This window comes from Elephas maximus, chromosome 1 (genome assembly GCF_024166365.1).
Source record: "Elephas maximus indicus isolate mEleMax1 chromosome 1, mEleMax1 primary haplotype, whole genome shotgun sequence".
NCBI classification, from domain to species: Eukaryota; Metazoa; Chordata; class Mammalia; order Proboscidea; family Elephantidae; genus Elephas; species Elephas maximus.
Window position 1 is genome coordinate 114957593 of NC_064819.1, and position 70552 is coordinate 115028144.

At 37.2% G+C, this 70552-nt stretch overlaps 3 protein-coding genes across 3 annotated transcripts; all 3 read right to left on the minus strand.

Annotated features, from left to right (window-relative positions):
- Positions 1 to 798: 798 nt before the first annotated feature.
- On the minus strand, positions 799 to 21204 carry DEFB114 (defensin beta 114). The gene is made up of 2 exons (XM_049873595.1): positions 21150 to 21204; positions 799 to 956 (listed from the first exon to the last, which is right to left on the minus strand). Exons 1-2 carry the CDS (start codon positions 21202 to 21204, stop codon positions 799 to 801), a joined length of 213 nt encoding a protein of 70 aa, XP_049729552.1.
- Positions 21205 to 27509: 6305 nt separating this feature from the next.
- Positions 27510 to 28719, minus strand: DEFB113 (defensin beta 113). Its single transcript, XM_049873609.1, has 2 exons — positions 28662 to 28719; positions 27510 to 27739 (listed from the first exon to the last, which is right to left on the minus strand). Exons 1-2 carry the CDS (start codon positions 28717 to 28719, stop codon positions 27510 to 27512), a joined length of 288 nt encoding a protein of 95 aa, XP_049729566.1.
- A 25011-nt stretch (positions 28720 to 53730) lies between these two features.
- Positions 53731 to 54283, minus strand: LOC126069942 (beta-defensin 110-like). The gene is made up of 2 exons (XM_049873623.1): positions 54242 to 54283; positions 53731 to 53886 (listed from the first exon to the last, which is right to left on the minus strand). Exons 1-2 carry the CDS (start codon positions 54281 to 54283, stop codon positions 53731 to 53733), a joined length of 198 nt encoding a protein of 65 aa, XP_049729580.1.
- Positions 54284 to 70552: the final 16269 nt, after the last annotated feature.

Consider the following 70552-nt stretch of genomic DNA (forward strand, 5'->3'; position numbering starts at 1 on the left):
TCTCTTTTTCCTTTTTTGCCGAAAAACAGAGTCTAGTCTCCGTATTTCTTCCTCACATTTTAATATAGCAGAGGCAACTTATGCTGTCTAGTATTTATATTGAGATTAAGAGAAATAGCAGAACTTTGTGGATTTTCCCATGCCAAATGTTGAAAGAAAATATTAATGAATCGTAAGTAAATATTAATGAATAAGTCAGCTGATATTTTATGAGTCTAGACTGTTTAGCCAATGTTTAGATTGTATTTAAATGGAGTTGCTAATGGAGCAAATAATATTGGATATATATCCCTTTTTGAACGAGCAGAACCTTGTGATAACAGAGAGGAAGGGCCATTGAGCATCTCTGTGCTCTTCTGTAGCTTATGTATTCATAGGCTTCATTGTCTCTTGGTTCAGAAAACCTGGTGATGATATTTAGATCATTGATAAGCCCATGAATATTGATTTTCCTAAAACAAATTTCTAATGAGTTCTAATGAGTTCAAGTTTATATTGGAAAGTGTTCAATTGAGTAAGTTTAGGTGACCCCCAAACAGACTAAAATTGGATCTAGATTGAAGCAAACAAGGGACCCCTGGGAAAAGAAATCAGCATCAGATATGCCTGTAGTTTAGAGAAAATAAGAGGGCTCCTACCTTATAAAACCAGTGTATATATAATTAATACCTACCAAGGAAGATAGCAATACTGGCTTATGTCTTTAATTCTTTATTACGGAGGTGCTCTAATTATATTTATATACTTCCCTGTGCTGGTGGACACAAAACTTCTTTGTTCAGAGGTCTATCTTCCTTTTCAAAATAGACCATCTTCTTCATAAAGCCTTTCAGTGCAGCAGATCTTACTTGGCGAGAAACATACATCGACTTGCTTTTCATCTGTAGCACAGTTTCTCTTACAGCGGCCATTATATTTTATGCAACGATCAGGATCCACAAAGGAACATGTGGCTACTGTGAAAGCAGAGTGACTAAAATTACTTATCACTTATTTAAGCACATATCGTTTTCTGATTACATTGTAGAAAATTTGGAAAATTCCAAAAAAAAAAAAATGAAGACAATTAAAGTATCTCCTAACCTGCTATGCAAGTGCTCTTGGTACATGCATGTTGGAAACATGTTTTTTAAATTAATATATGAGGAGAATTTTATCCTCCATATAGCATCCTCCGGAAACCCTGCTGGAGCAGTAGTTAAGAGCTATGGCTGCTAACCAAAAGGTCGGCAGTTCGAATCCACCAGGCGCTCCTTGGAAACCATATGGGGCAGTTCTACTCTGTCCCATAGGGTCGCTATGAATGGGAATCAACTCATGGTAATGGGTTTGGTTTTTTGGTTTTATATCATCTTCCATGTAGCCTCCTAAATAAGATTCATTTTTTTTTTTTTTTAGAGTTTCATGATATTCCCTTGAAATTGTATGCCACAACTTATTCTATCTTTTAGCTATTTTTGGACAAACAGGTAATATTCAAATTTCCTATATTTTAGGATTATGATAAAAATTGTATTAGAAATTTTAATATTTATATGACATATTCTTAGGATAGTTGTAAAAGAGTTATATTCAAGAGCTCATAACTTACATGTTGCCACCAATAGTGTATGTGATTTGTGCCCCAAAATAAAATGGCATCTAATGCAATTTAAAATTTTATGTCTTTGATTATTTGTATTGACCAGTTTTTTGTTTTTGTGTTTTGACCAGTATAATTGACCAGGATAATAACTTTTATCTGTCATATTTACTATGAATTGTTTTTCTCCAGTTGTTTTTCAATTTGTTATTCATGGTTTTTAGATAGTAATAATTTTATTATGTGATAATAAATATTGATTTTCACAAATGTAGAATATAATTTTGACATGCAGAAATGTATAAAAATGTTATCCATTTCCAATGTATTAGCTCACTTTTATAGTAAGATAGTCTTGTTTAAAAGAATTTGATTTAAATACTTTCTTATTCTCTTTTTAAATCTGTTGTAATTGTCAGATATGCAGCTAACTTCATTGCTGCTAAAACTTTAAATAATTGCCCCATGCTATTTATTGAAAAAAGAATCCCTGGTGATGCAATGGTTAAGCTCTGTGCTCCTAGGTAGGCGGTCTGAAACCACTCAATGGTTATGCAGGAGAAAGACCTGGCAACCTGCTTCTGTAAAGATTATAGCCCAGAAAACTCTATGGGGGCAGTTCTCCTCTATCATATGGGGTCACTATGAGTCAAAAATGACTTGAAGGGATACAGCAACGATTTATTGAAAAACCCTACCCATGCCTTGAAATTATTTTCATTATATTCTTAGTGAATATTACATTCTAAATTCTCAAACTCTGTATCTATTTCTGAGCTATCTAGTCTATTTTATGAATATATCCATGGATTTTTGAAACAGAAACAAAAAGCGTAGATTAACAAAATGTGTATAGAAAAACTGTGTTATTTGTTATTATTTTCTTTGTATATAAACCTTAAAAATAAAGTATAAAAAACTTGCAGAAGAATGCCGAAACATAAGTGCACAGCTAAGAGTGTTCTTACAAATTAAGCACTTCTGTGACCAGTAGAACTTTGCTGGTGTTGCATTAGTGCCCCCTCACAGTCACTATTGGCTCCCACTCTTTCATTTCCAAAATAAAGCATTACCTTGAGATCATATTTTGGTTAGGTTTACTCATTTTAAAGCTTTATATGAATGTAGTTGTACAGTGTGTGTGTGTGTGTATATATATATATATTTGTGCCTGCCTTCATTCACTCAAAATTTTGTTTTTTGAGGTTCATCCTTGTTTTTGGTAACTATATTTTTATTAATGGGAATTCTAGAACACTTATTGTGCTCATGTGGAACCTCTACCAAGAGGCAGTTGTTGGAACAGAGCAAGAGGATAATGCATGGTTTAAAATCAGGAAAGGTACACATCAGGATTGTTTCTTTTCACCATATTGATGAAACCTGTATGCTGAGCAAATAGTATGTGAAGGTGGGGTATATGAATAAAAATGGGGCATCAAGATTAGAAGAAAACTCATTAACAACTCTCAATATACAGATGACACAACCTTGCTTGCTGAAAGTGAGGAGGACTTGAAGCCTTACTGATGAAGATCAGACTACAGTCTTCAATATGGATTATACCTTAAAATAAAGAAAACAAAAATCCTCACAACTGTACCAATAAGCAACATCGTGATAAACAGAGAAATGATTGGAGTTGTCAAGGATTTCATTTTACTTGTAATCTACAATCAGAGCCCATGGAAGCAGCAGTCAAGAAATCTAATGGCGTATTGCATTGGGCAAATCCACTGCAAAAGACCTCTTTAAAGTGTTAAAAAGCAAAGATGTCACTGAGAACTAAGGTGGGCCATTCTCAAGCCATGTATCATGGACTGAGTTTTGTCCCCCCAAAATACCTGCCACCTTAAGTGGGCCATGATTCTTAGTAGTGATTGTCCACCACTTTATGTGATTTTCCTCTATGTTGTAAATGCTATCACTATGATGTAATAAAATGGATTAGCAGCAATTACACTGATGAGGTCTACAAGATTAGGTAGTGCCTTAAGCCAATCTCTTTAGAGATATAAAAGAGAGAAGCGAGCAGAGAGACATGGGAACCTCATACCACCAAGAAAGCAGCACCAGGAGTAGAGCCCATCCCTTGGACCTGAGGTTCCTGTGTTGAGATGCTCCCAGACCAAGGGAAGGCTGATGACAAGGACCTTTCTCCAGAGCCAGCAGAGAAACTCTTCCCCTGGAGCTGACACCCTGAATTTGGATTTGTAGCCTACTAGATACTGAGAGAATAAATTTCTCTTTGTTAAAGTCTTCCATTTGTGGTATTTCCATTATAGCAGCTCTAGTAATTAAGACTCCATGATATTTTCAATCTCTTCATATGTGTGTGAAAGCTGCACAATGAATAAGGAAAACCAAAGAAGAATTGATGTCTTTGAATTATGGTGTTGGTGAAGAATATTGGATATAACATGGACTGCCAGAAGACAAACAAATCTGTCTTGGAAGAGGTATAGCCAGAATGCTCATTAGAAACAAGAATGGCAAGACTTTGTCTCATGTACTTTGGACATGTTATCAGGAGGGACTAGTCTCTGGAGAAGGACATCATGCTTGGTAAAGTAGAGGGTCAGTGAAAAAGACCCTTAATGAGATGAACTGGCCCAGTGGCTGCAAGGATGGGCTCAAATATAGCAATGATTGTGGGGATGACACATGACTGGGCAGTGTTTCATTCTGTTGTATGTAGGGTCACTATGAGTTGAAACTCACTTGATGGCACGTACCAATAACATTTTTTAATTAGTCTATAATATTCTGTTGTATACATATATTACATACTATCACTATACTACTGATGAATATTTAGATTGTTTCTAGTTTTGGGATACTCCTGTATTTGACTCAGGGCACATGTTCATGCATTTCTGTTGGGTGTATCACTAAGGGTGGAATGTCAGTATAACGTGTCTGCACAGCTTAAACTTTAGTAGATAATGTCAAACGTGTTTCCAAATAATTTGCACTAATTTAAACTCCTAGCAGCATTATATAATAGTTGCATATATTCCACAACCTAACCAATGTTTGATCTATTTTCGGTTTGTTTGTTTTTTAGTAATTCTGATGGGGATATAATGATATCTCATTCTTGGCTTAAATTTTTAGTTTTCTGATTACTAAGGAAGTATAACATCTTTTTATATATTCACAGACCTTATAGATCTTCTTTTTTTAAAGGTGACCTATCTTCACCCATTTTTCCATTGAATGATCTTTTTTTATGTTGAGTTGTGAGCTCTTATGTTTTGATTATATGCCTTTCATATGTTAAATATATTACAAATATTTTTCCCAATATAGAGCTTGCCTTTTTACTCACTGAAGTTTTGATGAAACAAAAACTCTTGATTTCAATACAATGCTATTGTTTTTTACTGCTAAAGAAATATTCCACATATGCATAGATTATTAATATAATCCCCTATATTAATTTTTATGATTTATTGTTTTTCCTTTCCTGCTTACATCTACACTGTGCCTGGAATTGAGTTTTGGCTATGATAGGAGATAGAGATCAAATTTCACTTTTTTTCCCATATGTATATACAATTGAACCAGCTGTATTTATTGAAAAATTTATTGGTATCCATTGTTCTTCATTCCATCTTTATCATTGAGTGTTTTATACATATATGAGGGTCTGTTTCTGGCCACTCTCTTCTGGTCCACTGATATATTTTTTCTGTACTCTGTATTAAGCAACATTATCATAATAGCTTTGTAGTTAAGTATTTTTGGTATGCGGTAGAGCAAGTCCAAGGACCCCTGGTGGCACTATGATTAATCACTTGGCTGCTAACCAAAAGGTTGGTGATTCAAACCCACCCAGAGGCTCCGTGGGAGAAAGACTTGGTGACCTACTCCTGTAAAGATAACAGCCTAGAAAGCCCTATGAAGAAGCTCTACTCTGTCACATGGGGTCGCTATGAGTTGCAATAGACTCAAAGAGAGGAAGGTCTCTCACCTTAGTCTTCTTTTCACAAGAATATTTTGACACTTCATGTTTCCATACAAATTTCAGAATCACTATATGAGGTTTCATAAAACTAAACAAAGCACAGCTTTTGGGATGTTATTAGGATTACATTATGTAACTCTATGGATCAATTTGGGAACTAGTTTCAGCTTTAAAATAATAAATCTTTTAAGTCATTAATATGGCATGTTCTTCCTTGAATTTAGCTCTTCTTTAATTTACCTCCAACTGAATGGTGATTGGTTGATGATCCAACCAAATGCGGAAATTATTGAACAATATCATTAATATCACACACAGGGAAAATTTTGGTGAAGATCATTCAAATGTGGTTGCAGCAGTACATCGATAGGGAACTACCAGAAATTCAAGCCAGATTCAGAAGAGGACATGGAATGAGGGATGTCATTGCTGATGTCAGATGGATGCTGGCTGAAAGCAGAGAATACCAGAAAGATGTTTTCCTGTGTTTCATTGACTGTGCAGAGGCATTTGACGTGTGGATCATAACAAGATAACACATTATGGATAACATTGCAAAGAATGGAAATTCCAGAACACTTGTGTTCATGAGGAACCTGTACGTAGACCAAGAGGTGGTCATTCAAATAGAATAAGGGGATATTATGTAGTTTAAAGTCAGGAAAGATGTGCATCAAGGTTGTATCCTTCCACCATATTTATTCAATCTGTATGTTGAGCAAATAATCCGAGAAGCTGGCCTATATAAATAAGAACAAGGCATCAGGATTGGAGGAAGACTTATTAACAACCTACGTTATGCAGATGACACAACCTTGCTTGCTGAAAATGAAGAGGACTTGAAGCAGTGATGAAGAGAAGATCAAAGACTGCAGCCTTCAGTATGGCTTACACCTCAACGTAAAGAAAACAAAAACCCTCACAACTGAACTGATAAGCAACATTATGATAAAAAGAGAAAAGATTGAAGTTGTTAAGGATTTCATTTTGCTTGGATTTACAATCAATATCCCTGGAAGCAGCAGTCAAGAAATCAAAAGACATTACATTGGGCAAAACTGCTGCAAAAGACCTGTTTATAGTGTTAAAAAATGTTAAAAAGTCACTTTGAGGACTAAGGTGCACCTGACCCAAGCCATGATGTTTTAAATCACCTCATATTTATGCAAAAACTGGACAATGAATGAGGAAGACCAAAGAGGAATTGACACCTTTGAGTTGTATTGACAAAGAATATTGAATATACCATGGTCTGCCAAAAGAACAAACAAATCTGTCTTGGAAGATGTACAACCAGAATGCTCCTTAGAAGCCAGGATAACGAGGTTTTGTCTCACATACTTTGGACATGTTATCAGGAGGGACCAGTCCCTGGAGAAGGAAATCATCCTTAGTAAAGTCAAGGGTCAGCCAACAGGAGAAAGATCCTCAATGAGATGGATTGACACAGTGGCTGTAACAATAGGCTGAAGCATAGCAATGATCATGGGGATGGCACAAGACTGGGCAGTGTTTCATTCTGTTGTACATAGGGTCACCATGAGTCCGAACTAACTCAAAGGCACCTAACAACAACTATTTACCTCGATTATATGTATATATACAGAGAGAGCATTGCTGTGACTGCTAACCAAAAAGGTCAGCAGTTTGAATCCACCAACCACTCCTTGAAAACCCTAATGGGACAGTTCTACTCTGCCTTCTAGAGTGGCTATGAGCTGGATTGACTTGATGGCAATGAGGTTAAAGGGTATATATATGTGTATATATATATGTGTGTGTGTACATATATATATACACACTCACATACATATATATTTTTAGATTTCTGTGTAGAGGGCTTACAAATCTTTCTTTAGAGTTATCATTTGAGGGTGATATTTCTAATGCTATTATAAATGGTATTGCATTTATAATATCATTTTCTTCTAGTTACTAATATATAAAATCTAATTGATTTTTAAATTGATTTTGTATTAATTCTTTTAATTTATCTGAAGATCTCTTTACTTATTCTACATACACCATCACGAATACTAGGAATAATGACAATCTTTTTCTTCCATCCAACTCCATAAAATTTACAACTTATTCTTGTTGTAGTGCACTGGCTAACACTCTATTGCAATGTCAACTGAAATTAGTGAGACAAGGCACTCTTACTTTATTCCAGATCTCAAAGGAAAATTTGTAATCATTTGCTATCTAGTATGATGTTTACTGTAGAGTTTTTTTTCTTTCTTTTTTAACAAGTTTTGTTAGATGCAGCAACTTAATCCTATTGTTTATTGCTGAGACATTTGAAAAAATGATGAATGGATGTTAAATTTTACCAAATATTGTTTTCTCTAATGACTTGACAGCATAAATGTTTCCCTCTGATCTGTTAGTTGGTGACACTGAATGATGTATGTATTTAAAAATAAAAATAAAAAACACCATTGCCATTGAGTCTATTCCGACTCAGAGCAACTCTCTAAGACAGAGTAGAACTGCTCCACAGAGTTTCCAGGGAGCAGCTGGTGGATTCTTCCTGCTGAACTTTTGGTTAGCAGTTGTATGTAGCTCTTAACCACCACACCACCATGGCCCCTAGAATGCTATAAAAAAATACTTACCTTGAAATCTGGGAATTCAGGCAAACTTTTCTGATATAACTGGGTTTTGATTTCTAGGGTGGTTTTTTTTGTTGTTGTTTTGGAGTCTATATTCATCAGTGAGTTTGGCCTTTAGTTTTCTTACTTGTAGTGTCCTTATAAGGCTTTAATACCAGGGTTCCTATGAGTCAGAATCAACTTGACAGCACAGGTTTTGGTTTTGGTTTTGGCTTAATGTTGATCTCACAAAATGAGTGAGAAGCATCTCTTCATTTTCTATTCTCTAGAAGGGTTTATATATAATTCATTTATTTCTTAAATGTTTGGTAGAATTCAACAGTGAAAATATCTGGGCCTGACATATTCTTTATGGGAAACTTAATTATTATCAATGGTCCTTAATGGATTTAGAAGCATTTTTTATTTTGTATTTCTTTATGTGTGGTCAGATTTAGAATGTTGCATTTTTTCAGGAATTATCCATTACATGTACATTTTTAACTATATTGCCGTGAAGTTGTTCAAAACACCCTTAAATGACCTTTTTGATATCTGTAGCATATGTGCTACTATTCCTGATTAATATTACCTTGCCTCCTCTGTTTTGTTTTGCTTTCCCAGTTTTTAGAGCTTTATTAATCCCGTTAGTCTTTTCAAAAGACAAAAGTCTGCCTTTTTGTTTTTTTTCTAATATATTAATATCTGATGATATTTTTATTATATACTTGTTACTTTGAGTTTAATCTGATGTTTTTTCTAATTTCTTGAGTTAAATTTTTGGCTAAATATTTATCTGTCTCTACATACTTAAGTTTTCTTTGTAAACACTATTATATCCCATGAACTTTGCTTTACTAATTTTCTTTCCAGTTACATGATATTGCAAGTAAGAAAACTAAAGGCCAAATTCACTCATCACTGATGAGTATAGATGAATCCCTCGTTAATCTGTTCTCTTGTCTGTTGATTTCTGATTCTTGATCAGGTAGTCATTTCCTTTTGTCCTTGATTATTTTTGATACATATGTTGTTAATGAAAAATTGAGGAAATAATTTGAGGCATTGCATGATATCATCTTCCTCCAGAAATTATTTATTATATTGTCTGGTTGGTGGTTAGAACGACCAACAGTCCTGGATTGACTTAAACCGTTTTTAGAAATTGAAACAATTTCAACCTGGGCTTTACTGCCTGGAGGAATTGACTACTTTCATTTCATCTTAGACCTAATATGCAGTCCTTTTGGATAATCATCCAATTTTTTTTTTTTTTCGTAGTTCTATCCTTTCTCACGAAGATGGTATAGGACCCGGAAATATTTCATTCTGTTATACATAAGGTTACCATAAGTCAGAGCTGATGGGACAGCAACTAATAACAACGATAACAACAACAATCCCTTTTTTAGGATCTTGATTACAATTTTGTCTCTCTAATCCCATGTTGGAATCCCAGGGTGGTGCTAATGGTAACATGCTCTTCTGCTAATGAAAAGGCTGGAGGTTCAAGTCTACCCAGAGGTGCCTCGGCAAAAATGCCTGGCAATCTACTTCTGAAAAATCAGGCATTGAAACCCCACGGAGCAGACCTGGGGTTGCCATGACTTAGAATCCACTTGAAGGCAACTAGTAAAAAAAAATCCCATGTTGTTGATAGCTGCTGTGGAGATGCCCCAATTCAAGGTGACTCCATGTACGACGAAATGAAATGCTGCCGGGCCATGTGTGCCATCACCATGATGGGCTGCAAGTCAGACCATTGTGAGCCAGGGGGTTTTCATTGGCTGCTTTTCAGAAGTAAATCACCAGGCCTTCCTTCCTAATCCCATGTAGTCTAGAAGCTCTGCAGCATCGTAACAGCATCACTGCAACATGCAAGCCTCCCCTGACTGGTGGTAGGTACACATGACGTGCATTGGTCGGAAATCATATCCGGGCCCACCATAGGGATGGTGAGAGTTCTACCGCTGAACCACCCGTGCCCCCCACCGTAATCACATAAGGCTATCCAAATTCTTTTCAGCTTCTCTCCTGCCTGTTTAAGAATGTGCAGGTGCTTCTAGGGAGAAGAGTGCCTCAAAGAGGATCTCATGCAGGCGTTTCCTTTGTAATTTTTAATTGCCCTGATAGCTCTTCAATGACTGTGAGCATTTTTTTTTTTTCTTTTCGTCCATCAATCCCATTGTTGTCAGTGGGGGTTTTGTGAAACAAACTGTTGTCATCTTATAGTAAGGTTTAATTTAAGGCTGTTATGTGAAACAGGCTAGTACCATTTTATAGTGTTTTAACATGTGGTAGAGCAAAGGAATCACTATTCTTATTTTTCAAAATTTTTCATATGGTATACACTGATAGGTCTTTATAACTTTGCAGAGGGCAGATGGGTTTATAGCCAAAGACTCGAACTTGAATTTCAATTCTTCCAGTTGCTAGGTATGTAACTTTGAGCAAGTTAACGTAAGTTCTGTGAGCCATAGAGTTGCCTCATTTGTGAAATGGTGAAAGTACCTAGTTCTCTGTGAGACACACTGAGTTAACACGTGAAAATGTTCATGATAGTAGCTGGAATATAGTAATTTAGTACAGGTTACGAACCATGATTAATTAATGGCTAAGGAAAGACTGCAGTTGAAATTAAATCATTATCAAATACAACTGTTAGGTCAAGCAATAAGCTTTATTGTAGAAATAAGACAAAATAAATATTGAGCACAGAAATAAATACACATGTAAGGAAGAAAAAAGTAGAGTAAGTATTGTGACAGAGAAAAACATAGGGTCCAATTTGTTAACAGATGAGTGCTACCTTATATACCTGAGTACTTGTTTTCATCGAGTCCATTCTGACTCATAGAGACCCCATAGAACAGAACAGAACCACCCCAGAGGGTTTTCACGGAGTGGCTGTTGGATTCCATCTTTTGGTTAGCAGCCAAGCTCTTAACCACTGTGCCACCAGAGCTCTGCTACCTTATAGTCCTGGTATAGTATCGTGAAAGAGTGATATAAATCTTAAAAAATGACTAAGAGCTATCCAAATGAGAAGAAGGAATATAAAGTAAACATGATCCAGGAAAAGGATATACTTCTAATCTTAGAGTTGAAAGATAATATATTTAGGTCCAAAAACTAATGATAATAAAAATAGTTCTTATTCATTGAAGGAAACCCTGGCAGTTAAGAGCTATGGCTGCTAACCAAAGGTTGGCAGTTCAAATCCACCATGTGCTCCTTGGAAACTCTGTGGGGCAGTTCTACTCTGTCCTATAGGGTTGCTATGAGTTGGAATGGACTCGATGGCAATGGGATGGGTATTCATTGAAAATGTACTATGCGCCAACTGTTGTTTTAAATAATATCTTATGGCATCTCGTTTAATGCTTCTGAAACTTTGAGATTGGTGATGTTCACGTGAGAAAATAGAGGTTTCTGTGATCAAATAATTTTGCCAAGAATGCACAACTAGTACGTGCTTAACGCACAATTCAATCTTACGTCGTTCCAAAGCAGAATCTTCAGCTTAAATATTCACTCCACAGTTTCTACATTGAACGAGTTGGAAACTGACACTTGGAAAACACCCAGCAGATGTCTTGGTGTTGCCTCAACTTAGATGCAGTCTATGGTAGGTCAGCATTGTCTTTAGGGATTTTTTTTTTTTTTCTCTTATGACTACAGAGGAACATGAAGACGTGAAAGTTGGAAGCAAGTACTTGGTGAATAAGAAAGAACATGGGATTCTATTAAAATGACTATGTTTGTATATGTAAATAATCATTATTAATAAATACATGATGATGTGCTATATATATGCCTAATAAATGTTTTTTTGGCTGCACCCTGAATGCAGGAAGAAATTTTACCCTACCAGTTACCATTGAGTTGATTTTGACTCATGGTGACCCCATGCGTATCAGAGTATAACTGTGCTCCATAGGGTTTTCAATAACTAATTTTTCAGAAGTAGATCTCCAGGCCTTTCTTCCTAGGTACTTCTGGGTAGACTTGAATCTTCAACTTTTAGTTTCGCATTCAGCAGTGTTAACCATTTGCACCATCCAGGGACTCCTATTTTACACAAAGTAAATATACGTTGAAGAATTCTAACTCCTCTACTTGGAATTCTTTTGCCCATTCCTTTGATTTTGACTTTTTTTAACACAGAATTGCTTGATATCTGCACATTCAATGTCACTTTCTGTTCCCCAGCTCTTCTTCACCTGTTATTCAGATCTTGGAGCCAATTCCTTGTTTTCTTTTCTATTCCTGAGACATTGTTAGTTTGTCAGACACTTAAAGATCTTATGGCAGGCTCTCTGATCTCTGCTATCAAATTTTCTTCATACACATTGAACAGAATGTTGTTGAGTCATATTTATTTGTTCCTCCTCTTGTTCAAGAATGTTTAAGGGGTTTACAAATAAAGGAAGATAAAAGTCCAGAAGGGAAGATAAGATCAATTTTTAAGCTACCTTACCCAAGATAAATGTAATCATTGCCACAAAAGAAGTACCAACAGGGTATTTATTTGTCATAGAATATCTTTCTGGACTGGTTGGGAATTTGTTTAGCTAATTAATAAAATTCTGGCCAATTTAAAAAAGCTTTTTTTTTTTTTTTCTGTAGCCCTGGCATTACAGTGGTTAAGAGTTTGGCTGCTCTCCAAAAGGTCAGCAGTTTGAATCCAGCAGCTGCTCCTTGGAAACTCTATGAGGGCAGTTCTACTCTGTCCTATAGGGTCATTATGAGCCAGAATGGACTCGCGGCAATGGTTTTTTTAAATGGGTTAATTTATTTTTCTGGGTTCTACTTCTATCCTAACATTTTCTCATATTTCTCATTCAACCAAATTGCCTTGGCTACTGATTCACCTTGACTTTTTAAACATAATTAAACCTAGAGCAGCAGGCCAGATACAGTATCCTTACAAACATTCCCTCTTTCTTCATTCTAGATTCAGCCTACCATTCACCATGTAGTATCATGCCATAAAGCTGCCAAAGCCACTATTCTTTCATGTTTTAACCATCATCAGTATTGACCTCTATCCGATTTCTACAATTTATCTTCTCTAGCATGATATCTTCCTGTTGGACATGTTCACAAAATATCCTCTTCTACTGAACCCTTCCCCTTGCTTCTCAGGTTACTTTTAGGATTTACCAATAGACCAGTCACATCATTATGCAACTCATATCTGCTACTCTATGGACACTTTTAAACCTACCCACTCTGACATATTAATTACCCTTGCTGTTTACTTGGTCTATCAAAGACCAAATAGAGGGCACTTTGTCCATTCCAGTACGCACTGTAAGTTAATGCCTATTGGGTGATCAAAGGCTAAAGGGAAGCCTGTGGTCACTGTTCCTGGATGAAGTGTTTTCAAAGTCTTATCCAAAGTTTTCTGCAGTCTCCACAAATGTAGAGTTTGATGGTGTACAGACCCTTTACATCTGAAGCCCAGCTTTGTTCCCATGTGACCTCACAGCTTTTGACCACAGTATCTAATGTGCCTTCTATTTAACCTCAATGCCTGCTATAGGAAGTAGTATGATGAAGCAGAAAAAAGAAAAAGTGCTGGAATCTGAAAAGTCTGGATTTGCTTTCCAATTATGGTACATATTAGTATAGATGTGACCTTGAAAAATTGCTTCATTTGATATTGGTTTCCTCTTCTATAACTAGAGACAATGAGAGCCTCTATTTATATGGAAGGTCAGATTAGTTGTCTATGCGAAAAGTCATGGTGCTGCGCTTGGCACAAAGTAGACACTAACATTTACTTCATCTACTCCCTTTTCCTTTCAACTTCTGAGTCCAAACATAAGCGTTTTACCCCAATTTTGAAACTCTTCATTAGAGAATTTAGGACAATTCCTCAAACCTTCATCATCCGTTTTCCTAGTTCTATCATTCTTACTATTTAAAGTATACTTACATAAACCTAAATCAGATTAGTTCTTTGATTTATCTAAGTTTGATTAACTAATGTATAAACCTGCTAGAGAATTACTAAATCTTTTATTTCTGTTTCTTCAGTGTCTAGCATTACATCACTGTTGTTGTTGTGTGACTTCAGGTCAGTTCCAACTCATAGCAACCCTACAGGACAGAGTATAACTGCCCCATAGGGTTTCCTAGGCTGTAATCTTTATAAGAGCAAATTGCCAGATCTTTTCTACTGAGGAGTAGTAGCTGGAGTGTTTGGTTAGCAGGCAAGCACTTAACCATTGTGCCGTCAGGGCTCCTTTGTACACTAGGCATTCATTATTAGATGGTCATTGATTGATACTCCAGCACCATGTACCTGGACACCGTCCCTAATCCTATTTGAGGTCTTCATTTCCTCGGGCTCCCTTCATTATTAATAACAACTATAACAATAGCAAAAAATGTAATAATAATGATACCTAAATTGGTATATAATTTTCAGTTTGTAAAGCTACTTTCCAATACCTTATCTTGTTACATCTTAACTGTATTCTTCTAATACCTAACAGGCACAGTTCTATATCAGAATTTTTATCTTTTTAAAATTATGCTTATTATTGATTATGGTTATAGTATTTTCTTTGTTTTATGTTAAGGACTTTGACAAATCACTTAAATTCTTTGAGTGACAAGGTTCACAGAACTATTAAGTAATGGATCTAGGAACAAAATTTAGAATTTGTGAGTCTGAATACTGTTTTGTTTCTGATACATGATTCACCTACTGAACTTACAACTTTCTAGTGTGAAGTTAGAACAATTGTGGGTGTATATTTATGTCTTCTTTGTTAGGTGCCCAGATTATTTCAGCAGCTATTATCTCTTGAGAATATAATGACCAACAAGGACTTCACTGCTGTACATATTTTGGTTATTTCTTTTTAACTGATTCGTAAGCGCATTGCTTTATTACATTGCTAGTACATTGGTTAATTTTACAAGGATTTTTGAGATACCACTTCTTAACCTGACCACTTTATTTCTACTGTACCTCACTGCCCAGGATATTCTAAGGCTAAATATTAGGTCGCCTTATAAAGCTTGTTATCAATAACCTTTTTTTTTAGTCCATCTATCTTCCCTAGGGCCCAATTTACTATTAAGCCTTCACATTGTAACCTTATATTTACATTTGATTAAGTAAGTCTTCTTAATCATTTAAATATAAAAAAAGAACATCAAAGTCTACAAAGTACAGAGAAGCTCACCTTCATCATTGCATTTTATCAGCATATTAATTTCATGAGGTAGGTAAAGAACATTACTGGTATAACAATATATTCAATGAGGAAATTAAGATTCAATATAATTGGGAGACTTCTTTAATTGAAAAGATTGTGTTAAGAACCCACATTTTCTAATTCATGATCTAGTATCTATACTTTGAGTTAGAGGGATATCCTATGTTACAAATATCCCAGAAATATTTATTTTACCTGGTAGAATGAGACTTGCACAGCATAGAAAATGGAAGAGATGGTAAAAGATCTTCATTCTGTAGAAAGAAGCTTCTAAAAGATTTGGTAGCACTACTTTGGAGACTAGAGTGCTCTCAAAAAAGCCACGAGACATTTCCTATTTATAGTTTTCTAATGGAAGAGAAATGGTCTTTATCCGGAAATTGTTCTAATTTTGTGTGCGAGTCTCTGCTCCATTGACTAGGGCTGTGTCTGTGGGCTGAGTTGCAATTAACTGATGTTTAGAATAGAATCTCTCTGTAGATGAGAGCTGTAAACATGCATCCTCATCTTAATGATGAGCAAGAAGACCAACACAAAAGGGCATACACAGAGTGGGTTTAAGGGAATATTAACTTACCATTTCAGATGTAAAACAACTGAACAGTACCATATGTTTAAATTCCTGGTTACTTCTTCAAATACATTCTCATCACTAATTTGGTGTGTAAATTACACAATATGTCCATATGTCCAAAATCCTTAGTTTTATTCAGTGATCCCATTAATTTTCCCTAGATCGTTTATTGATCAAGAGCTAAATACTAAGCTCCGTTTTTGTCATTATTATTATTGCTATTTTTTTTTTTAACTTTGTTATTTTCAGATCCAACATGAATAGTCATGGAGCTCTCCGTTTTCCTAGGAAAGCCCCCAAAATTTCCATTTACTTTTTAAAGTTGTTATCACAGTAATACATGCACAAAATAATGACAGGAGACCTTGAATAGCAATAATTCCCACTTCAATTTCCCTAATCTCTTATTTTCAACCCTTTGATGATCACTAACATAAGAATTACCATTTAGTTTATGCCTTGTCTTGGCTTAGTAATTATAGAGTACATCTTCTGATTTCCATTAAAAAAAAAAAAGGTACATTTAGATCACTTACATTCTCTTGTGCTGCACTCCTCCTTAGATATGTGAAAGCTATATTAATTTTTGAAAATTTCAGTAGGTTGTCTTAATACCTGTATTTATTGTTCTACCAACTTTAGTCACTGTATTAACTCTTCTCCATTTTAAGTGCAGATATTCTATTAGTCCATTAGCCATTCCCTCTAACATTCCTCCCCACCTTCCACATCTTATTTGCATATTGCTACGTTTCCTTTTATCTTGTCCAAGGTAATATTTAAGAGCCGTAGTGGCACAGTGGTTAAAGTGCTTGGCTGCTAACTAAAAGGTCAACTGTTAGAACCCACCAGCCGCTCAGAGGGAGAAAGACTTGGCAGTCTGCTTCCACAAAGATTACAGCCTTGGAAACCCTGTGGGGCAGTTCTACTCTGTCCTGTAGGGTTGCTAGGAGTCAGAACTGACCCAAATTGATGGCAATGAGTTTGTTTTGGTTTTTCAATGACCAATGATGTTGACATCTTTTCATGTACTTATTTCCTATTTATATACCTTTCTTGGCAAAGTTTCTGTTCAAAGATTTTTGTTTTGAATATTTGATTGTGTTTTAGGTGAAAGTTTACACAGCAAATTAGTTTCCCATTCAACTACTTATACACAAATTGTTCGTGACATTGATTGTTGCTCCTCAATGTGTCAGCACTGTCCCCATTTCCACCCTGCCTTCCCTATTTCCATCTCTCCAGTTTCCCTTCCCCTCCTTGTTCTCTCATCTTTGATTTTGTGCAAATATTGCCTGTTTGGTCTCGTATAGTTGCTTGTTCTAAGGAGAACATTCCTCATGGGTGTTAATTGTTTATTTTATAGGCCAATCTATTATTTTGGAAACTCTGGTGGCATAGTGGTTAAGTGCTATGGCTGCTAACCAAAAGGACACTAGTTTGAATCCACTACAGGAGCTCCTTGGAAACTCTATGGGGCGGTTCTGCCCTGTGCTCTAGGGCTGCTGAGTCAGAATCGACTCGATGGCAAGGGGTTTTTTGGTTTTATCTATTATTTGGTTGAAAGATGACCTCCAGGAGTGGCTTCAGTTCCAAGTTAAAAGGGTGTCTTAGGGCAATAGTCTCAGGGGTTCCTCCAGTCTCTATCATTCCAGTAAGTCTGGTCTTTTTTTGTGATTTTGAGTTTTGTTCTACATTTTTCACACATTCTAACTGGGACCTTCTGTTGTGTCCCTGATCTTTAATTTTCTTTTCTTTTTTTTTTTTTTTGTGGTATCTTTGCCTGGCTTTGGTTTCAGGATTATGCTGGCTTCATAGAATGAATTAGGCAGTATTCCTTCCTCTTTTACGTTCTGGAATAGTTTGAGTAGGAATTGGTGTTAATTCTCCTCTGAATGTTTGTTAGAACTCTACAGCGAAAAGCCATCTGGGCCAGAGCTGTTTTGGGCTGGGAGTTTTTCTTTTTCTTTTTTTTATGATATCTGCAATTTCTTCTCTTGTTATGGGTCTATTTGTATTTTTTTTTTTTTACCACTGTTTGTATTAGTTTAGGTAGTGTGTTTCTAGAAATTTGCCCATTTCTTCCAGGTTTTCAAATTTGTTAAAGTACAATTTTTCATAATATTCTGTAATAGTCCTCTTTATCTTAGATTGTTCTGTTATAATGTGGCCCGTTTCATGTCTTGTTCCAGTTATTTGCACCTTCCCATTTTTTTTGCTTTGTCAATTTGTCCAGTGGTTTGTCAGTTTTATTGATCCTTTCAAAGAATCAACTTCTAGTTTTGTTGATTCTTTCTACTGTTTTTACATTCTCTATTTTGTTTATTTCTGCTCTGATCTTTATTATTTCCTTTCTTCTGGGAACTGTGGACTTATTTTGCTCTTCCTTTTTTATTCGTTCAAGTTGTCAGGTTAAGTTATTGCTTTTGGATCTTTCTTCTTCTTGGATGTGTCCATTTATGGCAGCAAGTTTTCCTCTTAGTACTGCTTTTCTTATGTTCCAGAGATTTTGGCATGTTGTGTCTTTAGTCTCACTTTGTTTCAAGGATTTTTTTAAGTTCATTTTTAATTTCTTCTATGACCCAGAAGTTTTTTTTTTTTTTTTTGACCCAGAAGTTTTTAAGTAAGGTATTATTCAGTTTCCATGTTTTTAATTTTTTTTTTCCTTGTTCTTTCTGTTATTGATCTCTAGTTTTATAGTTATGGTCAGAGAAGATGCTTTGCATTATGTCGATGGTTTTTGATTTATTGAGGCTTGCTTCATGGCCTTGAATATGATCTATTCTGGAGAATGATCCATGTGTGTTGGAGAAGAACGTGCACTGTGCTGCTGTTGGGTGTTGTGTTCTGTATATGTCTATGAGGTCAATTTGGTCAATTATGTTATTTAGATTGTCCGTATCGTTACTGAGGTTCTTTCTAGTTTTTCTACCCATTATTGAAAGTTGTGTGTTAAAGTCTCCTCTTTTATCCAAAATTATTATTCCTGCTCCTGCTCTGCTTGATATATTTTTTCCATCCTTTGATTTTTAACTTGTTTATGTCTTTGTGCCTAAGGTGTGTCTCTTATAGGCGACATATTAATGCGACATGGTTTTTTATCCATTTTACCACTCTCTGTCTCTTGACTGGTACCTTTAATCTATTTACATCCAGTAGGCTTAACAATAGGCATGGATTCATTGCTGTCATTTTGGGTTTTTTTGTGTGTGTGTGATGTTAACATTTTCTTTGTTCCTTTTAATTTTCTGTGCTGAGTTCTTCTTGTATATGGATTTTCTTTTCCTATTAATAACTGTTGTTTTTATGTTTACTAAGTCTTTTTATTTTTCTTCTTTTTTATTTTGGTGAGTAGGTTTATTATTTTTCTTTGTGGTTACCCTGAAGTTTACCATAATCCTCTTAAAACAGTCTGTTATATCTTGAAATCTCCTTGACTTCCTCCTCATATGGAATTTCTGTATCTACATCTTTTATTCCCCCCTTTTGTTTTGAAGTTGTCATCACTTACAGCTAAACTCTTCTAATTCCCTGTAGTCAGTTTTTTTAGCTTTATTTTGTTTTTATGAAATCTTTATCTGAGTTGGTATCTGGATGATGTCATATATTTTTATTTTAGGTTGCTGTCTGATATCATTGGTTCTCTATCCAAAGGACTTCCTCTAATATTTCCCGTAAGGCTGGTCTGGTTTTTAGGCATTGCCTTAGTTTCTGCTTATCTAGAATGTCTGGGTTTTGCTATCATTTTTGAAAGACATTTTTTCTGGGTATATGATTCTTGATTGGCAATTATTTTACTTCAGGATTTTATGTATGTCATCCCATTGCCTTCTTGCCTGCATGGCTTCTGACGAGAAATCAGCACTTAGTGTTATTGGTACTGCTTTGTAAGTGATATTTCATTTTTTCTTGAACTGCTTTCAGAATTCTTTGTCTTTGGCTTGGGAAGTTTGATTATGATATGTCTTGGTGATTTTTTGGGGGGTGGGTTTTGTTCTATATGGGGCTTGTTAGCTTCTTGGATGGTATCCTTCTCATCTTGTGTGATATTTGAGAAGTTTTCAGCCAATATATCTTCAAAAATTCTTTCTGTATTTTTATTTTTTTCCTCTTCTGGAATCCCTATTACATGTAAATTGTTATTCTTGGTGGTATCCCAAATAACCTTTATGCTTTCTTCATTTTTCTTCATTCTTTTTTTCTGATTGTTTCTCAAACAATTTAGTATCAAGGGATTTGTCCTCTACTTCGCTGATTCTTTCTTCTATTGACTCAATTCTACTTTCGTATCTTTCCATTGAGTTATCTATTTCTGATATTTTGTTGTTAATCTTCTGAATTTCTAGTTGCTTTTGTATGGTTCCTAATTGGCTATTAAGTCTGTCATTTTGTTCTTGTATTGTTTTCCTGAATTCTTCTAGGTTTTTTTCTGAGTTTTCCTTGATCTCTTTGAAGAGCCAAACATAGTCTTTTGAATTCTTTCTCAGGTAATTTGGTTGTTGTTTCTTCCTCAGGAAGGTTTTCTTTCCCTTTATTTTGCTCACTTGTTTGAGTCATCATATCCTGTTTTTTTCATTTGATCTATTATTGTCTAAGAAGCCCTGGTAGTGTAGTGGTTAAGCCCTTGGTTGCTAACTGACAGGTCAGTGGTTTGAACACACCAACAGCTTCATGGGAGAAAGATGTGCAGTCTGTTTCCCTAAAGATTTACTGCTTTGGAAAGCCTAAGGAGCAGCTCTACTCTGTCCTGTAGGGTCACTATGAGTCAGAATTTACTTGATGGCAATGGTTTGGTTTCTGGGTTTGATTATTGTCTGCTGTCTCTGAGGCATTAAGGTGTTATTTTATTTATTTATGTATTTATTGGTTGATTGTTTTGTCCTGATTTCTTGTTTTGATTTGATATATCAGGGTGGGCGGGGTGAGTGTGCCCCACTGATTGCTCATCAGTGGCATAGGTGCACTCACCACCTATCTCTGGGTGGGTGGGGAAGTGGTGTGTAGGGCGACTGCACGTCAACATTCACTGAACATGTGGGGTGACTGGTGGCAGGCTGAGTGGACATAGTCTACCATTTGTTGTCAGTCCAGGGACATGGGAGTGTGCTATGGCACCCACCAGGTCATGGGGCAGTGGGAAGGGTAGGTGTGGCTAACAGGTAGTGGCATGGGCACTCTTACTGCCACTCACCTGGTAGGTGGGTTGGTGGATGGGGGATGTGGTAGACAACCAGAAGGGTGAGCATGCTCACTGTTGCTTACCAGATGGGTGGGGTGACAGGAAAGGATGTGTAATGGGCAACTGGTGATGTGTATGTGCTTTCTGCTACTCCCCAGGGGCAGAACAGGGAGCACATGGGTGTGGCAGGGTGGGAGATTAGGGGTGTGGGAGCACTCACTGTCACTCACTGGGTGGACAGGGTGGCAGGAAGGGGTGTGTGGTGGGTGGTCAGGGACACAGAAGTGCATCCTGCCTCTTGCTGCGTAGACAGGCCATGGGCATGGGTGTGTGGCTGGCAACTGGGGGCATGGGAGAGCTCACTGCCACTCACCAAGTGGGAAGTGTGGCAGGTAACCGGCAGAAGGGGAGTGCTGTCTTCCACTTGCTGGTAGGTGGTGTGGCAGGCAGTGGGTATGGCAGATGACTGGGAGTGTTGGACACTCACTGCCAGTCATTGGGTGGGTAGGGTGATAGGCGGAGGCATGTGATGGATGACTGGAGGTACAGGAGGGATTACTGCTGCTTGCTGGATGAGCAGGGTGGTGGAGTGTTGCAGAGAATGGGGTTGAGGGGAGGGAGGACTCATACCATGGTCCATGGATGGGCAGGGAAGCAGAGGTGGAGGAGAGTCATACTGCTAATCATCAGGAAGACAGAGGGAGGAAGAGCATGCTCCTCTGGTCACCAAGTATAGGTGCCTGGTCCTGATCAAATGTGAGGAGCAGTGGAGGGCTGCCCAGAGTCCCGTCACGTGGTAGACTTCCTGCTGACACTCTATGAATCTGTCACTCAGTGTGTACCACCCACACTAATGGTCAGGGACAACTGCTGGTAAGCAAGCCTGTCTTTGAATTCTGGCTCCCTCCCTGCTCTGTGGACACCTCAGGCTCTGTGGATGTCTTAGGCTGAGTTCTTTAGAGAAGCAAAACCAGTGCTTCTCTAGAGTGAAGTGTATATATATATGGATGCTAATTGAAAGGTAAGCAGTTCGAATCCACCAAGTGCTCTTTGGAAACCCTATGGGCAGTTCTACTCTGCCCTATGGGGTCAATATGAGTCCGAATCGACTCAATGGCAACAGATTTTATTTGTATATATAGAGAGAGAGAAAGAGAGAGAGAGAGAGATTTATATCAAGGAAATGACTCACACAGCTGTAGAAGTTGGAAAGTCCCAAGTCTGTGGGTCAGGCGTCAGGCTGGAGGCTTCTCCTGATTCACGTAGCTGCAGGGACTGAGGAACCCAAGATCAGCAGGTCAGATAGCAGGCTGCTGGTTCAAGTTTCAGAAACCGGAGGCAAGATGATAAGTCAAATGCAGGATCTAGAGCAGAACAAAAGTTAGTGAGCTTTGCCACAAAGTCCACATGTATTGGAGGCAGGCCACACCTCCAAGGAAACTCTCTTTCAACTGATTGGCCACTCATAGCAGATCTGATTATGGAGGTGATTACATTATATCAGATCTCATCATGGAGGTGACTGCATCATTACATAACTGCCAAACTACATCATAACTTCCAAACCACTGAGAATCACGTCCCAGCCAAGTTGACACACAACCTTAACCATCACACCCTCCTTCCTTCTTTTCCGTGCATAGATCTGGCTCAGATTCTGCTCACCTTGCCTCACTCTGGGTATGTCTACATGGTTTCTCACTCTGAATCCCTGCTGGCTTTGCTTCAGATGGTCACGGCATGCTGAAGAAGCTGGCAGGGCATCTCAGCTCCACATCGCTATGATTCTCTGTTTTCATTCAGTTTCCAGTCACTGTTCAATCTAATTCTTTATCCTTCCATTTGATGCTCAGGATTCCAGGACTGTCATCTGTATCTGTTTCATTTGGTTTCTCAAGTCTTTGTTGCAATGGGGTGGCATGATGTGTCTGATTAAGCCACCATCTTGGGCCATCTCCTGTGAAAGATTTTTAATTTATTTGTTATATTATTTAGTTTTTAAAATTCTTCATATATTCTGGATAGCATATGTACACTTACGAATATTTTCTTTTGTTCTGTGGGCTGCCTTTATATTTTTCTTAACAGTATTTTTCAAGAGTATTTCTTTTCTAAATTTAGAGTTTAGGATATGTGTTTTTGTGACCTATCACTGGTTTTTTTGGGGGGGGGAGGGGTTATCATGGGAGTAGGAGCTGAACAGATGAGGGAAGTGCCCAACCTCTCATCTACATTCATTCAGAATTTAGCCTCTGCCAACAGGTAGCTAGAGGCAGTGTAAAAAATGTGAACATCCTGCCCATCTCAGGAAGCTACTGCCATAGCCTCAAACTGGAGGATGGGGTGAGAGGGAGCTCTGTGTTCTTGACTGCAACCACCTGGAGTGGAGTTTCCATCATGCAGAGCTGGGAGAAGGGAGGGTGAGAGCTGGTCTGATTCAAATGCAACAGAGTTTTATGTGTCTTTCCTGGTTTTAGTAGATTTTCTTGAATGTCTCTTCATTTGCTACACACTCTTAGGATCATTTCCAGAGGCTTTAAATAGTTGTAGTTTTGTTTTTAATTTTCCCTAGTTTCACTAGGGAGCAGGTCTGCAGAGCTCCTCACATTACCATTCCAGAAATGGACCTCCCTAATATCATTCTTAATTTTCTTTTGCTGAATGTAATATGTTGTTTTATTTTTCTGTTTGCTTTTAAGATTTTCTGTGTATCACAGATTTTCAACAATTTGATTATTACATGCCTTTATATGTGTTCTTCTCGATGCTTATTTTTTCTTCTACTTTTGTATTATAGTTTGATCAAATTTGAAAAATTATTTGCCATTATGTGTTCAAATATGTTTTTCTGGCATCCTCCCTCTTTCCTTTCTTTTTGAGGCTCCAATTGTGCATATGTTAGGCAGCTGATTTTGCACCACAGGTTATTGAGGCTCTTTTTTTTTTTTATCTTTTCCAGTCTCTTTTCTCTCTGTGCTTCATCTTGGATTTCTATTTTTTAATTCAGTTTCTCTGATCTTTTCTTCTCAAGGTCTTACTTGCTATTAATTCCATCTGTATCTTTCATCTCTAGTCCATTTGATTCTTTCTGTGCCCTTAATTTCTTTCCTCAACATGTTCATGTTTTCATTTACATCCTTGAGCATATACAGCATATTTTATAACAGCTGTTTTAATGTCATTTGCTACTAATTCTGTCACTGTTGTTTTCTGACCATTACTCTGTCATGGCCAGAAATGGAAGTTTCCAAATATGAAGTAAAAAAAAAAAAAAAAAAATTGATACAAAGATTTGGGTACTAACAGTTCTTATTGCTATTGGGTGTTATTGCTCCTAGAGTCTCTTAGTGGAGCACTGAGCATGAGAATACACACACACACGCACAACCACACAATTGTATCTCCACCTCTCTATACTGAAAACCATGAGCTCTACTAATACCTCCAATTCTAGATCAACTGCGCAGAGTTCAATTTTCTCTCTTTCCATATTTGAAAGTCCCCTTTGCGACAGTGAAAAATTTGGCTCCCACTATCTTTAAAATCTTATTTGATCAATTCCCTTGTAGGTAATCAATCTTTCGTTGCTGCCACTACTCCCTCCTACACATGGGTGTTCTCCTCTCCCCACTTGGGCTACAGGACTCTATCCCAGACCATTCCCCCATATACAAGACTTCTGCACTCTGGTTAGGCTCTAACACCTTCTATCAGGCTGTGCCCTTGTCCCACTTTCCCACAAACAAGTTCTTCCTCCTCTCCCTGTTCTGGCTCCCCACCCACTGTGTAAATATTTTTCCCATTCCATTTGGACTCCAAAACCTATGTCAACCCTCGTTGTGGGTGTACATTTTCCATTCACACTGTAATACCAAATGCTGGCATGCCTCCATCCATTTTCCTTACACCACTTGGGCTTAATCCCTTCTCACCAGGCTGCCATCATATGTAGATGCCTTCCTAACCCTGCTCAGGTTTTGACTCCCCATTTCAGCCAAGGTTCTGCCTCATATTAATGTCATTATTACCCTACTTAAGCTCTGTCACTCTTTGCCAGGCCACTTCTTTGTGTGGGCCACCTCCTCACCTTGTACTAATTCTGATATCTCACTCTGTGTTAAACTTCTACATGGATGTCCTTCTCACCTTACTGTAGTTCTAACATCTTATATCTCCACTCTTGGATTTCACTTCACGCTGGGCTCTGATTGACCTTGCTGGGTAAATCTCCATTCCTTCCATCTTGTGGATGCCCTTCTTACCTTGTGTTATGGCCTAAATTGTGTCTCCCCAAAAATGTGTGTCAACTTGGTTAGTCCATGATTCCCACTATTGTGTGATTGTCCATCATTTTGTCATCTGATGTGATTTCCCTGTGTTGTAAACCCTACCTCTGTGATGTTAATGAGGTGGGATTAACGGCAGCTGTTTTAATGAGGCAGGACTCAATCTACAAGATTAAGTTGTGTCTTAAGTCAATCTCTTGTGAGATATAAAAAAGAGAAGTGAGCAGAGAGACGTGGAGACCTCGCACCACCATGAAACAAGAGCCAGGAGAAAAGTGCATTCTTTGGACCCAGGGTCCCTACTCTGAGAAATTCTTTGACTGGGGAAGATTGATATCAAGGACCTTCCCCCAGAGGAAACAGGGACAGAAAGCTTTCCCCTGGAGCTAGCATCCTGAATTTAGACTTCTAGCCTCCTAGAATGTGAGATTATAAATTTCTCTTTGTTAAAGACATCTGCTTGTGGTATTTCTGTTATAGCAGCACTAGATAACTAAGACACTTTGCTTGGCCTCCAGTAACTGTCTCTGGGTCACTGGGACTACATCCCTTCCCCACTGCATATGGATTTAGGAATACATTTTCAGGAACTGAAACGAAAGACAGGGAAGAAGAAAAAGAGGAAGAAGAAGAAAGAAGAAATGGAGGAATAAAAGAGAGAATAAGAACAAAAAGAAAAAGAAGAGGTTTTGAAGATTTTTGAGAACTGATTTATGGTGCAATTTATGGTCAAATTAAAAGAAATGTTCCATGAGAGCTTGAAAAGTATGTCCAATCTGTAGCTGTTAACTAAAAAGTTCTACATATTTTTATTGTTTCAGATTTCAACATTATGTTGTTCAAATATTTGCAATTTTTGCTTATTTTATGTATATCTGATTAATCATTTACTAAGAAATGTCTTTATCTGTAACTATGATGATAGATTTGAGTTTCCTCTTTTGTGGTGGTTTTGCATTGTGACAGCTTGGCTAGGCTGAACTATATTTTTTCAGAATTTCCTTCCCTGTAGACTTCCAGTTAGAGTAGACCAAGAGACACTGATACATGAGATTTAGAGAGTTGAAATGAAACAACAGCCACAATATTTTCTATACTAGGTAGGTTAGGAAAGTCACTTTCGTAGCTCTTGCCCATTGTCGTTTGCTGCTCTTTTTATGGCTGATTGATATTACATTGTATAAATATACCCCATTTTATCAATTTTAATGGCCAAATAAGATACCACTGTTTCGCTGTATATGCCTTTGTATTTTTAACTGAAAAATGGATTGTAAGTTTAGATTCTTTTTTTTAAGTGTTTGTTTTCTTTAAGGTTAGAATTAGTCAAGAATAACTCAGAATTTATGAATCATTTTATGATTCCCTGAATGAAGCCTATGTTCAAGATTGATTATTGATAATTAGCCAGCTTTGAATGGGAAGATAAGAGGATACTTTTCTTATTTTCTTTTGATATTTATACATTCTTCTGAATTTTCTGATTAGTTTATAATCAGAAAAAAAAATAGACTTTCATAACACTTTAAGAGCTGGCTTTTATCCTGTTCATAAAATTATATATGCATGCCATTGTAAACAAAACAAATCACGTGTTATAAAGAAGAAAATAAATCAACCATGAACACTTCTCCCTATTATTTTAATGTATTTTTACATAGAAAAGATCTTAATATATTATATTTTACTCCATTTCAGTTTGTTTGTACTCTCTTAAAATTATACTTTCCTATTATGCAATTAAGTTGTTTATAACTTTATGTCCAAGAACCAAGCACATTCATACTGAAACTATGAAAAAGTAGTATAACAATAATTGATGGATCATGATAAAATGAGTAGGTTACAGTACTGGGCCCAATATATACACTAGGGGTAAAGGGAAGCATTGAAAACGGAAGTTTTTCATATGAGTGGAGAAAAACCTGCCAATTTATTGAAAAGGATACCACTCTTTTCTTTATTTCCCTTATCCTAATCCAACATTTAGAACTCATTAGCCATGGCATAGTTGTGTAATATAGAAGGCAAGAGGTCACTCCTTTGAAAACAGATTGATAGAAAGAAAATAAAAAGTTTATTTTTATTAGGAATATTTCATGGATGTAGTGTTATGTGGTAAATCAGCCAAGTTTTTATCTGCATAAGCTGCTGTAGTCATGACTGGCTTTTGATATTCTCGTATCACACAGCAGGGTTCAACATTGCAGTAATTATATACATATTCCCAGGTGTTGCACTCAGTCTTACAAACACCATTAACAAGGTAACATTCTCTTTTTCTCTCTTCAATTTCTCTTCTTTTTTTTTCTGAAACTAGGAAAAAGTAGCTGTGATGAGGGATCCAGGCTTAATCCAGATAGATAGATTAGATAGATAGGTAGATAGATAGACAGACAGACAGATGATAGGTAGATAGATAGATAGATGATAGATAGATAGATGATGATGATAGACGATAGGTAGATAGATGATAGATAGATGATGATGATAGATAGATAGATGATAGAAAAATAGATAGATAGATAGATAGATAGATAGATAGATAGATAGATAGATAGATAGATAGATAGATAGATAGATAGATGATAGATAGATAGATAGATAGATAGATAGATAGATAGATAGATAGATAGATAGATAGATAGATTGATAGATATAGACGGATAGACAGACAGACAGATAGATAGACAGATAGATAAACAGGAAGGAAAGAAAGAAGGAAGGAAGGTAAAAAGATGCTTAAAATACAGTTAAATCATTTTGTTTTTGAAATCATTACCAGCCATCTGTATTGAGAAGTTTGGATTTTTTCACCTCTAATTTGGTATAATACAAATATTTATTTGTCCATTTTCCACTCCATCCCCACCAATTATTGGACCAGTTATAGAAAGCTAAATTTTGAAACAGTTACAATATCAGTGCATCAAATGGCATTTAAAAAAGAAGACAGTAGGAAACAGCTAAGGGGTCATTTTGTCATCAACAAACAAAATGAATGGCCTTAATTCTACATCTGAGGTAAATGTTTCCCCCATTATCTTCTCAACTATCCCCCATTTCTTCTTTCGTGAAAAAATATTAAGAGTGAATTGTCTTATAACAAGTTCCTGTGGAATCTCCAGTTGTTATTAGGTTCTGTGGAGTCTCCTAACATTAATTAATCTTTCCTCATTGTAAAATGTTTATAAAAACATTTTACCTTTCCCATCTTTCCCAGATTAACAAATATTACCTGATGGACCACAAGACACAGTAATGAGAAATGTCAGGAAAATATAAATTATCTTCATTGCTGATGTAATTCCTTGAGTCAACTCTGAACAAAACTCAAAAAGTCTGAGAGTTGTGTTATTCTTTGGCAAAAGAAAGATGAACTCTTATTTTTATAGCCTTCTTTGGGTGATTATTTTGATTAATGCCACCTGTCAAGGTTGAGCACATATTTAATTAAGTATTGTGAAACATTAGCAAGTATAATAGAGGACTTAGCTCTGTTATGACTTTAATGAGTTGAACACGAACTCAGTTTCAATTGTGCAAGCAAACAATAGGCTAAAGACTTCTTGGTTCTACTTATTAAAAACATATAATCAGCATCATCCAACATTATCGGTCACGTACCTTTGTTTTTTTTCAAGTCTTAAAATATACCATTTTATTGCTTAGATGGTTTGATTCAGAACACCTTTTCTTTTCATACTGAATTTGGAAGTACAATTGAACACAAAGAACAAAAGTACCAAAACCAAACTTGTGATTCTCTGTTTATGTGGCACGTATCTTTGTTTTTAATATTTCTTAAGCTGTGTTCTAAACACATTATTATTAAGTTGTTTAATCCTCATAATAATGTCCAGTGTTAAAGTCTAAAAAGATGTGTTTTTACAACTTCTTAGTGATTCATGTTTTTTCTCCCTCTGTTATTGAGTAAAATCAAATTATAAGGGTACTCTACAACCTGAGCAAGTTTTAAAAGGAGTAATCTAGTGCTCTTGTTACATCTGTGCTTAATTCCTCACCCACCAGGTGCCTATATATTTATAGCCAAACCATGGAAAAACAATTTTTCAATATCCAGTCTATATAAAACCAAAGCTAAACCCCTTGCTGTTGAGTTGATTTCGACTCATAGTGACCCTATAGAACAGAGTAGACTTGCCCTTTGTTTATAAGGCTTAAATTTTTAAGGAAGCAGACTGCCACATCTTTCTCCTGCAGGGCTGCTGGTGGGTTCAAACAGCCGACCTTTCAGTTTGCAGCCCAGAACTTAACCACTGCATCACCAGGGCTCCTTTCACTCTGTATAAAATACTAAAAAGGACCCTTCAACTGCAAAGTCTTTGAGATGTAACTTCTTACAGAAGAGGGGCTGATTAGGCTGTAGGGATGTTAGGATAAGATGTGCCTACCAAAGGGAGCTTTTCTGGGCCAGGGTCCTGTGTTCTAAATTACAGCACTACATGAATGTTAAGAATGGCAGTAAAGGACATGATGCTGAGAAAAGAGGTGATCAAAAGAATATATCAAATGCAATACTATTTTCTTACATAAGTTGCCATTCAAAAACTTAACACTTCCTATCCTTGCTCTGAATAAAACTCTGGTTAATTAGTCTAGCACTGGGCCTTGGCTCTCAGATCCCAGAATTACAGATTAAAACACTATGATTACTTTGCATTGCAAAACCATGATGCCAGTTCCTTTTTTTGGTCTGCCTTGCCAGTCCCCATGAATCATTTATACCCACGAAACATTAAATATTGCAATTTACTGATGACCACAAAAATTTAAGATTGAGGAATAAGAATCCATTATGGGACTTATTCTGTATAACAGTGTCAGATTGATTGACATTTCAAAAAATTTTCATACTGTAAATAATTATAGAACATTTCTCTTACGAATGAGGACAATGAAGGCTAAAATACTAAGAAAAAAAAAAGACTGCATACATGTCAATGGCTGAATCTGGACTGGAATTCAGATCATCTGCCACAGTTTCTACTCCGTTCCACTCTAAAAAAAATTTTATGTAAGATCCAAAAATTATTGAGGGCGCATATATTTACAGGCCGTAAATCCAAATGGCTCAGCCTCGCAGTCATGTCTGATTTTGTCACATCTTGAAAATGCCTAATACATGCTTAATATATGTAAGACAATATTCTTGCACTTTTCGTATAGGAGTAGATTTAAACCTCATGAAAGTGCTGATATACATCAGTTGCCATCAAGTCGACTCCAACTCATGGTGACCCAGTGTGTGTCAGATTAGAACTGTGTCAACATATGGTTTCCAATAGCTGATTTTTCAGAACTAGATCACCAGGCCTTTCTTTTGAGGTTCCTCTGGGTGGACTCAAATCTCCAACCTTTTGGTTTACAGCCAAGTGTGTTAACTGTTTAAGCCACCCAGGGATTCCCATGAAAGTCTTGTTGTTGTTAGGTGCCAGTGAGTCGGGCCTGACTCATAATGAGCCTATGTACAACAGAACGAAACACTACCCAGTCCTGTGCCATCCTCACAATTGTTATGCTTAAACCCACTGTTGCAGCCACTGTGTCAATCCATCTCATTGAGGGTCTTCATTTTTTTCACTGACCCTCTGTGTTACCAAGCATGATGTCCTTCTCCAGGGACTGATCTCTCCTGACAAGATGTCCAAAGTATGTGAGACGTAGTCTCATCATCCTTGCTTCTAAGGGCATTCTGGTTGTACTTCTTCCAGGACAGATTTGTTCATTCTTTTCTCACTCCATGGTATATTCAATATTCTTCTCCAGCATCACAATTTAAAGGTGTCGATTCTTTTTCGGTTTCCTTATTCATCGTCCAGCTTCTACATGCGTGGGAGGCGATTGAAAACACCATGGCTTGGGTCAGGCGCACCTTAGTCTTCAATGTGACATCTTGGCTTTTCAACACTTTAAAGAGGTCTTTTGCAGCAGATTTGTCCAATGCAATGAGTCTTTTGATTTCTTCACTGCTTCTTCCATGGGTGTTGATTGTGGATCCAAGTAAAATGAAATCCTTGACAAGCCCTAGGAGGTAAGTATAATGTTTAGCCCCATTTTACATACGAAGAAATTGAAAAATATTGAATTAAGTGACTTGCCCAAGGAAAAATAGCCTGGTGGTAAGTGGTGAAACCAAATTAAACAGTCTATTTTCAGAGCCCCAGGCTCTTAATCATGATTATTACTACACACCCAAATGACCTGAAATGATTGTCCTAGACTAGGGTTGCAAGGGAATTTACAAGGTAAAGTGAACATGTGGTGTTCAAGGTAAAAGGAACATTACAACTTTTTTGCTCCTACCCTTTGTTTTTATAGCTGAAAAACACTTCTGAAAGCAGAAACCATGAAGAGAAACCACTCCTGGGAGGTTGTTTTCGGGAGAATTTACAGAATCTTGGAAAGTACTGATCCCTGACCTTTTCTTTCATCTCAACAAGCATCTCTTCTAATTCAGCTTGAGTCAACTCTGATACCCCAAGGAATGAAGAAGTCTTTTGTGTACTATGTATTTTCACTGAGGATGAGAGAAAAACAATTTCTCATCTGAAACACTGGTGTGATTGTTTGCTCTTGCTCTGTAGTAAGCCGTGAATGAGTGTTAAAAGCAACAATGAAAACCATCAATTTTAAGACAACTTTAAAGATAGTGTTAGAATGTATGCGCTGGTGGAAAATGTTGCTCAACATGTGTCGGCTTGTGTGCTTTATCTTGGTTTAGGTGACAAATTATACAATCTGCCAAATGCAATTTTCTGTATTATTTTGTTACCCATGAATTATCTTTTTTTTTTTTTTTAACTTTTTACACTAAGAAAATGATGCTGAGTGATTTGCTTATAGTCACACCATACTGTTCATTTGCAAAGTCAAACTTAGCTGCCTAATTAATGATAAAACTACTAATAATAAAAGCTTAGAATGAGCAATATGTTTGTCTAAGTTATTTAGTTGCAGTAATTTACTTCTTCCAATGTGTAGGAAAATATCTGCCTCCTACCCTTTCAAAAGTGTCCTTATGCTCAGGGCTAAAGCTTCTGGGTGTTAAGTGAAGGGGACCAAACCAACCCCCGCAAAAAAAAAAATAGTCGCCTTTGAGTCGACCCCATCTCGTAGAGACTCATGTGCATCAGAGTAGAACTGACCTCCATAAAAAATAGGGCTGATTATTTTTGAAATAGATCACCAAGTCTTTCTTCTAAGGTGCCTCTGGGTAGCATCAAACTTACTACCTTTCAGTGAGGCGCTGAGCATGTAGTGAAAAAAAAGGGAGAATAAAGAAGAAAAATTCGAAATGTGCAGATTAAGAAATGGTGAGGGAGATAATATACAAGAAAGCTATAACCAAACTAGGGCCGATTGCAGTTTTAACTTTTTCTACAGTGATTTTGAATTACTAGTCTGAAACTATCTTCAATAATTACTGCTTCTTAGGGACTTAAGTAATACATACTTACCAAAAGTGTATTTCACGTGTTGTTCCTTATGCCTAATCTCTTAATATATTTGTTTGGTAGGCCATCATTTAAATTGGCAGCTGTAGAAAAGATGGCATTTTGTAACTGTCAGAATATGTTTATTATTTTCTGGTATTATATTTTGAGTCAGCTGCCTCAAACTAAGGAAGTTAATATGGTGATCCAAGTTTTATGTTCTAATTTTTAAAATAGAATATTGGCTCATATATCATGATTCATGCCATTCTTTGCCTCCTCTGACATCTGAGTAAATTTTAAAATGTTATGGATTATAGATTCACAATAATAATTAGGCATTTGTTTCACATATTTTGCGTATGATCTACTTCTGGTATCAATTCATATTTTACCCAGATGAGAACTCATCCCCTCACTGAATTTATCTTAGTTGAAAGTCACAAAAGCATAATCCTGCCTTTTTTCAGGAGAATTTTAGTTGTGGGTGTGTATGTTTATGTGGGTGTGTAAGAGACAGAGAGGGAAAGAGAGAAAGAGAGGATATTTAGCTTATCAATTATATTACTTTTTTCAAGTTGCTGCCTTTCAGGTCTAAAACACTTTTCTACCCATAGAAAAATTTTTTCTGATTTTTTTTTTGTTATTATTTATTATTCAGGTCTCTGCTTCTCACAGGCCATTTTTTTTTAATTGTGGTAAATATATATGCCTCAAATCATTCATCATATTATTCTTAATGCGTGCGATTCAGTGACATTAGTGAGGTTTATCATGTTGGTCAACCGTGACCACTATCCATTTTCAAATTTTCCCATTATCATATGCCGTTTGGGGGGAATTTTTGAAGTCTTTTTTTTTTTCCTTTTTTACCAGTTTAACGCTAATAGTAACTTTTGCCCCATTCAGATTTTCTTCTTTAAATCCATTTGACATTATCTTGGCTCAATATTAGTTTGTTTATTATTTATTCATATTGATTAGTATCTGTTGCAACCCATTATAATGTAAACTCCATAGTGGCATGGGTTTCAACAGTTTTAATACATCTGCAGTGGAGCCTAGGACATAGTAAACATTTAAGCATAGTAAGCGTAGTAAGCAGTGAATGGGGACTAAAATAATCCTGTAGTAGCATCCAGCATTTAAAAATTACCTACCTAGAAAACAGCATTTCTAAGAAAGTGAATTAATGCATATTTTTACAGAAATAGTGCGGGCCTTCTACTTTTGTTTGCCAACCGCACCCTCCCCCATGAGTTATTTTCATAAGCACGCTATGCTAATTTTTTTTTTTAGAGCAACATGTAATAAATGAAAACTCCTTGCTGGGGGGAGGCAAGCAAGCAAAGAAGGCATGCATTATTTGTGTAAAAATATGGTAATCTTAAAATACGTTTGATTCTACTGACAGAGGGAAACAGATATCAGAATATGTAACTTGGTCTCTAATCCTAAGGGATCAGAAGCTAGTTTTTAAGCAGTTATTCATTTTTTGCTCTGGGAGAGCTGAAGGTGATGAGGAGAAAATTATGTTCTGACTTTCTAAGCTTAAAACAGTAGTAGGGATTTACTGCTCTCATCATGGGTTTTATAAAGGAGAATGATTAGAGAAATGTCCTGCATGTATAAACTGTGCACATCTTTACAGCCCCGTTTCCTCTCTCCTTTTTTTTTCTTTTTTTTCATATTTATCACAAATTTTGGTTCTTAGTAGATGCCCAACAGGTGAGTACGTATTGAACATTCACTAAATATTAATCACTGCCCTGACTTTACATTTATTATCCCCATTGAACACAACAACCTTATGATGTAGGTACTAGTTTTGCCATCATCATTACACGATGAGGTACCTAAGCCTTACAGGCATTCATTTAAACATGTCAAAGTCCCTATACTAGCAATTTATCTTGCTGCTATTAGACCCAAACATACTCTGATTCTTGAACCTACCTACTTACCCGCTACACTAAGAATGGATAAATTTGTGAATGAATATTCTGAAAGGTTATAATAAATTTCTCCAGTTTCTATATACTCCTGTCTATAAAAATCAATAGAGCTATTTAGACTTTGATATTACTGATATAGTTACATTCTCTGTTTTTGTCAGGCGTCAACTCAAGTAAATTATTTTTCTCATTTGTACAGTCTCATCACTTCCCTTGCTATAATTCATGCCTGGAAAGTAGAATGAAGCATATTCTTCTCCCCAGCAAGACCAGGAGACCATGAATATCCTTCTAAGGAGTCCCTGGGTGGTGCACATGGTTAAGTGAAAGGCTGGAGATTAGAACCCACACAAAGTGCCCTGGAAGAAAGGCCTGGTGATCTACTTCTGAAATGTCACAGTCATGAAAACCCTATGGAGCACAGTTCTTCTCTGGAACAAATGGAGGAGCCATGAGTAGGAATTGACTCTATAAGTCAAATTTTTTTTTTTTTCCAAACTTCACATGAGGTAGAATGAGCCTATTCTTTGACATTAGAAAGATGTGGATTTGAATCTCAGGTCTGCTTTTATTACCTACATGAACTTTTTGAAGCTCAGTTTCCTCATCTATAAAATGCTAATTATAATATCAAACTTACTGAGTTGTACTGAGAGTTAAATGAGATAAGGTATGAATCTGACCATGAAATTACTGAGTTCTTACTGTATATTGTCATTACTCTGGACTGTAGGATAAAACAGTAAGAATACAAACATGGCAACTGCTCTCTTGGAGTTTATATACAGGTGAAAGAAGTCACACTATAAGCAGGTAAACAAATAAGTTATTTCAGACATAAATTGCCTAAAATTCAATAAGGTCTTAAGAAAGAGAGTAACTATCAAGAGAAACATTTTAATAAATGATCAGGATGACCTCCACCATCCTGAGAAAAAGGTGTCTTATGCAGAGGAACCAAGTTAAAAGTTCTTGAGAGCATACGTAATGTGTATGAGGCACAGAAAGCAGGCTGATGAGCTCATTCTTAGTGACCCAAGGGGCAGAGGGCTAGGGGTAAGGTCAGAGAGTGGTGGGGGATGGATCCCAAAGAGCTTTCTAGGCCATGATGAAGAGGTGGATTTTATTATAAGTTTGGTGGAAACCATTTGAAGGTTATGAGTTCACTCTGGCACTTGGTGGGAGGACTGTTTGGAGGGGCCAAGAGCAGAGTCAGGGAAGGAAGTCATTTAGGAGCCTACTGCAATGATCATGAAGGAAAGATGATGGCTTGGATAAGGTGCGTCTCTGAGATGTTTATCCATTTCTCTCCTTGTTCTTTACTCTCCCCACGCTTTGTTCTATTCTTCTGCTTTGAACCTGCCCAAACTCCTACTTCTCCAGTTTGACCAGAGTTGAAAAGAGCCTGTTCTTGATGTTCTAATGGATTGTCAGATTATTGATCATTGATATGTATCTGGCCTCCCCTCCCACTTAGCCTTAGTTTGGGCTCTCTGTACATTCTGAATGAACTGATTATATGGCAACCTGAGACACTGTGGAGGTTACAGAAAGGATTTTCTTTTTATCCCATATTACATGCGAAGTAGTGAAAATGTTTTTTCTTTAGTGTTTTAATATTAAAAAAAAAACACCCAGTGCCGTCGATTCGACTCCGACTCATAGCAACCCTATAGGACAGAGTAGAATTTATTTATTAGGGAGAATATATTTTCTCATTTGTTTTAATATAGCTGTATAAGCTGTGATAAATCTCTAGTCCTTGGTAAATGGTGCAGGCTCTGTTCAAAATATAGCTGAGCAACCTGTTCCGCTCTTAAACATAACAAACACCGTAATACCTTACAACATATTTTCCCTTATTCAAAATAGGTGATTGAGAGCTTGACATGGTTAATGCCATAATGATGCTCTAAGTAATCTCTAAACATTTTTTAATGGCACCAGCTGCACCAGTCTCCTCCGAAGGGGTGCAGAACTCTCTCAGCTCCTGTGGCTTTGATGTCTCCTTTCTTTGTTCTCTTGAGAAACGGCCTTCAGCCTGCAAACCGACAGGAAGGTTTGCTTTCTTGCTCCCTATCTCAGCCACAGTGGACTTGGCAAAACAGCCCCACTAGCCGAGAGATTCTTATGAGAGTTTTTCAGCCTGTTATAAACATACTGGTTAGAGTCCAGGTGCCTGACATGTTTATCTTTAGTTTAATAAAGAGTTTTATAGTTGTTTTGTGATGTATAAGACCATCTGTGGACTACGTGCTCAAAACATTAAGTAACTGTGATCTTTTCCGTATAAAACCCTCCCATCAACCCTTTAGGGCAGACAATTTGGGAGAAATTTAACCCCCTCTGTCTCGTGAATACCGGTATTCAATAAAGCTTTCTTACTGCTTACCTCCTCCTGTCTCAGTATTGGCTTTGTGGCAGGCGGCTTGAACCTGCAATTTGTGGTAACACATGTGCATTTTAGGGAGCATTCACCTCCCTCCATGATATTGCCAACTAGTGCAAAGAACAAACAGAAATTCTCATGGGGGAAATTTAAGGTTAGGTGAGAGGTGAGTAAACTCAAAAGAAAAAAATGGTGAGAAGAAATGCTGGAGAGTGTGAAGATGGGGGAAAGAGAGAAGAAGAGGGAGGAAAGAAGACAGAGAAATTAATGAGTGAATTGATGAAGCTCTGTGGTATCCCTAAAGTAGTGTTTTGTGAACTCTAAGAAGCATAAGAATCTTCTGGGATGTTGTTAAAACACAGTTTGTAGTTCAGTAGGACTTGGGTAAGGCCAAGATGTTTATTTTTAACAAGCTTCCAGGTAGTGAAGATACTCCTCCTGGTCTGTGGACCACACCTTGACTAGCAAGGTCCTAGAGCACATCAAAGATCCCTGGGTAGTACAAATGGTTTGTGCTCGACTATTAACCTAAAGGTTGGTGGTTCAGACCCACCCAGAAGCACCATGGAAGAAAGGCCTGGCAATCTGCTTCTGTTAAGATTACAGCCAAGAAAACCCTATGGTGGAGTTCTACTCTGTAACATATGGGATCACCATGATTAGGAATTAAAGGTAATAGGTTAGGTGTTTTGTTTTAGAGCACATCATCTAAGCAGGTGCTTACTCTGTCACAGTCTTGGTGCTGCTCTCCCACCAGTACCACCATATGCAAAGGAGATCCACCTGCGTGTGGTGATAACAGATGAGAGGCACATTGTTGTAATGACATTTATTCTTACATCCATCTTCTATGTACGTTTTTGTTTTGATGGAGGCTGAAACAAAGGCCAGGAATATAAACATGAGTTTTTGTTATAAAACTTTCATGAAAATAAAAATTCTACCACTTATTATCTCTTCCAGGCTGTAATGTAAGTAGCAGGTCAGAGGAAAAAAAAGTCAATTAAAGAGGAATATAATCCTCTTCAGCTTTTACCCTTTTTCTCAAAGGGAAAAGGAAAGTAATGCTTAACAAGAATATGTGTTAGGGAAGAGAAGATGGGCAATGTGACATTGAGACAAGGAGCAAAGGCCCTGAGATTGGAGGGTGCCTGTTTGAAAAATAGCAAAGAGACTTGTGTGGTTAGGGAAGAAACAAGTAAAAGAGAAATAGACTATACTATAAAGGAAGTCATGGGGGTTGAGTGTGGAACCTAGAGGCTTAGTAAGACAAGGAACAGAGGGGCCCCCAAATCTGCAAACAAAGTAACAAGAAATGGGCCAGGGCACAGAAACAAAGCTATTCCCCAGAACAGTGGGGCAGGGGATCTAAAAATAGCCCACAAACTTCTTTAAAGTTGCCTTTCAGAAGCAGCTGGAGAAAACCAGGCTCAGGGACATGCGCAGAACATCCACCTGTGACCGCTGTGTGACCTTCCACCAGGGGCAGTGAGGCACTACAGCTAAAACCAGAGAATCGAACCCGGAGACCAGGATACTGCGCAGGTGTGACACCCCATAATAAGTCCTGCTACGAATCCCAGAGGCCTCCAGGACAGAAGCCATCTTGGAAAGCTACTGCGTGTGCACCTTAGTTAACATCCCTGCCTGTGCCTATGAATAAACATGAATCTTTTCCCGCCCAAGAACTTTTAAAAACTCGGGCCTGTCTTTTGTTCTGTGAAATGAGGGTAAGCGTTGCTCTAGTACCTCCTCGTCTCCACTTGCAGGCCTCTTCAATAAAGTTTTGCTCGTGTGGAAAACTACGTGCCTTACTTGCTCATTCTTGACCAGTGAGAGGCAAGAACCTTATTCTGGTAACAACATCAGTAAAATAGCGAAGAAACTCAGAGCTATGAACAAATAGCAGAGAAGTAAATAAGGTCACAGGTGATGAAGACTGACTAGCCACTTCAAAGGCCATCAAACAGAGCACAGTAGTCACAGCAGGTACTGCTGGGGACAGAAGAGACCTGTGGGCTGGGAGTCCAAAAGTAGAATGTCCATGGCTCAGAGATGAATTGTTCTACAACTTTCACCCATAGAGTTTTATTATATTTCCATAGGTAACAATGGGAGCTGGGGGAATAGAGTTTAAAAACAAGGTTTAAGTTTTCTAAATGAAAACCTGAAACCACAACCCACAGATCTGTCAGGGAATCATTAAGAAACTTAATATATTTAAAAACTGCTAAGCCTTGAATGATAGCATGTAGGTTCTCTTTATTATTTACTTATTTATTTTTTAATTTTTTTTGAGGTGTGCTGATGATTTTGTGTGTGTGTGTGTGTGATAGTCCTACTCAATAAACCATAGAGCCAATGATCCCATGATTCACGGAATGAAAAAACTATGTGCCACACAGGTGAACTATGAGAGAGCTTCATATACCAAATCTAATTGTGTCTTGTCTTGAGAAACTTCACAAGCCATGGGAATTTTTTTGTATTTCTTTTGGGCACACATTTCTTCATGTAAAAATATTATATTTATTGGAATTTTTACTTGAAAGCTATAGAAGGGGAGATTGAAGTCCTGTCCAGATTACTGTGTATGATCCAAATAAATATAGAGGTAGTAAAGTAGTGCCAGTAAGGAATCTTGGGTTAATTCAACAGATCATGGCTCAATTTCTGACTAAAAGCATTAAGATTAAGAAAGATTGGAATGAGTGACTGGTAGACCTGAGATTATTGGCAAAGCAGTAATCCTTTACCCGTTTATATCTCTAACTAGAACCTGAAACCTGAACCTAAATTTAAATCACTCAGTTGTGTTCATACTGGTAATATCTCTTCCCTAACACATATTCTTGTTAAGCATTATTTTCTTTTTCCCTTTGAGAAGAAGGGAGAAATCTAAAGAGTATTTTGTCCTTCCTTAATTGATTTTTTTTTTTTCCCTCTGACCTGCTACTTACCTGTTAGTCTCCCTTCAAGTCTGTGAGGCCTGGTGGTGCAACTGTTAAGGCCTCAGCTGCTAACCAAAAGGCTGGGAGTTCAAACTTACCCAGCAGCTCTGCAGGAGAAGGGTCTGGTGATCTGCTCCTGCAAAGATTGCAGCCTAGAAAACCGTATCGGGCAATTCAGCTCTTCACATGGGGTGGCTATGAGTCAAAAGCGACTGAGTGGCACCTAACGACAGCAACAAGTGTGACAGGGATGGCTTTTCATGTCACTGTCGATCGTAACCAGTGTTTTTGTCTAATCTCTTACTTGCATGGAACTTTGACTATGTTCCTAACTGCCTAGATTTAAAAACTGAAGACCTTTGCTGGGTTTGGTTTTACTTTTCCTACCTCTCTCTACCCTACATGGGACCACCTCGCATCCTGCACCTATCATTCTGTTTTTTTATTTCTTCCTTTGTCTATTATGTGGAGCTGCCTATTTCTCATGACCACAGCTATATAAAACAATTTTAAAATTATACTTTTTCCAAAGCATCTGAATATTCATAGCAATTAGGGTTTTGAGTTCTCTCTCTCTGCCACATTACCAGAACCAGAAATCTCCGAGGTTTTTTGAAGTGTGATTTTGCCCAATGAAATGAAATCTCAAGCATGAGTGTGGGGAGAAAAAAAAAAGAAAAATTTTATAAAGTAGGACACATATGTGAAACAGTCCTGAAAGAGACAAGGAAAGGGGCCTAAATTTGGAGCATGCTTATCACCTACTATATAATCCAGCACCTGAAGTAATAATAATCAATATTCTTTCCTGAGTCTGTCTTTTTCTTTAACTAAATCATCATCTCTATATTTTGCAACCAAATTTTGAAAGATTGTATGATTTGGCCTTTGAATTCATGTCTTTCTGTTCTTGACTATATGACACATGCTGTCAGTTGATCTTTTTACTGTTGTTGGAAATTAAATGCAATGTTTGATTCTGCAGCCCAGCCTGCCGATGCACACACACACATTGAAAAATAAACAATCCATATTTTTTCTCCCTTTGATCAAAATTCTTATTTGGGATAAAGAGTGTGCTACTCAATGTAGCTCAAGGAAAAAAAAAATTACTTTAAGTCTAAAAAGAAGCTTGAAGGAAATCCAGTAAAAGCTGAACTTGGAAAAAGACAGCTTGAATGGCTGACTTCTGACTCACCTCAGTTATCGTTCTTTTCCTGGACGCTCTGTTCTGAAGACCCATCTGTCTCATTAGCCTCTGTCTCACAGCTGGCTCTCTCATATCCACAGTGCACATGTGCCCCACAATATTATCCCAAACCTGATTTGACACCAACTTTCAACTCATATGTCCCACATTGATTGCTATATCCTTGAAATATAAAACATACAAATCACATATTATCCATCAAATAAAATCAAATGTATGTACTCATATTAAATAAACAAAAATTATTTCACATGAGAGAATAGATTACTAAAATCTGATTGAACATAACCATTGCAGTTTTACATTTATTGAGGGATTGTTATGTCCCAGGCACTGTGCTATGAATTGGGTAATTAGGTATTCCTATCTCAGGAATTGACGGATTCAAATTGTGGTGTTAGCAAAGAATATTGGAAACACCATGGACTACCAAAAATGAACAAATCAGCCTTAGAAGAAATACATCCAGAACTTTCATTAGAAACGAGGGTGGCAAGACTTTGACACATTTACTCAGGACACATCATCAGCAAGACTAATCACTAGAAAAGAACATCATGTTGGTAAAGCAGACAGAAAATGAGGAAAACCCTCAGTGAGAAAGACTGGCATAATAGCCGCAACAATGGACTCAAACATACTAACAACCATGAAGATAACGCAGGACCAATGTTTTGTTCTGTTGTACATCAGGTTGTTATAAGTTGGAGGCAACTTGATTGAAATTAACAACAACAATCTCCATTTTATGTACGATGAACCCAAAACTTAATGGAGTTAAGTAAGTTGCTCAAGGTTATTCAGCTAGTAAGAATAGGACTCTACGAGCCTCAGACTGTTTGACTCCAGGCATCATGACATCAAGGCCTCTGTTCCAAACAGTTTGCCTAATGTCTCTCTTATAGAAAAATACCTAAAACAAAACAGTGTTGATCTAAATGTGTATGCTTGGAGGTGAAAGTGTAAAAAAAGCAAAATCACATGAGACAAAAACTGATCATGTCTCTCAAATAACTTTCCTGGGAAAAGCATCTTCCTATAGGGTCACTATGAGTCGGAATTGACTCGACGGCACTGGGTTTGGTTTTGGTTAAGAATATATGTAGGTTGATACGAATCTACAGTCTACCTGTTATCTGTAAACTTATTTTGTCTAAGAACACATCAAGCCTTCATTTTGATTCTAGTTAGCATTCAACCCCCTCTCCAGTTCCAAATGTTCTTATTCTATGTTCATCAAGAAAATTTCTTGTAACTTTTCATGTAGTTTGCCTACAGGGAAAATATACACTTGTCAGACTAACACAGATGATTAATATGCCCAAGAATATTATTTCTTATTATAGTTATGAAACTGGCATCCTCTATTAAATAATTTAGGCTCAAATTGACAGTTGATGTCCTGAATCTGATCCATTTTATGGCACTGAAAAAACAGACTTTATGGCAAAGTAGAAGTTCAGAAAGAATCACTGTGATACTGTGCAAGGTAATGGTGGATTTTGAAAAACTCCATGGAATCAACCTGCAGGACTTCCATGTTGTCATGAATTGAACTGTGCTCCCCCGAAATATGTGTCAACTTGATTAGGCCATGATCTCCAGTATTATGTGCTTGTCCTCCATTTTCGGATTTTCCTATGTGCCTGTGGTTAAAGAAGATTAGTGTGGGATGTAACATCGGTGCTCGGGTTACATCCCTGATCCAATGTAAAGGGGGTTTCCCTGTGGTGTGGCCTGCACCACCTTTTGTCTTATAAGAGATAAAAGGAAAGGGAAGCAAGCAGAGGTGGAAACCTCATACCACCCAGAAATCAGTGCCGGGAGCAGAGTACATTCTTTGGACCTGGGGTTCCTGCAAGGAGAAGATCCCAGACCAAGGGAAGACTGATGACAAGGACCTTCCTCCAAAGGTGACAGAGAAAGCCTTCCCCTGAAGCTGACACCCTGAATTTGGACTTGTAGCCTACTGGACTGTGAGAGAATAAATTTCTCTTTGTTGAAGCCATCTACTCATGGTATTTCTGTTAGAGCAGCACTAGATGACTAAGACACATGTCAACAGCTCTTCGAGCTTGGTATCTCTTGGTAAAGCATTCCTAAAATATTGTCTTAGGCCTGTGTGTTATCATCTCTGGCAGTAAAGCAGCTTCGATCACCATAAGCCTCTCCAGAGAATTATTAAGGAAAGACATCAAGTAAAGGAAAGGGAAGAGCAGAGATGAAAAATGCAGAGGACGTTTCAAGACCAGTAGGAGCTACCAGGAATAAAGAGATTTTTTTTACATTTTCAAAAATTCACATTGGCCAAAATACACCCAGAACCTGAGCATTTTGTATATGTACGATTGCATGTGTATGTGTGATGGAGAAAGGGAAGAAGTGTGTTCTGTCCATCAACCTACACCTTCTTGTAACAGTGGGAAGTCACTCGACGTTTCTTGCAACAAATGTTTTGTCCCATGCTACAATTTTAGAACATTTGATCTACCTTCTGCTCCACCTTGCTGCTCTACTTAAATTGGTCCTAAATCCCTGAGCAAGATAATCTGGAAGTAAGACTTTAGGTTTTTCCTTAGAAACTATTTTTAAAATGAAACCATAAATAAATATATCACCCATTGCTATCAAGTTGATTCCAACTCATAGCGACCCTATAGGACAGAGTAGAACTGCCTCATAGAGTTTCCAGGGAACGCCTGTTGAGTTCAAACTGCTGACCTTTTGGTTAGCAGCTGTAGCACTTAACCACTACACCACCAGGGTTTCCAGTAATATAAATATTAGTGAAAATAATTTACAGCTTCAAAGAAAAATATTTTATTTTCAATTCCTATTTTGTTGTTGTTATGTTGTCATTAGGTACTGTCGAGTCAGTTCTGACTCATAGCGACCCTGTGTACTACAGAATGAAACACTTCCTGGTGCTGTGCCATGCTCACAATCCTTGTTATGATTAAGCCCATCGTTGCAGCCAAGGAGCATTCTGGTTCTACTTCTTCCAAGACAGATTTGTTCGTTCTTTTGGCAGTCCATGGTATATTCAATATTCTTCACCAACACCACAATTCAAAGGTGTCAGTTCTTCTTTGGTCTTCCTTATTCATTGTCCACTTTTCACATGCGTACAATGTGATTGAAAATACCATCTTTGCTTTTCGACACATTAAAGAGGTCTTTTGCAGCAGATTTGCCCAATGCAATGCACTTTTTGATTTCTTGGCTGCTGCTTCCTTGGGTGTTGATTGTAGATCCAAGTAAAAGGACATCCTTGGCAAATTCAATATTTTCTCTGTTTATCATAGTGCTGCTTATTGGTCCAATTGTGAGGATTTTTGCTTTCATTATGTTGAGGTGCAATCCATACTGAAGGCTGCGGTCTTTGATCTTCATCAGTAAGTGCTTTAAGTTCTCTTCACTTTCAGCAGGCAGGGTTGTGTCATGTATATAACGCAGGTTGTTAATGAGTCTTTCTCCAATCCTAATGCTCCATTCTTCATCATACAGCCCAGCTTCTCAGATTATTTGCTCAGCATACAGATTGAATAGGTATGGTGAAAGAATACAACCCAGACACACACCTTTCCTGACTTTAAACCACATGGTATTCCCTTGTTCTTTTCGAATGACTGCCGCTTGATCTATGTACGGTTTCCACATGAGCACAATTAAGTGTTTTGGAATTCCCATTCTTCACAACATTACCCAGAATTTGTTACGATCCACACAGTCAATAAAACACATATAAACATCTTTCTGGTATTCTCTGCTTTCAGCGAAGATCGATCTGACATCAGCAATGATATCCCAGTTTCCATGTCCTCTTCTGAATCCAGCCTGAGTTTCTGGCAGTTCTTGTCGATAATACTGCTGCAGCTGCTTTTGAATGATCTTCGGTAAAACTTTACTCATGTGTGATATTAATGATACTGTTCTATAATTTCTGCATTCAGTTGGATCACCTTTCTTTGGAACAGGCCTATATATGGATCTCTTTCAGTCCATTGGCCAGGTAGCTGTCTTCTAAATTCCTTGGTATAGACGAGTGAGCACCTCCAGCCCTGCATCCATTTATTGAAACATTTCAATTGATATTCTATTAATTCCTGGAGCCTTGTTTTTCACCAATGTCTTCAGTGCAGCTTGGACTTCTTCCTTCAGTACCATCGGTTCCTGATCATATGCTACCTCTTGAAATGATTGAACATTGATCATTTTTTTTTTTTGTACAGTGACTCTGTGTATTCCTTCCATCTTCTTTTGATGCTTCCTACTTTGTTTAATATTTTTCTCACAGATTTCTTCACTATTGCAACTCAAGGGAATTTTTTCTTCAGTTCTTTCAGCTTGAGAAATTCGGAGTGTGTTCTTCCCTTTTGGTTTTCCATCTCCAGGTCTTTGCACATGTCATTATAATACTTCGTCTCCTCAAGCTGCCCTTTGAAATCTTTTGTTCAACTCTTTTACTTCATCATTTCTTCCTTTTGCTTTAACTACTCGATGTTCAAGAGCAAGTTTCAGAGACTGTTCTGACATCTATTTCGATCTTTTGTTTCTCACCTGTCTTTTTATGACCTCTTGCTTTCTTAATGGATGATGCCATTCTCGATGCTATTCCATAACTCGCCTGGTCTTCTGTCATTAGTGCTCAACTCATCTCAATCTATTCTTGAGGTGGTCTCTAAATTCAGGTGGGATATACTCAAGGTTGTCCTTTGGCTTTTATTAACTTGTCCTAATTTTCTTCAGTTTCAACTTGAACTTGCATGTGAGCAATTGATTGTTTCACAGTCAGCGCCTGGCCTTGTTCTGACTGATGATATTGAACTTTTCCATTGTCTCTTTCCACAGATGTAGTCTATTTGATTCCCGTGTATTCCATCTGGCGTGGTCTGTGTGTATAGTCTCTACTTATGTTGATGAAAAAAAAGGTATTGCAATGTAGAGGTCATTGGTCTTGCAAAATTCTTTCATGTTATCTCCATCATCATTTCTGTCACCAAGGCCATATTTTCCAGCTACTGATCCTTCTTTGTTTCCAACTTTTGCATTCCAATCACCAGTATTATCAATGCATCCTGTTGCACATTTGATCAATTTCAGAGTGCAGAAGCTGGTAAAAATCTTCAATTTCTTCATCTTTGGCTTTAGTGGCTGGTGTGTAAATTTGAACAATAATCATATTAACTGGTCTTAAAAGGTGTATGGATATTATCCTATCACCGACGGCTTTGTACTTCAGGTTAGATCTTGAAATGTTCTTTTTGACCATGAATGCAATGCCATTCCTCTTCAAGTTGTCATTCCCAGCGTAGTAGACTATATGATTGCCTGATTCAAAATGGCCAATAGCAGTTCAGTTCAGCTCACTAATACCTAGGATATTGATGTTTATGAGTTCCATTTCATTTTTGATGATTTCCTATTTTCCTAGATTCATACTTTGTACATTCCATGTTACACTTATTAATGGATATTTGCAGCTGTTTCTTCTCATTTTGAGTCTTGCCCCATCAGCAAATGAAGGTCCTGAAAGCTTGACTCCATCCACATCATTAAGGTAGACTCTACTTTGAGGGGGCAGCTCTTCCCAGTTGTCTTTTGAGTGCCCTCCAACCTGGGGGACTCATCTTCCGGCACTATAGCAGACAATGTTCTGCTGGTATTCATAAGGTTTTCACTGGTTAATTCTTTTCAGAAGTAGATTGCCAGATCCTTCTTCCTAGTCTGAGTCTGGAAGCTCAGCTGAAAACTGTCTGCCATGCATGACCCTGTTGGTATCCGAATACTGGTGGCATAGTTTCCAGCATCACAGCAACACATAAGCCCCCACTGTACAACAAACTGACAGACACATGGGGGACTTCCTATTTTAGAGGTGAGAAAACTAAAGCCTAGAGAAGTTAAAGGAGTTTCCTAAGTTAATGTGATTAAAATATCAATTATATTTCCCATGTTTTTTAATTGCTACATCCCTCAAGCCAGCTTCCAGCACCACTTGAATGGAATCTCTGTGTCATAGGTTTTATTTGAAAATAGCAGACACTCAACTCAAAGTAGCTTAAGCATAAATGTAGAATTTAATGGATCACATACCAAACCAAACTAAATCAAACAAAACAAAAAAGGAAAGTTGAGTATAAACATTAGTAATAACTGTGATGGAACTCATTCCCAGCAGTATTCTATCCCACTAATACTCCTACATTTTTCCTGCATATTGGTTCCATATTTGTCCACTTCTAACCTATCATAGAGATGGGGAGTGAGGAGGGTTATTTGGTTGCTGGAAGAAACAAACTAACTTTCCTAATGGCTGTGTGAGTAGAAAGGAAAGTGTTCACAATCCCAGGGAAAGATTCATCAAAGAAGAAAATCTTGCAATCTGTTAGGAGTAAAAGGAAAGAAGTTTTATTGAGGAATAATACAGCTCGAATTGGGCAGTGCTAAGTAAGAAACAAAGAAGATCTCTATATAATACAAAAAGAAGGCTCTATGTACATAGAGAACAAAGGAAAGGTAGGGGGTTAACGACTGATTATAAAAAAAAAAATTATAGGTAAGATCAATTCAGCTTGAAGTCCTTTGAAATGTAAAGATAGGTCACCCAGTGAGGAGGGAGTGAGTTACAGTCATGAACACATTTTTTCCAGAAACAAATTGCTTACATCTTTACATATTCTTCCCATGAACAAATGTTTTACACTCTGACCTTTTTTTTTTCACGGAAATTCATGTTGGCCCCATCATTCTTACATCTGACACGAGTGCTTCCAGTTTGAAACTTTTCTGTTTATAGACTGACTGGGCCACAGTGGTCAAGGGTCCAACTTTTAATGTTATTTTGGTCAGAAGGAAAGAATTATAAGAAAATGTCCACTCCTAATTTAATTATGTTGCTAAAATGGTGGGAAAAATTCCCCAAAGCTTAAGTGTAGCATGGAAATGCAACTGGGGAGCTTATTATGAGAATAACAGCCAATTGAATTTATTTTACCTTGGGTAGAAAGGAACCATTGCCCTTGTTTTACATATGAGGGAATAGATTCTAGTCATTAACAAAAACAAAAATGATACTCATGTGCATTTTCATATATGCAAAGATTTACCTGCCTTTGCATCATATCAGAGATTTCCCTTGAACTCTTTCATGTTTTAGGTAATTTCTTTATAGGAAGAGAGAAAGAGAATAGAGACAAAGTCAGAAGGGAAATCATTGATCATTAGAGTGATGTGTGAAAGATAAAGAACAATTCAGACTTGAAAGCCCCAGCTCTCTACTAGATTTCTTTTTCTCTATACTATTTTTCTCTCAACTGAATGGAGATATGGGTGATAAATACATCTGTGAAATGAATACACTATGAAAAATGCCTGAAGTCACTGACTTCAAGTAAATTTTACAGTCAGTGGGACCCTATCCCTTTAACAGAAAAGAAACCTGCAGTAAGTTTTGAATTTCATTAATTAAACCAAAACCAAGCAAAAATATACATGGTGAATGGTATGTGATATTTTAAACATTTTTTGCACTTATAAGAAAGAGAATCTTCAATTTTTCATTCTTTCTTTTTTATTCCTGAACTGAATATATGTAAAATTAAAATTCATAGGTGTATATCTAGCACTAATAGATACAAAATTATATTCAGCAATTATTGATGCCAAAATGTTGATTTATTGTTTAATTGAGGGATTGATCCACCAAGTTTCAAAAAAGAAGGGATTATTTAATCCTATATAATCAGGATTGGAGGAAGACTCATTAATAACCTGTGTTATGCAGATGAAACAGCCTTGCTTGCCGTAAGTGAAAAGGACTTGAAGCGCTTACTAGTGAAGATCAAAGACCACAGCCTTCAGTACGGATTGCACCTCAACATAAAGAAAACAAAAGTCCTCACAACTGAACCAATGAGCAACATCATGATAAATGGAGAAAAGATTGAAGTTGTCAAGGATTTCATTTTACTTAAATCCACAATCAACACCTATGAAAGCCGTGGTCAAAAAATCAAAAGACGCATTGCATTGTGTAAATCTGCTGCGAAGGACCTCTTTAAAGTGTTAAGAAGCAAAGATGTCACCTTGAAGACTAAGGTGTGTCTGACCCAAGCCATGGTATTTTCAATCACATCATATGCATGTGAAAACTGGACAATGAATAAGGAAGACTGAAGAAGGACTGATGCCTTTGGATTGTGTGATTGGCGAAGAGTATTGAATATACCATGAACTGCCAAAAGAATGAACAAATCTGTCTTGGAAGAAGTACAACCAGAATGCCCCTTGGAAGCAAGGATGGCGAACTGTGTCTTACATACTTTGGACATGTTGTCAGGAGGGATCAGTCCCTGGAGAAGGACATCATGCTTGGCAATGTGTAGGATCAGTGGAAAAGAGGAAGACCCTCAACAAGGTGGATTGACACATTGACTGCAACAATGAGCTCAAGCACAACAACGATTGTAAGGATGGCTCAGGACTGGGCAGTGTTTCATTCTGTTGTGCATACGATTGTTATGAGTTGGAACCAACTCATCGGCTCCTAACAATAACAACAATAATGAGTAAAATAAAATAAAAATTGACTATAGGTTTAGGAAGTTATGAAAGATAAAAAGAACATAAAAATTCATCCAAAGGTAAAATCGAGAATAGTATGTAGGTACAATAAGGGGAGAGAAAAAAATTTCACACAAATTTAATTGACAAAATTCAATATATAATAATGAGTGTGCTTATTTTATTTTTCTTAATGATCTACCAATCCGGAGAGTGGAATTTTGGGGGTATATTTTGCCAAATTGGGGTCTCAAGTTATTGCTTCCTATCATCAAATAAATTACAAATGTTCATCTGTAAATATCATTCTTAACTCAGAGGCCATGCAAAAACATAGAGTGCAGGATTTGGCCCACAGGCTGTGGTTTGCTTGCGAAAAACTTCCGAAAGGTCACAGACTTGAAAACCCTATGGAGCACCTATTGAGTGTGAGGGATTTTTCAAGGAACTGATGGTGTATCAGGGCACATCAGGGAGTATGAGTTACCAGGGCTACCAGCAAGCAAATTCAAATAACACATTACTTAAATACTTTCATTTGTGTTCAGTTAAAAGTTACTTAAAACATTAATTCAGAAGGAGCTTATAACTGATGTGAAGATGTATTGCTTAGCGGCAGAAACACCTCACTGAAAGATAGCTATTATACAAGATATTACATTCAATTTTCAGAGTTAGTTTCACTTATAGTGGAATGAGTAGTGACAAATAATATTCAAAGAAAGGTCACAAATGGACATAATCTTCCTGTAGTACCCAGAAGATAATACTAAGGTAGTATTCCTGTTAACGGAAATTAGTCCACTGGCAATAAGGATAAAGGGAAGGAAGAAGTAAACAAGTATTTCTCTAACTTTAAGCTCTCACCCAGTGATACATTGCCCAGCAAGATTGCTGTTGTTGTTAGTTGCTGTCAAGTCAATTCTGACTCATGGTGACCCCATATATATAGAGTAGAGCTGCTCCATAGGGTTTTCAAGGTTGTCACCTTTCAGAAGCTGATAATTAGACCTGTCTTCTGACGCATCTATGGGTGGATTCGAACTGCCAACCTTTTCACTAGTTATTGAACACTTAATCATTTTCGCCACCAGCAAGATTCCCCCATTGTGGCTGAGTTGATTCTAACTCATAGAGACCCTATAGGACAGGGTAGAACTGCCCCACAGGGTTTCCAAGGCTGTAATCTTTATGAAGCAGGCTGCCACACCTTTCTCCCTCTGAGCTGTTGGTGGGTTCGAACTGCTGACCTTTCTGTTAGCAGCCAAACATTGACTGTACCACCAAGGCTCCTTGTCAGCAAGCTTAGAATTTAGTAATTGTTGCTGGATGAAAGTGATGGGATTAATGTAGTGATTCTTTAATACTTAGAGTGTTATCATTCATGTCAAAAAATAAGTGATTTCTTCTTCAATTCAGCAGTATAAATATATCTGCAAAAAAGTCTAAATTAATCTGGTAGAATTCATATCTTAAAGAAGAGCAGAATAAGTTAAAAAAAATAATGAGGAAAGAAGAATCTTCGATGTAGACAATTTCTTAGTGAAAAAGAATTAAAAGATAGTCCTTCTCATGTCATCTGTTATAAAATGAGGTAACAGAGAATTCTTGCCTTCCGGGGCTTATTAAGAGTAAGAAAAGTTCTATGCTTGGTTAAACAATGTTATGTTTAAAGTGCTAGGGGCCAGAGAAAGATGATTGCATTTCCCAAAAAAAGAATAGGATTTTTCTCTAGACAAATCAGCTCAGAAATTCATTGTTTGGCTTGATTAAATGGAATCATATTACCCACTAATATCTATGTAAACTCAAAACTCACTGCCGTCAATTCCAACTCATAGCAACCCTATAGGACAGAGTAGAACTGCCCCACAGAGTTTCCAAGGAGCACCTGGTGGATTTGAACTGCCAACCTCTTGGTTAGCAGCCATAGCACTTAACCACTACACCATGTAAACAGCTTATAAATCTCAGGTAGAATATAATCAAAACAATTTTAAGCATGTGAGTATATGTCACAATAACAGTAATCTCATTTCAAACTGAATGCTATCTCCCCATCTCTTGTCCCCATGGTAGTACAACTTCTAGAAACTCAAAAGTCACTCTTCCTCAGTGAGCACCTCTAGGGCAGATTATATGGTCCCCAGGGTGTCCAGGGGAGTTCTCATTTTTGCCACCACATGATCTTTGCTTTCCGTGTGTCTTTCCTAGGCTCACCATGACATTTTCAAGTTATCCATATTGATATCAGCTGTGTGGTAGATGGAGTTGTTTCTGAAAATTGAAATCACTCCTGCAAATTTCTCTAACATTGCCCTTATAGACAAAACTAACCCCGTTAGATTTCTAGGTGGACCTTGGAGATAGAGGTTCTGAGGAGTTGGTTTAGTTCATTCATCAGCTAGCTAAGCTTCCCTACACAAGATTCTCCATAGCTTGTGGGATTCGAAGTGTTCCTCTTCTCTCCTCCCCTGCAAATTAAACATTTCCTCATATGACTCATTCTTTTAGGGCAAGGGATTAAACTGGCCAGATACCAGTCTTCCTACACTCCTGGGACGTGAAGAGCTATTACTGAGCTTCCTTGTGGGCTTTAATTTGAACAAAGGATTGCATGGATGAAGGAGTTCTCTTTAAGACATTTTTCTTTATCCTTTTGCTATACCATGTGTCATGGATTGAATTGTGTCCCCTCAAAATACGTGTGGGCTTGGCTAGGCCATAATTCTAAGTATTGTGTGATTTTCCACCATTTTGTCATCTGATATGATTTTCCTGTGTTGTAAATTCTACCTCTATGATGTTAATAATGCAGAATTAGAAGCAGTTATTTTAATGAGGCAGGACTTAATTTACAAGATTAGGTTGTGCTTTGAGTCAATCTCTTTTGGGGTATAAAAGAGAGAAGTGAGCAGAGAGACAGGAGGACCTCATACCACCAAGAAAATAGTGCCAGGAGCAGAGCACATCCTTCGGACCTGGGGTTCCTGTGCAGAGAAGCTCCTAGACCAAGGGAAGATTGATGACAAGGACCTTTCTCCAGAGCAGACAGAGAAAGAAAGCCTTTCCCTGGAGCTGGTGCCCTGAATTTGAACTTCCAGCCTACTAGACTGTGAGAGAATAAACTTCTGTTTGTTAAAGCCATCTACTTGTGGTATTTCTGTTACAGCAGCACTGGATAACTAAGACCCCATGAAAAATACTTATTCATCTAACCTACAGAGAAAACACTATTAAACTTGTGTCATGTCAAAAGCACTAGTAATGGTTAATATTCACACACATATACACATAAGTCTTCAGGCAACCTAAAGTTGGAGGGCCTCACATTTGAAAGGGAGGAAATACACATTTTCTTTTGAGGAAAGATGGAAGTTTATACAGAAAGAAACTTTGATGTGAAAACAAGGATCTATGAACATAAATATGATCCTCACAGTAAAGTTGGACATAAAGTACATACAGGTATTTACCAAGGGAGAAGTGTGGCTCAGATAAATATAAAGGTGTGGGTGGCAGAGTGGCAATAATGAGATTATAAACATAATTAGATTGTGTTCCCCTCCATTAATATATCCATCCATCACAAATAAAAAGGTGAGCAATTAATGAATAGGCAGAAGACTGAAAAATGTTTTTATTTATGAAAAAAGTGGTGTTTAGAATTTAAAAATGCATATTTTCACTAAACATTGAATTTTTTAACCTATTCTTAAGTCATTAAGACGCACCTTTATTTTAGCTTTTGACGCTCAGAGTACTTCTGTTTTCCAGGGTTTATATGCAGCACTGATTTCTCCATTTAATGCAGTATCCGTAATCATACTCAACATCATCACAAAATGTTTTACATATTCCTTTCACTTTTTCACATCTTTCAAATCTATATTTCGGTTTGTAGAAGTCACTTCTGGCTGTAAGCAAGAAAGACATCTAAAATCATTAATCCATTATTCATTTTGGATTACTAAGGGGAAACCAAACCTGTTCTAATTGTGGGACAACGTGTGGTAGGTGGACTGTCTGAGATGTTGGGTTGTTTTATAGGACAATTCATCAGTAGGCCTAGAAAGTGGCCAATCTACAAACATTTTATTTGTACAAAATAAGCAGGACCTTATTTTACAGCACGCATTAGTACTGGCTCCCAGGAGGTCTTGCCAACCTATTTTTCTTAATTCATTAAGACCAACTTGCTCTGCCATGCTTTGATTGAGATGATATATATAGCTTTTAAAAAAATACCTGAAAGTTTCATGTTTTCTGAATTTTTAAAGCTTACACTTACTGATTTTTCACAGTGTGACTTCTCTGATGTTTTCTTCTTCATTCTATACCTTACTATTAAGTAAAACATTCATTTATTATATCAGATATCTTCCTCTCACCAACCTACAGTAACACTTAATGAATGAACAACATAACATAATAATTATATGTGTTTTTCATAAATATATAATATGTTATTTTTGTTCTTGCACCCATAATATAAACCTCTATATAACATAACAGTTATGATTTATTCTGATTCTTTGTTGTTTTTAAGAAGTTATCTCCTACAAAATATAGTCCAATAATTGGAACACAGTAGGCATGCAAATACTTACTGATAGAGTCATTTATTAAGAAACCACTTCAGACATATACAAAGTTTGGTTACAGATTTAAGTATTGATTAAAAAGAGGAGTTCCAGATTAGTCTTCTGATTGCTTGTGAGTAATGTAAAACAATGCAAAGAGGGGTGTTCTGAGATTCCAAACTCACAGCTCTGTGTTCACATATCAAACTACAGTTAATGGAAGCAAAAACTTCTCTTTGTTTCTTTAGGATTTATTGTTCTTAATGATTTGATTACACTGCAACCAATGCCATTATAATATAAAAGAAACTTCTGAGTTAGATTTTTGTTTTCTTTCAAATCTTACCATACTGCTTACTTATTGTGGGTAAATCAACCACCTATCTGCATGGCAGAATACAAAATTATATGTATCACAGATATACTTTGAATATTAAATTGAGTGCATGTGTATGTCAGGAAAAAAATAATACAAATTAATTTCATTAAAGTTTGGGGAAGAAATTTAATTTAGATAAAAGATATAGAATGTTAACTACTAGAACCTAATTGTCAGCATAGTACCTAATTGAAGTTTTAAAAAGAATTTCATTCTAACTCAATATAGTAACCATTTAGACTCATAGTTTTAGGACAGAGTAAAACTGTCCCATAGGGTTTCCAAAGCTGTAATCTTTACAGAAGCCGACTGCCACATCTTTCTCTCATGGAACTGCTGGTGTGTTCGAAACACCAGCCTTTCAGTTTGCATCCAAGCGCTTTAATCACCACTCCAACAGGGATCCTTAGTATTCTCTAGGCATTAGGTTAAGAACTGGACAGAAAGTAGAGAAGTAAAATGAATGTATTAAGTTTATTTTCTTGTATGAATTTGCTTTAAACTTAAGGTGGAAGAGACTATTAGGAAGAACAGTTGAGAGGCCAAGGTAACCAAGAAAAAGTTGATTTGGTCATAAACTAAGTTTCCGACTGTAATCATGGAGAAGAAAATCGAATGATAGAGCCACTTCTAAGATAAAACAGACAAGACTCAGTACCAATTCTCAGAGATTAAGAAGAGTAGAAAGGAAAAATATACGTATTTTAGGGTTCACTTTTGAGAGAGAGGATTGAAGATGATGCTATTAAGCTAGCTAGTAAAAGTAGAAGGAAGCGTTGATACTTGAGGCAAAATAATCATGAGACTATTATATCGTATTGTTTGTAGTATCTGTGGGTAATTGAAGAAAGGCAATAATACTGTTATATCATATTGGTTTATGCTATCTATGGAAAATTGATGTGGACAAATGCAATAATCAATTAGAAGTAATCAATCAAATGGGTTTTATTAATCATCTCCATACACATGTACTCTTATCTCTACAAATTCTTATGCAGTCCTTACAAACAAGCCTGTATGTGAATATTAAGAATTTTATGTAAGCATTTTTAAAATTTCTTTTTTGCACAGAATATTGTGCTACATGAAATACTCCATGTCAATATGAGATATATTATCTTTCTTTTAAGATAACCCCAAAGGGACAGATAATTGAGACAACATGTGAACACAAAACCATGATAACAAGCAGGAAATACTTCCCTGGGGAAGATTAATAGTAATTGTTTGTTGTTGTTAGCTGCCATGGAGTTGGCCCCTGATTCGTGGGTACCATGTGCACAACAGAATGGAATGCTGTCTAGTCCTTCACCATCTCTACAATCAGTTGAGAGTTGGCCCGTTTTGATCCATAGGGTTTTCACTGGCTGATTTCCAGAAATAGACTGACAGGCCTTTATTCCTAGCCTGTCTTAGTCTGGAAACTCTGCTAAAACCTATTCAGCATCACAGAAACACTCAAACCTCCACTGAAACATTGGTGCTGAGTGCACATGAGGTACATTGGCTGGAAATCAAACCCGAGTCTCTGCTGTGGTGGACAAGAATTCTACCACCTGAATCACCACTGCCCCTAATTATTCTAGTGAAGAATAAGGTTATACTAACCCACACGTTTATCAGTTTGTCACACCATGGGGGCTTAGGTGTTGCTGTGATGCTGGAAGCTATGCCACTGGTGTTCAAATATCAGCCAGTCACCCATGGTAGACAGGTTTCAGTAGAGCTTCAAGACTAAGACAGAGTAGGAAGAAGGGCCTGGTGATCTACTTCCAAAAAAATTAAGCAGTGAAAACCCTATGAATAGCAGCGGAACATTATCTGATATAGTGCTGTAAGATGAGCCCCTAAAGTTGGAAGGCATTCAAAATATGACTGGAGAAGAGTTGCATCCTCAAAGTAGCGCCAAACTTAATGACTTGGATGAAGTCAAGCTTTCAGACTGTCTTTGCTGATGTGGCGTGACACAAAATGAGAAGAAACAGATGCAAACATCCGCTAACAATAGGAACATGGAGTGTATGAAGTATGAATCTGGGAAAATTGGAAGTCATCAATAACGGAGCACATAAACATCAGAATTGTAGGCATTAGTGAGCTGAAGTGGACTGGTATTTGCCATTTTGAATTGAACAATCATATGGTCTACTGTGCTGGGAATGACAACTTAAAGAGGAATGCATTACATTCATTGTGAAAAAGAACATTTCAAGATCTACCCTGAAGTACACTGGTGTCAGTGATAGGATAATATCCATATGCCTACAAGGAAGACAAATTAATATGATTATTATTCAAATTTACCCAGAAATCACTAAGGCCAAAGATGAGGAAATTGAGGATTTTTACCAACTTTCGCAGTCTGAAATTGATCGAACACGCGATCAAGATGCATTGATAATTACTGGTGTTTGGAATGAGAAAGTTGCAAACAAAGAGGAAACAGTGGTCGGAAAATATGGCCTTGGTGATAGAAACGATGCAGGAGTTCACACGATAGAATTTGGCAAGATTAACATCTCACTCTTTGCAATATACCTTTTTTTCACCAACATAAACAGTGAATATACACATGGACCTTGCCAGATAAAATACACAGGAATCATATTGACTAAATCTGTGGAAAGAGACGATGGACATCAGTCAGAACAAAGTCAGGGGCTGACTGTGGAACAGACTATCAATTGCTCATATGCAAGTTCAAGTTGAAGTTGAAGAAAGTTAGAACAAGCCTACAAGAGCCAAAGTATGACTTTGAGTCTACTCCACTTGAATTTAAAGGCCATCTCAAGAACAGAGTTGACTTATTAAACACTAATGAATTAAGACCAGAAAAAATTGTGAAATGACATCATACATGAAGAAAGCAAGAGGTCATTGAAAAGACAGAAAAGAAAGAAAAGAGCAAATGAATGTCAGAAGGGACTCTGAAACTTGCTCTTTAACTTTGAGTAGCTAAAGCGAAAGGAAGAAATGGTGAAATCAAAAGAGTTGAACAGAAGATTTCAAAGTGTGGCTCAAGCATACAAAGTAAAGTATTATAATGAAATGTGCAGAGACCTAGATTTACAAAACCAAAGGGGAAGAACATGCTTGGCACTTCTTCAGCTGAAAGAACTGAAGAGAAAATTCAAGCCTTGAGTTGCAGTATTGAAGAATTCTATTAAAGGACTCAGGAAGCATCAACAGAAGATGGAAAGAACACACAGAGTCACTGTACCAAAAGAATTGGTTGATGTTCAACCATTTCAGGATGTAGCATATAATTAAGAACCGATGGAACTGAAGGAGGAAGTCGAAGCTGCACTTAAGACACTGGTGCAAAACAAGGCTCCAGGAATTGATGAAAAACCAATTGAGATGTTTCAACAAATGGATGCAGCACTGGAGGTGCTCCACTTACCTATGCCAAGAAATTTGGAAGACAGCTACCTGGCCAACCAACTGGAAGGGATCCATATTTGTGCCCATTTCAAAGTAAGGTGATCCAAGAGAATATGGAAATTATGTAACAATATCATTAATATCACACAGGAGTAAAATTTTGCTGAAGATCATTCAAAACTGATTACAGCAATACATGGAAACTGCCAGAAATTCCAGCTGGATTCAGAAGAGGACTTAGAACAAGGGATATCATTGCTGGTGTCCAGTGGATCTTGGATGAAAGCAGAGAATACCAGAAAGATGTTTATCTGTGTTTTATTGACTATGTAAAGGTGTTTGGCTATGTAGATCATAACAAATTATGGATAACGTGAAGAATGAGAATTCCAGAATACGTAATTGTGCTCATGCAGAACTTGTACATAGACCAAGAGGCAGTTCTTCTGTTTATACATCATGGTTTAAAATCAGGAAAGTTGTGTGTCAGGGTTGTATCAGTTCACCATACTTATTCAACCTATATGCTGAGCAAGTAATCAGAGAAGCTGAACTATATGAAGCAGATTAGGGTATCAGGATTGGAGGAAGACGCATTAACACTCTGCGATATGCAGATGACACAACCTTGCTTGCTGAAAGTGAAGAGTACTTGAAGCACTTACTGATGAAGATCAAAGACAAAGCCTTCAGTATGGATTACACCTTAACATAAAGAAAACAAAAATCCTCACAACTGGATTGTTGATAAGCAGAGAAAAGATTGAAGTTGTGAAGGATTTCATTTTACTTGGGTGCACAATCAACACCCATGGAAGCAGCAGTCAAGAAACCAAATGAAGCATTGCATTGGGCAAATCTGCTGCAAAAGACCATTTTAAAGTTTTAAAAAGCAAAGATGTCACTTTAAGGATTAAGGTGCTCCTGACCTAAGCCATGGTGTTTTCATTGGCCTCATATGCATGTGAAGCTGGACAAAGAGTAAAGAAGACCAAAGAATTGATGCTTTTGAATTATGGTGTTAGCGAAGAATATTGAATATACTGTGGACTGCCAGAACAAACAAATCCATCTTGGAAAATGTACAGTCACAATCCTCATTAGAAGCAAGGATGGCAAGACTTCATCTCACATACTTCAGACATGTTATCAGGAGGGACCAGTCCCTGGAGAAGGACATCATGCTTGGTAAAGTAGAGAGTCAGTGAAAAAGAAGAAGACCCTCAACGAGGTGGATTGGCAGTGTCAGCAACAATGGGCTGAAGCATAGCAATGATTGTGAGCATGGCGCAGGACCGGGCAGTGTTTTGTTCTGTTGTGCACAGGGTCATTATGAGTCAGAACAGACCTGAGAGCACCTAACAACCACAACAATGTTAATTTTAGCTTATTCTTCAATTGAGTAGTGTTTTAGTTTTTTAACACTGCCATAGCAAAAGAACTACAAAGTGAATGGCTTTAAAAAACAGAAAGTTATATTCTCACAGTTCAGGAAGCTAGAAGGCTGAACTGCGACTTCTAGGATGTCAGCTCTGAGGGAAGGTCCTTCTTTGTCTCTTTCAGTTGCTGGGAATTCTTGGACTTCCTGGACCTGTACGTGCATCTGCCACCACCTTCACATTCTGTCTGCCCTTATATATGTCTCCCTGTGTCTAAATTCCCCTTTGTAAGACACTACTCAAAAGTGATTAGGCTTAAGACCCACCTTGTATTTCCTCATTAACGTAAGGAAAAAGAAACGCTATTCCCAAATCGGGTCATATTCACAACTGTGTTGTTGTTAGTCGCCTTTGAGTCTATTTTGACTCATGACAACCCCATGTGTTGCAAAGCAGAACTTCTTTGTAGGATTTTCTTAACAGAAACAGATTTCCAAGTCCTTTCTTCCATGGTTCTGTTGAGTGGGTTTGAACTGCCAACTTTTAGGTTAGTAGTCAAATGCAAACTGTTTTCATCACGTAGGGACCTTATTCACAAATATACCCCATTGCCATGGAGTCAATTCTGACTCATAGTGACCCTATAAGATAGAGTAGAACTGCCCCCATAGGATTTCCAAGGAGTGTCTGGTGGATTCTAACTGCCAACCTTTTGGTTAAGAGCTGAACTCTTAATCATGTCGCCACCAGGGCTCCATTCACAAGCATAGTGATTAGGATTCTGTCTTGGTTATCTAGTTCTGCTATTAACAAAAATACCACATGTGGATGCCTTCAGCAAACAGAAGTTTATTCTCTCACAGTCTAGTAGTAGTCTACAAGTTCAAATTCTGGGCATCAGCTCCAGGGGAAGGCTTTCTCTCTCTGACAGTTCTGGGGGAAAGTCCTTGTCATCAATCTTCCTCTGGTTTAGGAGTTTCTCAGTGCAGGGACCCCAGGTACAAAGGATGCACTCTGCTCCTAGCACTACTTTCTTGGTGGTATTTAAAAAAAAAAAAAAAAAACACTCATAGCAACCCTGTAGAACAGAGTAGAACTGCTCCACAGGGCTTCCAAGGAGTGCCTGGTGGATCTGAACTGCCGACATTTTGGTTAGCAGCTGTAGCTCTTAACCACTGTGCCACCCCCCAAAATTTCTGTCAACTTGGCTAGGCCATGATTCTCGCATTGTGTACTTGTCCACCATTTTGTCATCTGAAATGGTTTTCCTATATGTTGTAAATCCTACCTCTATGATGTTAATGAGGCAGGACTCAATCTGCAAGATTAGTTTGTATTTTAAGTCAATCTCTTTTAAGATATAAGAGAAGAGAGCAGAGAGACAGGGGGACCTCATATCACCAAGAAACAAGAGCCAGGGGACCTGGGTTCCCTGTGCTGAGGAGCTCCTTGACTGGGTTCCCCCATAGCTGACAAAGAGAGAAAGCCTTCCCCTGGAGCTGGGGCCCTGAAATTGGACTTCTAGCCTACGAGATTGTGAGAGAATAAATTTCTGTGTTAAAGCCATCCACTTGTGATATTTCTGTTACAGAAGTACTAGAAAACTAAAACAGATTCCAACTTATCTTTTTGGAGGACACAATCCTATCTATAGCAAATGCCTACTTTTCCCATTTTTTTTTTTTTTTTTTTTTTAATGCAGTATAGAGAGTTTAGCTTGCTAAAGGACAAGGGAAGGGAGACAAGAAAATCTAGCTGAACACTGAACTCTTGCATTTGAGGGCAAAGTTGTTTGAGTAAACAGGCAAAGAAATTGTTTCCATTGTACTGATAAAGAACAGCTAGTCTTTTTCTTTCTTTCTTTTTTTTTCCTTTGTACATTAAATCGGAGGAAATAGCATTAAAGTGATAAATTTGAGCAACTGAGTAGGAAAAGCGTAAAATTTCCACAACTAGAAAGAATCTTCCTAGTGTTGGTCATTGGAGAAGAACAATGTCTGCAACGTGGATGAAGATTGTCAGAGCCAAAGACAAGTTATCAATGATGTAATTTCTTAGCTATTTCTGGTGAAGAGGTTTTATCAGGTACTGAGTGAGGAGGAAATAGGCATAAATATTAAATTATTGTTGTGTTTATTTAATCTTCAATGTAAAAAATAAATGAATAGCCTTAAATAAAATTATTAGTAAAAAAAAAAAACTGTTGCCAGTCATCTTAACACATTTTGTTGTTGTGTGCCATTGAGTGGACCTTGACTCATAGTGACCCTACAGGACAGAGTAGAACAGTTCCATAGGGTTTCCAAGGCTGTAATACTGCCATATCTTTTTTCCACGGAGAGGCTGGTGAGTTTAAACCATTGACCTTTCGGTTAGCACCCAAGCACTTAACCACTGTGCCAGCAGGGCTCCTTATACATCTCCCCATAAACTAGCAAATACAATCTCCCCAGGTAACTTCTCCACCCACTTCACAATCTTCCTTGCAGATAGAGAAGCAGAGGTTGAGAGTAAGAGGAGGCAGGCTTTGGAGAATATCTGCTTTTGTTGGGTCCAACTAGAGATCAAGGTGGTGGCAAGACCAAGGGTTGAACAGAAGTTTGTGTGATACAGTTGCAAGGTATCTTAGTTTTCTAGTGCTGCTGTAACAGATACACCACAAGGGAGTGACTTTATAGAACAGAAATTTATTTTCTCACAGTTTTGGAGGCTAAAAGTTTGAATTCAGGGTGTGGCTCTAAGGAGGGATCTCTTTGTCTATTTCAGCTTTTACTAGCCAGAATTTCTTTGAGCTCCTGGGTTTGTAGATTCATCTGCCTCTGTCATTGTCTGATAGAATCTTTCTTCCCCGTGTCTGGTTCTGTGTCTAATCTTCTATTTTTATAACTCAGAAGTGATCAGGTTCAGGATATACCCTACACTGTTATGACCTTATTAATATAACAAAGAAAACATCAACAGCGATAGGGGTTAGAATTCCATCATGTATTTTGGGGAGACACAATTCAATCCATAACAAAGGCTATTAGAATCAGACCGTACTAGGCTTCAATACTGAATACTCTAATTATTAACTGTGTTACATTGGAAAAATGATTTAAGCCATTGGGAATTTGGGAATTTTTTTTAAGTATAAAATTTTGTCAAATTTTGGAAGGCATAATGAGATAAAATAAGTAAATTGCACTTCCGTTGTTGTTTGTTAGCTGCTGTCAAGTTGGTCCCCGACTCATGGCAGCCCCATGTGTTACAGAATAGAATTGCTCCATACAGTTCTCTTGGCTGTAATATTTATGAAAGCAGTTCACCAGGCCTTTCTTCCGTGGAGCCTCTGGATTGGTTTGCACTGCCAACCTGGGTGCCAACCACTTGCACCACCCAGGCTCCTCAACTGCTCATCTACTGTCAAATAATTAACAAGCCTTCAAAAGCTGTTACCTTTGCCTTGATTTCTCTTTTGGATCCACACTTAAACCTGATCCCAGGTGAAGCATTGCTACTAGTTTCTGTGCCCTGCTATAGTATAAACACCAACTGCTACTCTTAAAGCTACATGAGGCCAGGCCTGCTGTCTGCCTTGTTCGCTGATTTATTTTCAGCACATCGAAAAATTCTTGAAACTTGACATGCTCAACAAATGTGTTGAATAACTGACAAAATGACTGAATTAATATGTTATCATTTTTTTCATAGATAGGAATCTAATTGGTGTTATATACTGAAAAACGTTCCAGGCTTTATTACAAACTCTCCAACAGTTCATATATCAACGCAGCAAATAACTTAAACCCTATATTAGTATCCTCAACTGTAAAATGTGTAAATAATAACAACCCCATTGTTTTCAGTAATAATAGCTGCCAATAATAATCACCTACTTCAGAGAACTGTGTGACAGTCCAATGAGATAAAGGATGTAAAAATATTTTGTAGCCCATAAATAGCAAATTTCATTGTTATTAGTATGAGCGAATTATAGTTTCACAGCAGGTTAAAATGACTACTAGTTCATCAATTCTCCCCCACTTTCACTATTAAATGCAGAGAGTGTCCTCTCCCCTGATTCATGTAGCACATATTTAAGAAGCAACTTCATCCACTCAGCCGGGTGAAGACCAAAAAAAAAAAAAAAAAAAAAGAGTAGAATGGTTAAGTCCCCCTCCCCCTCAAAAGACAATCAGTGTTTTATAGGAAAGAATAACAGAAACAAAAAAACAAAAACTATATCACATGTAATGGCAATTAATTCTGTGATATGAATAAAATGCTTGCACAGCACAAAGTGAAGAGCTGTAAACTCTTCCTGGAAAAGTTTACTTTATTACTACTGCAGGTACTGCTATTACTACTGCCACTACTATTAATAGCTATCCTTCATTAAGTGTTTGCTAGGTTTCAGGTTCTTTGCTAAGGATGTTATTTATCCTATTTAATCCTCCAATAACTTGAAAAGATAGGTATATTCCCATTTTGCCCATAAGAACTATGCACAAACTTCAGAGGGAGCAGGATAGGGGAAAGGATTCAAAACTAGATATTGGACTGCAAAGCAAGTATATACTTCTTTGCAGCACTAAGGAGGCAACTTCAGATCAAGTCTTGAAAAGTCAACAGCATATTTTCAAGAAACTAAGAGGAAGACCCTGTAAGCAAAGGAAAGAGCCCAAGGATAGACATGATGTTTTGAAAGAAACTGGGGTCATACAGAATGATATGGATTTTACCATGACTGAAGTGATATGGAAGAAAATACAGAGAAGTCAAATTGGACACAGCAACAAAAGGATTTTGACTCTTATTATAAATGAAGTGGTGAAACTAAAGAGGTTTTAAGTATAGTTTTCTTGTTAAGAAAGAGAATAGAGAAAATTTTGTAGCAGGGAGGCTACATGGAAGCTTTTTCCAACTGTCTAAATTAGAAATAATGAGAAAGAGAAGGCAACAGGACTTGAAAATAAAGAGGAGAAAGTGAATTTGGGAGATATTTCTGAATTAGAAGCAGCCAAATTTGGTAACTTTTGGATTTTGGGTGAGGGAAGTAAGAAGTAAAGTAAGGGTGATGACAAGCATTTTACTCTTTAAGACTGTGTGGTTAATAATAATAATTAGTCAAATAGAGAATTAAAGGGACAGAACAGAATTCAGACTTTGTGAGGAAGATGAGCTCTATTTTGGACATGTCAAGATTAAGGGATTTGGAGGCCATGCAGGTAATAAATTCTACAAGTAGTAAGAAATACAGTTTGTGGTTTGGAGGGAAGATTGAGAAAAATGTCTGATGATATCAGAAGTCCCTGGGATGAACAAGATAATCTAGGGAAAGCATATAAATAAAGAAGAAAAGGGATTTGGGATATATCAATGAAGGTCATTGGCATTTAAGAGACTGTCAAAAACAGAGATGTTAATAAATAATTGTCAAAATAGCAGCATACGTTAGGAGAAAACCATCAAGATGAAGAATTAAAATAGGCTATTTAGGAAAGAGAGTTTCAGTGAACTAATGAGGATGAATGTATGGAGGGGACAGTGTGTTTATGAGTTGACAAAGTGGAGACTAAGACTCTAGGGTATTTCTCAAGAAGTTTGATGAAGACAGATTAAAAAGTAGCTAGAAAGGAAAAAAAACTCTAAGGGAGAAATTTTTTTTTAAGATGAAATTTGAGAATATTTGTATTTACTAAATAAAACCATATACGTAGGCTGAAACTTCTTTTTACCATATTAGACCCACGGCAATGGCAAGTGGAAAAACAGATAAAATGGACCCCATTGAAATTCCAAACTTCTTCTCTGCAAAAGACGCTGTTAAAAGAATGAGCTTATAAGCCAAAGACTGGGAGAGATATTTGCAAAACACGTATCTAATAAAGGACTCATATTCAAAATATTCAAAGAACTCCTAAAACTCAACAATTAAAAAAAAAATTATGAAATGGGAAAAAGATCTAAACACACACTCCACCAGAATGAAATATACAGATGACAAATAAACATGAATAGATGCTCAACAGTATATGTCATTACAAAGGAAAAAATATGTTATTAGGGAAGTACAAATCACAAAAAGTAGATACCACTACACACCTAATAGAGTAACTAACATCCAGAACACTGACCACAATAAATACTGACAAGTGTATGGAGCAATAGTAACTCTGATTCATTGCTGGTAGGAATGCAAAATGGTACAGCCACTTTGGAAAATAGTCTGGCAGTTTCTTACAACAGTAGTCATCCTGTTGTTGTTAGGTGCCATTGAATCAGTTTCAACTCATAGTGGCCCCTATACGTAACAGAATGAAACAACATCTGGTCCTGCACCATCCTCAAAAACATTGCTATGTTTGAACCCACTGTGTCAATCCATCTAGTTGAGGGTTTTCCTTTTTTTTTTTTACTCACCCTTTACCAAGCATGACATCCTTCTCCAGGGTCTGGTTCCACCTGATAACATGTCCAAAGTAAGTGAGAAGAAGTCTTGCCATCTTTGCTTCACAGCTAATTATAGACTTACTATAATACAACCCAGTATGGCACCCTGAGGTGTTAACGAAATGTTTCAAACATATATTCACATAAAAACATTTATATGGATGTTAATAGCAGTTTTGCTCATAATTCTCCCAAATTGGAAGCAAACAAGATGTCCTTCAATAGATGAATGGATTAAAAAAAAAAAAAAAAAAAAAAGTGCATCTATACAATGGAATATTTTTTAATGATAAAACAACTGAATTATCAAGCTATGATAACCAAACCAAGTGAAGCCCCAGCCATGGAGTTGATTCTTACTCATAGCAACCCTATAGGGTCTAGTAGAACTGTCCCAGAAGGTTCCCAAGAGTGTAAATCTTTACAGAAGCAGACTGCCACATTTTGCTCCTACAGAGCATCTGATAGGTTCAAACCACTGATCTTTTTGTTAGCAGCCAAATGCTTTAACCAATGCACCATCAGGGCTCCCTATCAAGCTATGAAGGATGCTTAAATGCATACTGTTAAGTGAAATAAGCCATACTGTTGATTCCAACTGTAAGACGTTCCGGGAAAGGAAAAATTACAGAGACAGTAAAAAGATCAGTGATTGCTTAGGTCCATGGGAGAGGAAGCATACTGATTAGGTGGGGACAGGGCATTTTTAGGGCAGTGAAAATGTTCTACATAATATTGTAAAGGTGTATGGAGGACATTATGCATTTGTCTAAACACATAGGATGGTACAACACAAAGAGTAAACTTTAGTGTAAACCATGGCCATCAGTTAATAGTAATATATATCAAAGTTGATTTGTCCCTTGGAACAAATGTCAACTGAATCAACTTAAACACACGAATGCAAGATGTCAGTAATAGGAGAAACAGTGGGCAGGGGGAAATGGAGCATACTGGAACATTTCTATTGGAGGCTTGTTTATCAGAATTATGCTTCTCCCTGAACAGACCTAAAACAAAAGAAGAAATTGAAGAGGTCATGAAAAATGTCCCAACTCAAAAAAGCCCTGACCGAGATGGTTTCACTGGAGAATGTTATGAAACATTCATTGAAAAGTTGATACAAATTCTACTTGAACTAATCCAGGACATAGAAAAAAAGAGGGAATACTCCCTAATTCAGTCTGTGAAGCCAGCATAACCCTGATAACAAAGCCAGGCAAAGATACCACTAAAAAAGAAAATTACAGACCAATACCCATCAAGAGTATAGATATATAAATTCTCAATAAAATTTAGCAAATAGAATTCAGTATCAAAAAAAAAAAAAAAACCATCATGACCAAGTTGGGATTCATATGAGGCATGCACGGATGGTTCAACATTAGAAAATCAATCAATGTAATTCACCACATAAATAAAACAAAGGAAAAAAAATCACATCATCATCTCAGTCAATGCAGAAAAGGTAGTTGATAAAATCCAACATCCATTCCTGATAAAAAAAACTCTCAGGAAAGTAGGAACAGAAGGGGAATTCCTCAAGATAATTAAGGGCATATACGCAAAACCAACAGCCTCTCAATGGACAGAGACTGAAAGAATTCCCCTTGAGAATGGGAACCAGACAAGGATGCCCTTTATCACCACTCTTATTCAATATAGTATTGGAAGTCCTAGCTAGAGCAATAAGGTAAGAAAGGAAAATAACAGGCATCCAAATTGGTAAGGAAAAAGTAAAACTATCCCTATTCACAGATGAAATGATCCTATACATAGATAATGTCAGAGATCACAAGAAATTTACTGGAATTAATAAATTCAGCAAAGTAGCAGGCTACAAAGCCAACATAGAAAAACCAGTTGGATTCCTCTACACTACAAAGAGAACTCTGAAAAGGAAATCAGGAAAGCAATACCATTTATAAAAAAAAAAAAAATTTATAACAGCCTCCAAAATGATAAAATACTTAGGAATAAATCTAATGTAAAATACTTATACAAAGAAAACTACAAAACACTACTGTAAGAAACCAAAACAGACCTACGTAAATGGAAAAACATACTATGCTCATGGACTGGAAGACTTAATATCATGAAATGTCAAAGCTACCCAAAGCAATCTATAGATATAATGCAATCCCAATCCAAATTCCAACAACATCCTTTAACAAAACAGAAAAACTAATCTCCAACTTTCTATGGAAAGGAAAGAGGCCCTGAATGAAGCAATATTGAAGAAGAGTAACACTTCCCATCTCAGAACCTATCACTATACAGCCATGGTAGTCAAAACAGCCTGGTACTGGTACAATGACAGACAAGTAGACCAATGGGACAGAACTGAGAACCCAGAAGTAAATCCATCCACTTATAGATGGTTGGACAAAGGGTCAAAGTCCATTTAACGGGGAAAAGATAGTCTAACAAATGGTGTGGGCAAAACTGGATAACCATCTGCAGAAAAACAAAACAAGATCCGTATCTCACACCACACTCATAAAACTAACTCAAAATGGATCAAAAACTTAAATGTAAAACCTAAAACTATAAAGCTCATGGAAGAAAACATAGACACAAAACTAGGGGCCCTAATTTATGGCATAAATATGCTATCAAACGTAACAAAAATGCACAACAGCAGAAAATAAATTAGATAACTGGAATCTCCTAAAAATTAAGTGTCTATGCTCATCAAAAGGGAGCCCTGGTGGTGCAGTGGTTAAGCCCTCAGCTACAAACTGAAAGGTCAGAGGTTCAAACCCATCAGCTGCTCTTCAGAAGTAGATGTGCTAGTCTACTTCTGTAAAGATTTACAGTCTTGGAAACCCTGTGTGGCAGTTCTCCTCTTTCCTATAGGATCACTATGTGTCAGCATCAACTTGATGCCAATGAGTTTCTTTTCTTGTTTTTGCTTATCAAAAGACTTTCTCCAAAAGAGTAAAAAGAGGACCTACAGAACGGGAAACAATTTTTGTCAATGACTTATCTGACACGGATCTAGTCTCTAAAATGTGTAGAAAACTGCAGCACTTCAACAACAGAAAGACAAACAATCTAATTAAAAAATGGGAAAATGACATAAACAGACACTTCTCTAAAAAAGACGTTCAGGTGGCTAGCAAACACATTAAGAGATGCTTACAATCATTAGCCATTACAGAGATGCTAATCAAAACTACAATGAGAGGCCATCTCATTCTGGTAATAATGCCACTGATCAAAAAAAAAAAAAAAATACTGGCGAGGTTGTGAAAAGATTTGAACTCTTACACAGTGTTGGTGAGAATGTCAAATGGTACAATCACTATGGAAAATAGTTTGGTGCTTCCTTAAAAAGCTAGAAATGCTATACCATCTAGCAATCTCTCTCCTAGAGAAATAAGAGCCATGACAAGAATAGACATATGCACACCCATGTTTATTGTAGCATTATTCACCATAGCAAAAAGATGGAAACTACCTATGTGTCCACCAATGGATGAATGGGTAAACTGAGGTAAATACACACAATCGAATACTGTACAACAATAAAGAATAACGATGAATCTATGAAACATCTCACAACATGGGTGAATCTGGAGGACATTATGCTGAGTGAAACAAGTCAATCACAAAAAGACAAATATTGTATGAGACCACTGTTATAAAAAGTCAAGAAAAGGTTTAGACACAGAAACATTCAACGGTGGTTAGTAAGGATGGTAGAGAGAGGGAGGGAGGATCACTAACTAGATAGTAAATGTGATAATTCTGGTGAAGGGAAAGACAATGCACAATATGAGGGAAGTCAGCACAACATGAACAAGGCAACAAAGACACTGAGAGGTATGCAAAAAAAAAGAGCAACTGTGGTAAATGCTATAACATGTATAATCCTGCAACAATAGTAATAACGAACAATACTTTGTGAGTGGATACATAAGTAGTATACTAAATTATGGTTGTGGATATTTCTATACACGTATTTGTATGTGTTGCAGGTACATTCGTGTATCTAACAGAGCACATACTGAGCACAATTATAGAAACCTCTTAGATATAACCAAACACCTCTCAGGACTGAGTTATTGGGCTTGAGGGGTAAAAGCCATATTCTTGGCAGACATCCAGGTCAATTGGCATAACATAGTTCATAAAGGTAATGTTCTATATCCTACTTTGGTGAGTGGCATCTGGGATTCTAAAAGCTCCGGAGCACCATCTAAGATAGTGCTATAGGTCTCCTGCCACGCGGAATGAAGGAGAGTGAGGAAAACCAAAGACTCAAGGAAGCAATTAGTCTAATGGACTAATGGCCCACATGAACCACAACCTCCTCCAGCCTGTGACCAAAAGAACTAGATGGTATCCACCTACCATTACTGGCTGTTCTGGCCAGGAACACAATATTAGGCCCCAGTTAGACTGGGAAAAAAATGTAGAAATTCAAATTCATA

Coding starts and splice junctions, on each gene's coding strand:
- DEFB114 (XM_049873595.1), bottom strand. CDS start 21,204: ATGCTCACCCTTCTGGTTGTCTACCACATCCCCCATCCACCAACCCAC. Junction 957..21,149: donor TCCACCAACCCACCTACCAG/GTGAGTGGCAGT, acceptor CTGCTTTCACAG/TAGCCACATGTTCCTTTGTG.
- DEFB113 (XM_049873609.1), bottom strand. CDS start 28,719: ATGAAGATAATTTATATTTTCCTGACATTTCTCATTACTGTGTCTTGT. Junction 27,740..28,661: donor TGTGTCTTGTGGTCCATCAG/GTAATATTTGTT, acceptor ACTTTTTCCTAG/TTTCAGAAAAAAAAAGAAGA.
- LOC126069942 (XM_049873623.1), bottom strand. CDS start 54,283: ATGAAGAAGAAAACATCAGAGAAGTCACACTGTGAAAAATCA. Junction 53,887..54,241: donor AGTCACACTGTGAAAAATCA/GTAAGTGTAAGC, acceptor TAATGATTTTAG/ATGTCTTTCTTGCTTACAGC.